The following is a 72089-nucleotide window of genomic DNA, read 5'->3' as shown; positions in this document are numbered from 1 at the left end:
CTGAAGTACAGGCTAACACAGAAGGTCTTTGGCTAACAAAGTTTGCAGATGACTGCAAACTAGGCACCATAATCGAAACTCGTAACGGTGTGGACATACTACAAAAGGGCCTCACTGAGACAGATGCCCAGTGTCAAAGCCATGGCCTGAAGCTCAATGCCAAAATGTGTATGGTCATCCCCTTTGGTAAAAACTCTGTACCCATGAACTACCACATAAGTGGTAGTCTACCTAACGCTGAAAGTGTGATGAGACCTTGGGACACAGGTGGACAGTAGTCTCTCCTTTGATAATGACATCACCACAGTGGTCAGGAAATCCTTCTACATGGCTCACCTCATCACAAAAGGTTTCTCATCCAGAAAAAAAGAGGTCATTGTTCCCCTCTACTCATCACTCATTAGACCCATTATAGAGTACAACGCCCCTTTTCGTATGTACCTCACGACATCTACAACAACTGTAAAGGCCACAGAAATACCTCACAAATAGGATTACTGGCCTCAAACAGATGCCCTACACAGACCATCTAAAAAAACTCCAGCTTTACTCCATTGCATATCACCTACTTGGAGTCTATCTCTGCCTAACATACAAAGCTATGTCAAACCCAGAGCTGCTGGACATGCTCCACTTAAAAGAAAATCCCAATCCCTCCGAGCTACACCCTCTGTGGACCTAAACCTTGTCACCACAATAAACAGAACATGCGGGAGGGAATAGATTCCTGTCCCAGAGACTTCCCATACTCTGGAACAGACTACCTGTCTATGTCAAACAGAGCTCCTCATTAGCACTCTTCAAGAAAAATCTTGATGATTGGATGGGAAATAGGAAATTCACCCCAGGGATCACTTCTGTGGCTCTGCTCAACAGGGGCACAGGAAAATAATTTTCTTGGGTGGCGAAAGCCAGGGTACCTTTTTTGCTAGGCTTGTATAGGCCCTAGAGCTAATAGCCTAGTACCTACCTATGAACCTGTGGAGCATGGCAATATCACTGAGACCTTGGTATATGGCCCTAACAAAGTTATCCATATGTAATCTGACCACACTGAGAATGGCAATATCACAGAGATCAGGTGATCTGTCCTTAAAGTTATCAGTATATAACCCTACAGGTCTATATCATAATGTCGAATGCTGACAACTTTGAAGCACTAAACTTTGAACTTGAAATTTCGAAGTGTAAAAATGTTGAAACATATAATGGAGATCACCATAGTGTGTGGGAAGGGAAGATTTGCCTTTACTGCACTGTAGTGCAATCTCAGAGTTAGTATATTTAAGTAGCGGGGCGTGTGGGGGTTTCAGAGAGGTTTGCCCCCCTACATAGGGTTTTGAGGTTTTTTTTTGACATTCGACGTTTTTAGACTTTGAAATTTCAAGTTAGAAGTTTGAAGCTTCGAAGTTGTCAGCATTCAGCAATCTGATATAGACCCTAATCCTACCACATGGAGACTGACAGTATCACTAAAATCAGGGTTATACGGCCCTAACAAAGTTATCGGTTTGTAATCCCACCACAGGAGAATGACAGTATCACTGAGATCAGGATATACATCCCTAGCAAAGTTATCAGTATGTGATGGCACCAAATGGAGACTGGCAGTGTCACTGAGATCATGGTACTTCACCGTAACAAGGTTTTCAGTATGTAATTCCACCATATGGAGAGTGACAGCATCACTGCGATCAGGCTACATGGCCTTAACAAAGCTATCAGTATGTCATCTCACCACATGGACATCAGCAGACTCACTGAGATCAGGGTATAGGGCTCTAACAGACTTATAAGTATATAATCCTTCCACATGGAGAATGGCAGTATCAATGAGATCAGTATGAAAGCCGCTGATTAAGCAGACTGCAAAATTAGCAGATCCGAATAGTCAGTGGCAGCAACTAAAGCACAAGACTGCATACTGAACAGTCCCAAATGACCGGACAACTCTCAGGTGTCAAAAGTGAATAAAATAGCAGCAAAAATGTAGCAGCACCTAACAATTCCAAGGAAACAGTTCCAAATGGTAAAAGTGAATGAAATAGCAGCAGAAATGTAGCAGCACCAAACAATTCCAAGGAAACAGTTCCAAATGGTAAGCGCTTTAATCCACTTAAATGTGGACTTTTTCAAACCAGGTAACTAAAATTATGTCCCTGCAATACCAGCAATTGCAGCTTACGTTGGAAAAACTGCAGGGTTCCACTCAAAATGTAATGAGAGGCACGCAGGCTCCACCTGCTACTAACAGACCAGGGTTTCCAGGATGTACGGATTTTCCTTCAACTTCTGGCGCTCAGAATATTCCATGTGGGCAAAACACTAACAAATCTCCAGTTAACGAAAATAGAGATTTATGCTTTAAAAAGATGGCTGGATAAGGATCTTTCCTTCAACGACCAGGAAAGTGGAACTACATCAAAAAATGTGCTTAGCAAACTTCAGGACTTTAAGCTTAAAATGGGAAAGGTACGTAACTTGCAAGTAGACAATACGTACCTTGCTGAATGTATTAAAGTGCAAAGAATACCCAAGGGACTCAGAACATTTAAATTTCCAAACGGTTTGTCGGTTGGACAGCCTGAAGTGGATGAGCTTCTGGCTATGTTCAACCGACATGGTTTGGAATTATTACATTTCATTATTAAAATTAACACCAACAGAATCAATCAGTTGCTTGATTAAATTAATCTTGATAATGATATTTTAGTTAATGAAAATTTTGGTAAATATGAAATGATATATGACAATGTTTTTGATAAAATTAAGCAGCAGGTGAAAGAGAATGTTGCAAGGAAGCTTAGGAAGCTAAGGAGGGATGAACTGGAGTACAAGCAGAAGACAGCGTATCCATTGCCTAAATGTTATTTAGAACATATTGCAAGTATTGTTCATGAAGGAGGGTTCGAAATGAGGACAGCCTCAGTCAATTTTGATGAGTGGGGGGGGGGGGGTGGTGGTGGTGGTGGTTAGGAATTAGTGTCACACCCCAGTATTACAATGATGAAGGTGAAGTTTTTGAACAGAATTTTCCCACTTTAAAAAGGTTGGAGAGAATTTTCAACAGGAACCAGAATGGTTCCCATTTTGTAAGTCAACAGGGGACACCCAAGGGGCAGAGAGAGGGCAGAGGAACTTTTGGAGGAGCAACAGGGGAAAACGGATATTGAGATCTAACCTGCAGGAATATTTCATCCTTTGGGGGAAGGATGCTGAGCTATTTATGGTTCAACATCTTTAACTACACAGAGGAAGTGATTACTAGTACACATTTTTCATTATTTAGAAAAGGTTTAAAATTTGTTCCTAGTAAAAATATGGACATTTAAGAGGTATTAATCGAGTTCAAGTTATACTTGAGAAAATTAAACTTCAATTTATACTTCAAGGACACTGATAAGACAGTAGGACCTGGGTTTTTCAAGAAGAAAAGTGTATTCAACCCCCTTTCATTCTACCCTGGCTAGTTTTGAAAGGGTTTGCTCCAGGGAAATATATCAGGCTTTTCACACCCAAAAGGACATGTTTTTCAAACTCACGAGGGATGAGGAAGAATTATTGAGATATTTGAGGTCAACAGACCATGTGAGGATCATGAAGCCCAATAAAGGGGGAGGGATAGTGATTGTGGGCAAAAATGACTACACAAATGATATAGCAAATCTCTTGAATGACACAGAGAAATATGAAACTGTTTCCCTTAATCAGACTAATATTGCACAGAGGAGGATACAGTTATTCATAAGACAGTCTTTATCATGGGGTTATCAATGAGATTTATAGGTTTTTGGTTAATGAAAACCCATATATCCCGACTGTCTTTGGTATCCCCAAAGTACATAAGTGTGTAGAATACCCTCTGTATAGATCGATAGTGGCTGCTCATAACAGTTCAACCTACTCTTTGGGTGTTTTTGTTGACAGATTGTTGAATTCGATGCGCCCTATACCACACGGGTTAGTAGATTCATGGAATTTTTTGACAAGAATCAAACAGAACTTATGTGGTGATTCTGTGGGGTTTTCTACTATTGATGTAGTCAACCTTTTTAATTCTATTCCCCACAAAGAGGGTATTGAATTTTTTTGGGAAGCCATTTAAGCTCACACTAACTTGAATGCAGGGCTTACAAATTTTGTGGTGGATGTTATGGAAGTTATTTTAAACAACAACTTCATAATATTTGAAAATAAGTACTTCAGACATTTAAAAGGGGTAGCCATGGGGTCTAGTAGTGCCCCCATTTTTGTGAACTTGGTCATGGCCACTTGGGAGAAGTACATTTTCACTTCAGGATTTGTAAAAGAATGGGTCTTATACCTCCGTTACCTTGACCATGTGTTTATCCTCTGGAAAGGAGGGGAAAAGGTGGTGGATAACTTTTACTTGTACATCAACCAAATCAGTCCTTACTTCGTTTACACACACATTTTCACCAGATTCAATAGATTACTTGGATGTGACTCTTTCAATTGATAGAAGTAAAGTGAGTTTTACATCTAGAGTATACCGCATACCCCCATATTCTAACAGCTTCTTGTGCTTTAACAGCAGACACCCCTTCCACAGTAAGAAAAATCTTGTGAAGGGGCAAATGATTTGATGGGCAAGAATGTGTTCCACTTTGATTTTAAATGCGAATTGGGTTGCCTCACACAGATGTTTCTGGATAGAGGATACCCTGAATGTATGGTGTATTCCTTGGGTGAAGAGATTTTGAAAGAATGGGTGTGAAGATTTACACCATTACTAGGTCAAGGAAACATTCAGGAAAAACCAAACAAAAATTCTGTTAACCATTTTTCCAAAGCTATGGTTATGCATTATGGCAATTTTGGGCATACAGTTAAAAACATTTCTAAGAACTGGGTCATCATAGAAGGTAATGGTGAGGTGTACTGTCAATTAGGTAGTATCCCTTTATTTATTCACAAAGTTGGCCACAATTTGAAGAAGTACTATCTAGAACACCATTTGATCTTGAAGGCAGGAGTACACCTAGCCAATGGGAACAGTAACAGTAAAGGATTGGTATACCTAGGTATTTGTACTGGATGTCAAGGGTTTTATGTAGGAAAAACAGAGCGTATGCTCTGTAAGCATATCTATGAACATCTTTATGCAATAGAAACCAGGAACCCTAATAATTCACTCTTTAAACACACATTGAATTGTACAGGGCAAGCCAGCTTCAAGATCCTAGGGGTGGGGATTTGGGTAATAGGATCAGTAACAGTGAAATCTGATGGCAACTTAAATTAGGAGCCATGTACCTCCCCCCCCAGGAATGAATGAACATCTCTCCTTAGCACCTATTTTAAAGGATAAAGCATGCAAACTTTGATTCAAGCTGTACTAGAATTGTGATTTTTTTGCAATTTTAAAATTTTAACTGATTGCATTTGATTAGTGTAATGTATGTTTAAGAACTCACTACCAACTAGTTGTGTTAATTGCTTAACTTGTTAGGTGAGCAATTAAGGGGACTATGGGATTGTTGTTTAAAACAGCCCAAATGGTGAGACATCTTGGTTTGAAAAAGTCCACGTTTAAGTGGACGAAAATGCTTACCATTTGGAACTATTTCTTTGGAATTGTTAGGTGCTGCTACATTTTTGCTGCTATTTTATTCACTTTTGACAGCTGAGAGTTGTCCGGTCATTTGGGACTGTTCAGTATGCAAAGTCTTATGCTTTAGTTGCTGCCACTGACTATTTGGATCTGCAAATTTTGCAGTCTGTTTATTCAGCGGCTGTCATACTATTGCTGCCATCTGCAGACTGCTTAACACTCTGGGACTGCACCAGTTTGTAAGGTTTTACCTTAACGATTTTGCTACTGTGCTCTAGGCTGGGTTCAGCCATTTTTTTATTATTTTTAACTCTGTTGAATAAAACACTTGACAAATTATTACCAGAAAACTTATTACTGGCTCATTGAAGGTTACCAATGTGAAATTTTGTTCGTGTTTTTGATCCACCCGACCACTCCGTGCTTGATTCTGAAGTTATCAGTATGTAATAACACCACATGCGGAACGTCAGTATCACTGATATCAGGGTACATGCCCCTAACAAGTTTATTAGTATAAAATATAATCAGATCCTGCAGATAGACTAGTGGTGGACCGTAGCTGGGATAGCTACTAAAGTTCAAAAAAATGACACGGATATATGAAACTTGAATTATGTCACTGATAAAACAGAACGAAAAAAAGATGAAAAAGCACTTCTTTTAAATCCACAGAAACCTCACTGCTTCGCCGAATTGGCAAGATGTTGAACTAAAGTGTAACAAAAAGACTGTTACACACTGATGTTTAGCAGTTCAAAGTTAAGTAGGACTAAATCTGTTTATATCCCAGGCATATACATTCCTATAACTCTTCCAAATGATGCAAAGTAACTTGAACACAACTCACAACAGTCTGTGTGGGGAGACCATAACAAGCATAAAAAAGTACCTTAGAATGTTTGTAAAAGCTGATGAAATGTTGTAGAGCAAATGCCTGGTTGCTCAGGAAGTCCTGACTATCCGTTTAGCTTGTGGTAAAACCCAATCCAATACTTTGTAGTTAGAAAAACACAAGAAGCTTCCCTTTGCAAACTCAATAGTTCCAAACTTGCAGGAAGCAAATGAAGCACTAGAAGCACTAGCACAATTGCTATGTAAACAAACTCAGAAGTTCCAAACTCATACACTGTTATACACTGATGTTTAGAAGTTCAAAAGTAAAGTAGGACTAAATCTGTTTATATCCCAGGCATATATATTCCTGTAACTCTTCCAAATGATGCAAAGTAACTTGAACACAACTCACAACAGTCTGTGTGGTGAGACCACAACAACCATAAAAAGTACCTTAGAATGTTTGTAAAAGCTGATGAAATGTTGTAGAGCAAATGCCTGGTTGCTCAGGAAGTCCTGACTATCCGTTTAGCTTGTGGTAGAAAACCCAATCCAATACTTTGTAGTTAGAAAACACAAGAAGCTTCCCTTGGCAAACTCAATAGTTCCAGACTTGCAGGAAGCAAATGAAGCACTAGCACAATTGCTATGTAAACAAACTCAGAAGTTCCAAACTCATAGGAAGCAAAAAAGGCGCTGTAGACTGAAAATAAATCCTTTATTACGATAGCATTCCTTAAGCACTAGTTGAGCGCTTTCATCTGCACCATCGCAGACTTCATCAGAACTAGTGCAAAACATTTAATTAACTCATTTAAAAACAGTTTTTGGCGCCAAAACTTTGTTACTCAATTTAAAGAAACAGTACTCCATTTGTAACATAACTAATATTGGACCTATATAAAAAACATATAAATCTTGGTGATTTATGTATATACATACCAAAAGTAAATACAAATGTATATATAATTATAAATATTGATTTTAAAAGTCACTAAAAATAATTATTCATATGGTATTGTGATTGAAATACTAAAACGTGAATTAAATTCACTGTGTACTTACATTTCATCAAATATTGCAGCCATAAAAATATTATATATCAAGAATTAAAAATGGTTTTATACTTATAAAATCGTTAATACCTGGATTCCTGGTGGAATCAGTTAAAATCTGCCACTTGCTTTCTTTACAGGCCAGTCTTGTTTTCCAATCCCCTCCAAAAGGAATTTCCTTCACCTCATCTATTATCATAAAGGAGAATGTGTGTCCCTCACCATATTCCTTGATGTGTCTGTATAGGGCATTTTTACTATCCATTTTCCTAATTTTATAATAATGCTCATAAATACGTTTCTTTAACTCTCTTTCTGTTTTGCCTATATAATAGGCTGGACATTTTGCACAGAGCTAAATATACTATGTGCTTGGTGCTGCAATTTCCACCTATGCTCCTAATTTTACTGTGATTAATGTCATTCAAAACAATATCACTGTTGGTGTTTATATGTGTACATTGTTTGCATCTTCCGCACTTTCTGGTGAAAACCTTGTCTTTATTATTGTTTCTGCCTTTCCCTAACTTGGAATGTTCCAGTAATCTTTTATGTTGGGACCAGTTTTGTATACTATCTTAGGTTCCTCACCCAGTATATTTTTGTTGACATCTGATACTGTGATAATGTCCCAATATTTCTTTATAATGTCCTTAATCTTGGTACTGTGAGGGGTATAGGTCAGAACACACACTCTACCCATATTTGCTTTCTGCAAGTTAGCGTTAATCTCTTTATCAAGACCTAGCAGTGGTTTGTATTTTATTCCCCATTGGGATTTGACAAATTCAATGGTGTCACTAATCATGTTGCTGGGATATCCTCTCCTTTCAAATAAATCTGCTAACAGAACCATTTCTCCTTCCATGAATTCTCTAGTTGATGACATTCTGGCACATCTAATGCACTGTCCCTTCATAATATTTTTGAAAATGTGTGGTGGATGTTCACTTCCAAAAAATAGATAATCATTAGAGAATGTGCTTTTTCTATGTATCTTGGATGTAAAACCTTCCTCATTGGAACCTATGAACACATCCAAATATGAAATACCTGAGTTATTTGTTTCATAGGTAAATTTCAAAAAATTGGTAGTTTCGTTGATGTATTCAATAAATTGTGGTATTGTCTCGTTGGGTCCCTTCCACAGAATGAATATATCGTCCAGAAATCTTACATAGAAGGTGATGTAGCTGGAGAATGCACAGTTGGTAATGAATTCATTCTCCCAATCAGACATAACCAAGTTTGCAAATATGGGGGCACAAGATGCGCGCCCATAGCAACTCCCTTGCTTTGTCTGAAAAATTCACCCTCGAAAGTAAGATAATTGTGATCCAACACTAGGCCCATCATATCCATGATTAGATTTATTTTATCCCAGGTCAATGTAGAAAACTTTCTAAGACTCCTGGCAAATCTCTCTAGTCCCTCGTCCTTAGGAATACATGAAAATAAGTCACATACATCAATGGTGATGAATGTACATTGTTCTATCCATTTGTCAGGACTGAGTTTACATTAAATGTTTTGCACTAGTTCTGATGAAGTCTGCGATGGTGCAGATGAAAGCGCTCAACTAGTGCTTAAGGAATGCTATCGTTGTAATAAAGGATTTATTTTCAGTCTACAGCCTTTTTGCTTCCTATGAGTTTGGAACTTCTGAGTTTGTTTACATAGCAATTGTGCTAGTGCTTCATTTGCTTCCTGCAAGTCTGGAACTATTGAGTTTGCCAAGGGAAGCTTCTTGTGTTTTTCTAACTACAAAGTATTGGATTGGGTTTTCTCTACCACAAGCTAAACGGATAGTCAGGACTTCCTGAGCAACCAGGCATTTGCTCTACAACATTTCATCAGCTTTTACAAACATTCTAAGGTACTTTTTTATGGTTGTTGTGGTCTCCCCACACAGACTGTTGTGAGTTGTGTTCAAGTTACTTTGCATCATTTGGAAGAGTTACAGGAATGTATATGCCTGGGATATAAACAGATTTAGTCCTACTTTACTTTTGAACTTCTAAACATCAGTGTATAACAGTGTATGAGTTTGGAACTTCTGAGTTTGTTTACATAGCAATTGTGCTAGTGCTTCATTTGCTTCCTGCAAGTTTGGAACTATTGAGTTTGCCAAGGGAAGCTTCTTGTGTTTTTCTAACTACAAAGTATTGGATTGGGTTTTCTGTACCACAAGCTAAACGGATAGTCAGGACTTCCTGAGCAACCAGGCATTTGCTCTACAACATTTCATCAGCTTTTACAAACATTCTAAGGTACTTTTTTATGCTTGTTATGGTCTCCCCACACAGACTGTTGTGAGTTGTGTTCAAGTTACTTTGCATCATTTGGAAGAGTTATAGGAATGTATATGCCTGGGATATAAACAGATTTAGTCCTACTTAACTTTGAACTGCTAAACATCAGTGTGTAACAGTCTTTTTGTTACACTTTAGTTCAACATCTTGCCAATTTGGCGAAGCAGTGAGGTTTCTGTGGATTTAAAAGAAGTGTTTTTTCATCTTTTTTTCGTTCTGTTTTATCAGTGACATAATTCAAGTTTCATATATCCGTGTCATTTTTTTGAACTTTAGTAGCTATCCCAGCTACGGTCCACCACTAGTCTATCTGCAGGATCTGATTATATTTTATCAGTTGTTTGTTCTTGCACAAGTTTATTAGTATGTAATCCCACCACATGGAGAATGGCAGTTTCACTGAGATCAGGATATATGGCCCTAACAAAGTTACCAGTATGTAATCCCACAAAATGGAGAATCTCAGTATCGATGAGATCAGGGTATATGACCCCAACAAAGTTAATCATATGTGATAACACCACATGGGGAATTGCAGTATCACTGAGATCAGGTTATAAGGCCCTAACAAAGTTATCATTATGTAATCCCACCACATCAAGACTGGCAGTATAACTGAGACCACGGTATATGGTCCTAACAAAGTTATCAATGTGTAATCTGACCACATAGAAAATGGCAATATCACTGAGATCATGGCATAAGTCCCTACCAAAGTTATCAGTATGTAATCCTACCACATGAAGAATGGCAGTTTCATTGAGATCAGGGTACACGGCCCCAAACATTTTATCAGTCTGTAATCCCATCACATGGAGAATGGCTGCATCACAGTGGTCAGGATATACACCCCTGACAAAGTTATAATTCTGTAATCCCACCACCTAGAGAATTTCAGCATCACTAAGATCAGGACATACAACCCTGACAGTTATTGGTCTGTAATCCCACCACACGGGGACTGGCAGTATCACTGAGATGAGGGTATATGGCCCTAAGAAAGTTTTCAGTCTGTAATTTCACCACATGGAGAATGGCAGAATCACTGAGATCAGGGTTCATGGCCCAAACAAAGTTATCAGTCTGTAATCCCACCACAGGAGAATGACAGTATCACTGAGATCAGGGTATACGTCCCTGTCAAAATTATCAATATGTAATCCAACTACATGGAGAAGGGCAGCATCACTAAGATCAGGGCATACGGCCCTAAAAAAGTTTTCAGTATGTAATCCCACCACATGGAGACTGCAGTATCACTGAGATCAGGGTACATGGCCATAACCAAGTTACCAGTATGTAATTGCCATACATGGAGAATGGCAGTATCACTGAAATCGGGATATACAACTCTGACAAAGTTATCAATCTGTAATCTGACCACATGGAGAATGGCAGTATCACTGAGATCAGGGTACAAGTCCCTAACAAAATTATCAGTATATAATCCTACCACATGGTGAATGATTGCATCACTGAGACCCCAAGGTACATGGCCCTAAAAAAGTTATCAGTGTATAATCCCACCAAATGGAGATGGACGTTCTCACTGAGATCACTGTACATGGCCCTAACAAAGGTATCAGTATGTAACCGCACCAGATGGAGAATGGCAGTATCACTGAGACTAGGGTAGATGGCCCTAACAAAGTTATCGGTTTGTAATCCCACCACATAGAGAATGGCAGTATCTCTAAGATCAGGATATGCAGTCCAGACATTGGTATCAATATGTATTCCCAGCCCATGCAGCATGGCAGTATCACTCAGACCAAGGTATATGGCCCTAAAAAGTTATTTGTCTGTAATCCCACCACATGGAGACTGCCAGCATCACTGAGATCAAGGTATATGGCCCTAACAAAGTTATATGTAATCTCACCACATGGAGAATGGCAGTATCACTGAGACTGGAGTACAAGGCCCTAAAAAAGTTGTTAGTATGTAATCCCAACACATGGAGACTGGTGATATCACTGATATCAGGTTACCTGGCCCTAAATAAATTATTAGTCCGTAATCTCACCACATGGAGAATGGAAGTATCACTGAGATCAGGGTATATGGCCTTAAATATATCAGTATGTAATTCCACCACATGGAGACTGGCAGTATCACACAGATCAGGGTATATGCCCCTAACAAAGTTATCACTGTATAATTCCATCAGATGGAGCATGGCAGTATAACCAAGATCACGTTATACTACCCTAACAAAGTTATCAGTATGTAATCCCACATCATGTAGAACGTCAGTATCACTGAGATCAGGGTACAAAGCCCTAGCAAAGTTAACAGTCTGTAATCCCACCACATGGAGAATAGAATAGAAGTATCAGTGAGATCAGGGTATATGTCCCAAAAATATTATCAGTATGTAATCCCACCACATGGAGAATGGCAGTATCACTGACATCAGGGTACACTGTCCTAAAAATGTTTTGTAATTCCCACCACATGGAGACTGATGGTGTCACTGAGGTCAGGGTACCTGGCCCTAACAAAGTTATCAGTATGGAATCCCACATCATTGAGAATGGCAGTATCACTGAGGTTCATAGGTTGGTACTAGGCTATTGGCCCTAGGGGCCATATAAGCCTAGCCATAACAATTCCCTGGCTACTTCTTCCCACAATATTTACTTCCCTGGACCCCTGTCTAGCAGGGTAACTGACATGATACCCGGGGTAAATTTCCTATCGCCCATCCAGTCGTCAAGGTTCCTTTAGAAGAGGGCTAAGGAGGTGCTCTGCTTGACATGCAAGGGCAGTCTATTCTAGAGTATGGGGAGTCTCTGAGTCAGGAACCTATCTTTTCAGCATGTTTTGTTCATTGTGATGACAAGGTTTAGGTCCCTGAAGCCTGTGGCTCTGATGGATTGGGATTTCTTTATGTGTAGCATGTCCAACAGCTCTGGGTTTGACATGGCCTTGTATGTTAAGCAGAGATCGCCTCTGAGTAGATGATATGTGACAGAGTATAGCTGAAGTTTTTTAGTCGGTCAGCATAGGGCATCTGCTTTAGGCCTGTGATTCTTTTAGTGAGTTGTTTCTGCGGCCTTTCCAGTTGTTGCAGATGTCTTGTGAGGTACATACCAAATGGGGCGTTGTACTCTGATGGGTTTAATGAGGGATGAGTACAGTGGGGCAATGACCTTCTTTTTTCTGGATGAAAAGCCATTGGTGATGAGGTGTGCCACATAGAAGGATATCCTGACTGTTGTTGTGATGTGGTTATCAAAGGTGAGACCACTGTCCACCTGTGTTCCTAAGTCTCTTATCACACTTTCAGTGTTTAGTGTACTGCCACCTATGCAGTAATTCATGGGTACATGTTTTTTCCCAAAGGGGATAACTATACACTTCTTGGCATTGAGCTTGAGCCAATGGCTCTGGCACCAAGCATCTGTTTCTGTAAGGCCCTTTTGTAGAATATCCACATAATTTGGGGATTCAATAATGGCTCCCAGTTTGCAGTCATTTGTGAACTTTGTTAGCCAGAGTCCCTCAGTGTTGGCCTGTACTTCAGAGAAGTAGATGCCAGACAAGAGTGGTCCCAGGACTGAAACCTGAGGTACTCCACTTGTCTGGAGCTGGATTTGGAGTCTGCTACTTTTATAGTGTGGGTTCTGTCAGTACGCCAGTTGGCAACCCATTGAGTGACGCAGGGATTTATGCACAGCTTAGTAAGTTTATCTATGATTCCAGAGAGGGGGATGGCGTCAAAGGCCTTGGCGAGGTCCAGATAGGCTGTGTGGACTGCCTTACCCTTGTCCACAGCTCTGGAGGCTTATTCGAAGAAGTCAATCAGGTTCAGGAGACACTATTGGCCCTTCACAAATCCAAACTCGGTGGGGTCCAGTGTTTGAAGGTTGCCAATGTCTTTGTTTATAAGTTCCAAGATAATTCATTCCATGGCCTTGCAGATCAGGCTCATCAGACTGATGAGACGGTAGTTCCCAGGATCCAAGGTGGATTCCCCCTTGTGGTGTGGGATAACTATAGCTGTGCGCCACTCAGTGGGCACAAAGCCTGAGGTGAGGCTATGATTAAACATGACACTTAAGTGAGATGCCAGTTCATGTAGTACACTGCCTGGGATGTCATCTGGTCCCATGGGTGCTGTATTCTTAGCTTTGGAGAGTGCGTTTTTTATCTGTCTAGCCATGATTACTGGAATTTGGCAATCTTTCTGTACTGAGATGGGCCCTTTAGGGGGTAAGAGGAGGGTGAAGTTGGCACTAAATCATTCTGCCAGGTTATTGGCAATGTCCTTGGGATCAATATATTTAATGCCATTCTGTTGTAGCTCAGAGCAGATCTGAGCATTGCCATTTAGATTCTTGACATAGTTATAGAATGCCTTGTGGTTGTCTTTGGAATCTTTGGCAAGTATATTTTTGTAACTTGCTTTGGAGGATTTTATGAGGGATCTCAACTTCTTACTGAGGCTGATAAAGGAGTTTTTTGAATCCTGGGATTTTCCTCTTGTCTGCAACAGTTTCTTCCTTCTGTTGTATAGTTTGATTATGACAGGGGACCACCAGATTGGCTTCCTTTTTTTGGAGGAGAGTGTCTTGGTTCTATTTGGGACGGCATGATTCATGCATGAGTAGATGTGCTCGTGCAGTGCTTTAGTGTAGGATTCGGCAGTTGAACTTTCAGTTCCCATCTGCATGGGTGTCATGAAGTTTGTCACGTCTGACTTGAGTAGCATAAAGTTGGCCATGGAGAAGTTTTTTACTGATGTTTCCTTACTGGGGGTGGGATATGGATATCAAAGGTGATTAGTTAGACCTAACCAACAAGGGGGTGACCACTGGTATGGAGCTTCGATTTCCCATGTTGGTAATGACCAGGTCCAGGATAATGGAGGCCCTGGTGGGACTATGGATTAGTTGATCCAGGGCATTGGAATTTATGAATTCCAAGAACCATTGGGTAAAGGTTTTGGTACATGAGTAGTTTTCCCAGTTAATGGCAGGGTAGTTGAAATCATCCAGTATTAGTGTGTTTGGTTGCATTTTAATATTTTCCAGTACATTTAGAAAGGTGTAGTGAAAATCTTGGGGCATAGCAGGGGATCTTGTAGCAAGATACAATTTGGATTGCAGTCTTACCTAGTGTTAGTTGCACCTGGAGAATTTTGGATGCCTTGTGTTGGGCAACTAGCCTGGAGGAGTGAATATCCTTGGCGAATATGGACACTCCTCCACCTTTAGTGTTTCAGTCCTGGTTTGGTGGCCGAAAAGTGTGGTAAGAGTTGTAGCCTGGTATTGCAGTAGTGCTTTCTGGAGCCTTGAACCAGGTCTCAGTTACTGCACAGATATCGATGTTCTCCATTTTTAGGAGTGCCCCGAGTGAGTGCATTTTGAGGTTTAGACTTCTAGCATTGAGTAGCATTACCTTCATATTTTGCATGCTTGTACCCGTTATGGTGGTGGTTTTGTCCTTTGAGCCTTGCCTAAAAAAGGCACTATAGGGGGTGGAAAGAGCATTGGCCAGTAACCTGAATCCCAGGGGTGACAGGTGCAGACCATCTCTGGCAAATCATCGTGGCTTGCCGATCACGTCGTCCCAGGCAGACAGATACTGGATCCCCTTTGAATGACACCAGAAGCTGAGCCAGTTGAAGTCAATCATTTTGTCCTTGTACTGTGGTATAATTCTGGGCGAAGGCAGGATGCTACTCAGGGCTAGGGTCATACCTGCCTGGGCCACATGATCCAACAGCTCTTCCGTGTCTCTCTTCATGTAGTCCAGGGAGATATGTCTCAAGTCATTCACTCCAACATGGACAATGACAGAGTTGTATTTGTACTTGTGGAGTGAATTGAGTGCATGCATTATGTGGCAGATCCTGGCACTCGACAGGCAGCTGACTGTAATTTTCTCCTTGTTCAGCCTGGTGAGTGGTACATCAGTGTGCCTGACTATAGAGTCACCTATGACTAAAATGTTTGGTACGTTGTCTTGCCTTGGGGGTTGTTGTTGGGTGGCACACTGTTGTTGAGCTATGTGATACTTTGGTTGTGACTGGTGTTTGTTTGCGTTTCAGCTTCAAAGGTCCTTATTGCTTGGGCAGGTTAATGTTAAGGGCCTCCACATATGTGGGTTTAGTGTTGCTAGTGAGGGTTTTGAGGGGCTATGTGTTGCTTGAGGTGTAGTGAGGGTGTTAACCTTCTCCTCTTGATTGTCTAGCACAATCTTGGCTGGAGAGAGCTTTGCTTCCATTTTAGCTATGTAAGTGCATCTCTCACAGGTTGTAGTGTTGGATGGTAGGAGGAGAGGGTTGTTTGTGTACATGAGACAGTTGCTGCATTGCCCCAGTATGCCCAGATTCACCAGGTGGTAAGGGAGAAATCACCGGAAGCTGACCCTTGGACATGCCTGGTTAGGTGCTTTTTTTTTTTTTTTGGTGTATAAAGTACAAGAGCTGTTTTCCCTTACCTTGGTAAGGTACTTTGTAGTTATAGGCTGTTTGGTGCCTATAATTAATTTCTCCTTATTAACAATGAGAGGTGAGTGATTGCATCAGTTTAAGGCTTCCTAGTGCTTTCCAGCAGATTTTAGAGCAAGTTCTAGTCACAAGGACTCCAACCAGAAAGAGTCCGGAATCAATGCACTCTGTTCCTACTCTCACCAGGATCAGAATATAAGCACAGATTCTAAGTTGTCACCTATAAAACAGTTATTAAGCATTCTGGTTATCAGCAGTCTCTAGGAAATAATGTAACTGCACTCCTTCTCTCACCAGGAGAAAAAAGAAGCACTACTCCCAAGATGACTACCAAGAGGCAGAATGTGGGCTCTACAATAACTGGTGGTCTTGCACTAGATGCTTAAAGGTAAGATGAAAAAAATGGTTTATCCTAAACACTGCAGTGTGCACTAGAGGAATTAGATGTGAAAGTATGTAACTTAAGTTTTACCTGTCTAAAAAGTTAAGTTTTAATGGAGAGTCACTATTTTTAAAATAGCAAAATAGATTGAAAGGGGGTGGTCACTTTTGTATTCTGGTACAATGGAATATGGTAGGATGGCCAATAAATTTAAATAGTTGAAGGGGAGTGATTTCACAAAATGATAATTTTGTGCTTACTCAAGCCAGTAAAAGCAGAGAGGAAATGAGATACATGGTCACATTAACATAAGGGGCAGGCAACTAGAAAGACGGTGGTGTTTAAAAAAACAGCAGTAACTGGGTGGGAAAAGTTATTTCTGCCTGACTCACAAGAGACAGCGCTGTTGTATCTTTTCAAGTATTAATATGCAGTTAAAAGCAGAATACAAGTAAAACACAAGGTAAAGAAAACAAATCACAGTATTCAAAATAGAAAAGGGCAATAAAGTAATACAAAATGTAACAAATAAAAAGCAAACTAACCTTTCCCTCACAGCAAAGTGTAGCAGAGTCTGGGTGAGCCTTTCTAGTAAAAGCTCAGGGTACATGGCCCTATCAAAGTTACCAGTCTGTAATCCTACCACATGGAGTATGGCAGCATCACTGAGACCAGGATATACATCGCTAATGAAGATATCCGTATGTTATCCCACCACATGGAGACTGGGCAGTATCATTGAGATCAGGGTACATGGCCCAGCAGAGTTAACAGTCTGCAATTCCAACACATGGAGAATGGCAGTACTACTGAGATCAGGAGACACAGCCCTTTGAAAGTTAAGTGCGCAGTTTCCCCACATTGAGACAGGCAATATCACTGGGATCAGGCTACATGGCCTCAACAAAGCTACCGGTATGTAATCGCCCCACATGGAGAATGGCAGTATCACTGAAATCAGGATATATAACCTTAAAGTTATCAGTATGTAATCCCAGCCCATGGTGCATGGCAGTATCACTGAGACCAGGGTATATGGTCCTCACAAAGTTATCAGTATGTAATCCCACAACATGGAGAAGGGCAGCATCACTGAGATCAGGGTACATGTCCCTAACAAAGCTATCACTATGTAATTGCACCACATGGAGAATGACCGTATCACTGAGACCAGGGTACATGGCCATAAAAAAGTCATCCGTATGTAATACCACCAAATAGAGACTGGCAGTATCACTGAGATCAGGATATACAGCCCTAACAAAGTTGTTACTCAGTAGGCCCAATAGAAATAAAATGGCAGTATTACGGAGATCAGGGTATGCGTCCATAACAAAGTTTAGTATATAATACCACCACATGGAGATTGATGGAATCACTGAGATCACGGTATACAACCCTAACAAAGTCAATATGTAATCCAAACCCATGGATCGTGGCAGCATCACTGAGATCAGGGTATAGGCACTAACAAAGTTATCAGTATGTGATCCCACAACATGGACAGTGGCAGTATCACTGAGACAAGCATACATTGCCCTAAAACGTTATCGGTATATAATCCCACCAAATGGAGACTGTCAGATTCACTGAGATCAAGGTACACAGCCCTATGAAAGCTATCCGTATGTAATCACACCATATGAAGGCTCTCAGTATCATTGAGACCAGGCTATACTGCGCTACCAGTTATCAGTATGTAATCCCACTAAATGGAAAATGGCAATGTCACTGAGATCAGGATATACAGTCCTGACAAAGTTTGCAGTGTATAATCTCAGCAAATGCAGAATGTGAGTATTACTGAGATCAGAATATACATCCCTAACAAAATTATCAGTATGTAATCCTACCATATGGAGACTGGATGTTGTCACTAAGATCATGTTATATGGCCCTAACAACGTTATTGGTATGTAATCCCACCACATGGAGCATGACAGTGTCACTGAGGCCAGTTTATATGGCACTAACAATGTAATCAGTATGTAATCCCATGAAATGGAGAATGGCAGTAACACTGAGACCAGGGTATACAGCCCTGAGAAAGTTAAGTCTGTAATCTCACCACATGGAGAATGGCAGTGCCACTGAGATCAGGGTATACTGCCTTACAGAGTTAGCAGTATGCAATCCTACCACATGGAGACTGGCAGTATCACTGAGAATGGGTACATGGCCCTAACAAAGTTGTCAGTATGTAATCCCACCACATGGAGAATGGCAGTATCACTGAGATCAGGGAATACAGCCCTAGCAAAGTTATCAGCATGTAATCTGAAACCATGGAGCACAGCAGTATCACTGAGACCAGGGTATACTGCCATAACAAAGGTATTGGTATGTAATCGCATCACATGGAGAATGGCAGTATCACTGAGATTAGGGTTATACAGGTCTAACAAAGTTATCAGTATGTAATCCCACCAAATGGAGAATGGGGGTACCACTGAGATCAGGGTATACGGCCCTAACAAAGTTATCAGTGTAATCCCATGACATGGAAATGGCAGTGTTATTTAGGTCAGGATATACAGCCCTGCCAAAGTTATTAGTTTGTAATCCCACCACATGGAGAATGGCAGTATGACAGAGAACTTTTGTTAGGGACGTATACCCTTATCAGTATGTAATCCTACCACATGGAGACATGGCAGGATCAGTGAGATCAGGGTATACAGTCCTAACAAAGTTATCAGTATGCAATCCTACCACATTGAGACTGGGCAAGTATCACTGAGATCAAGGTAGATGGGCCTAGTAGAGTTAATGGTGTGCAATCCCAACATATGGAGAATGGCAGTATTACTGAGATCAGGATATACAGTCATTTGAAAGTAAACCGTGTATAATCTCATCACATTGAGACCGGTAGTATCACTGAGATCAGGGTACATGGCCCTAAGAAAGCTGCCGGTATGTAATCACCCCACATGGAGAATGGCAGTATCAGTAAAATCAGGTATACAGCCCTGACAATATTATCAGCCTGTAATCCCACCACTTGCAGAATGGCAATATCACTGAGATCAGGGTATGCAACCCTAACAAAGTTATCGGTCTGTAATCCTACCACATAGTGAAAGGAAGTATCAGTAAAATCAGGGTGTATGTCCCTAAGAAAGTTATCAGGATGTAATTCCACCACAAGGAGACTAGCAGCATCACTGAGATCAGGGTATACGGTCCTAACAAAGTTACCATTTTGTAATTCCGGCACGTGAAGCATGGTAGTATCACTGAGACTAGTGTATATGACCCTAACAAAGTCATTATGTAATCCCACCTCATGGAGAATGGCAGTATCAGTGATCAGGGTTTACTGCCCTAAAAATTATCTCTGTAATCCCACCATATGGAGATTGGCAGTATCACTGAGATCAGGATATACAGCCCTGCTAGGAAAATAATAACTAGAAATTGGATTTCAGATACACCTCCTTCGTTCAATGAATTTAAAAATGTTATGAATATAGTGTGCCGTATGGAAATAAACACAATTAGGACTAGAACAATTAGAAAAACATCTTATTTTATTGTATGGGATAATTTACAAAATTTGTTAAAAAAATTTTAATTTCAATAGCATGGTATTTTAGTTTAATTGATCTGATTGTAGTGGATGTCTTTGTAAATACTTTAGTTGTTTTGTTGAATATTATAATAATACCTATTTTTAATTACTTGTATAAAATTGTTATGATATTTCTCTTATATGTTAAAACAATAAACCTGTTTTGAAAAAAAAGGATATACAGCCCTGCAAAGTTATCAGTATGGAATCAAAAACATAGTAGGCAACACAAAATCCAAATAAAAACAGCAGTAGTGGGTTCAGGTGCAGAAGCTGAATCACAATTCATCCAAGACTTTATTCAGTTTAAACACACAAAAGGCATAGTCACATATAAACCAGTAATCCAAAAGGTATGAACAGTATTCCAAGTGCTTTCATTGTTAAAAAATATAAAGTTATTCCTCAACCTAGGCTCAACACATATGAATTGTTAGAGGTGGTACTGATGAACACCCTTCTCACATAAAAACTCTCAAAACCATTCAAGACCAAGCTCATGGGGTATCACTGTGTATAGGTCTTTGACATCCATGGTGATAAAAATGCCTGTCAACATAGTCCAACTTGTTGATTCTTTCAAGAAAGTCCAAGGAGTCTCTACATTATTTCCTGTCGCTAAACATGATTTCAACCGGATATCCAAGAATTTGGCCAACAGTTATGTTATAGACCCACGACCATCAACGATTGGTCTCATGGAGGGGAATCGAATAAATACTTGTGAATTTTTGGCAAACCAAACATGCATGGTATTTTTGGATAAGAGGTAGATAAAAAGTTGAGTTCATCAGTTGTAATATAACCTTCAATAAATAAGTCATTTAAGACATTACAAATTTTCTTATATGAAACATTCAGCTCATTCAAAGAGCTCTTCACATAAGCATTTCCCAATAAGAGATCCATCATTCTCAGATTATAATCCACCTTGTCCATTATGACCTCCCCACCCCCTTTATCTGGTTTAATAATTCTAATATCTACATTAGATCTCATATTACTAAGACACTCTATTTCATCAATACTTAAATTAGTGATGCGTCCATTTCTCAAAATTTTTATATCAGTTTCACATAACTTTTCAAATATCTGTAGAGATGGGTGGACAGGTAGATTATAAGTACTGGAAGTGTGCAGGGGATTACTTACGTATTCATCATTTTTAAACAAATTATTACAATTCAACTTTCTTGTATAGTGTTTCAAATAAATCAACATGTTTGATGAATCAAAATTCTTTTCTGGTACAAATGTCATACCCCTAGATAACAAATCACATATTGTTACATCCAATCCAGGGAGGAAAAGTTAAACACATTAAAATCATCAGTTTTATTCTTCACAATAACACAGGAATTTGATTCACTGTCATCAATTATCCCCTGCCCTGGTAACCCACTCTCCAATTCTCCCTTTGATTCACGGTGTACCCGCCAACCCCTGTTCATAGTGTTAGCCCCTCGACCTGGAGGTTCCTTGTTGTATCTCTGTTGGAGGCATTTGGACCTCCTCAGTGGAAGAAATTGTTGCTCTTCTAAAAAAGTAGTCTCATCTGGTTCATCATAACCATCATTGAATTCATTGGGGTCACCCAATTTTGTGACCTTGTGGGTTCAGGGTATGCTTTATTCTCATTGTATTGACCCCTATCCCATTCAAGCTTTATTTTTCTGTTTTTAATATTAATTTGATGCTCAATTGATTTAAAAACTCTATTATAATTAAATAAATTGTCCAAATGAGCTCTATCCCCTGTAATTACCTTATCCGATTCAGTAGCATTATTAATTGGACCAGTCAAAAAAGTCTCATTGTGTTTAACCACAGTCTCCATATACTCAAATCCATGTCTATCAAACCTGTTTATCAGTTCCTTGTGTAAGGGCGAGTTAGCAGTTAAACCAGGGAGAAATCTCCAGATTCGTAAACCCTTTAGTACGATCTTTGCTTTCAAGCATTCCTTAAAGTACGAGTTCTTTAATTGTACTTTCTTTATTTTCAGTAAGTAATGGTCTAGTTTCTGTAGTAAGCAGTGCTTACAGTATTTACCGGTGTTAAACTCGGATTTTCCTGCAGCCATTCACCAACACAAAAAACCTCATTCTGTCCCCTAAAGTTGTTCCTGGTATTTGAGGCATTATAAACTTCACCTAGAGGTCAATTCAATGTCCCAGTTATTCCATGCTGTAAATGAGGGTTTTCGTTCGAAGGTTCATTTATAGGGGTTAAATCTGCATTATTAAGCAACCTTAGAATGACTCTTGTAGAAGCAGAGCTCCTGCCTTCCTGGTTTGTGTTATTGACGTCATTAGCGTCTGCAGCTGTTACTTCAGCCTGACAGCATTCAATTCACTCTAGTCTCTCAGACATACGTTCCATGCAAATAAGGAAGTCATGTCTGAGAGAACAATTGTTATGAATCAGTCCCTTGACCCTCTGCTACCATAAGAACAAACCAGTCAGAAACATAGTAGGCAACATAAACTCCAAATAACAAAAACAGCAGCAATGGGTTCAGGTACAGAAGCCGAATCACAGTTTATCCAAGACTATTCAGTTAAGGGGGAAAACACACACATTATATTGTTCTGATGAAGTCTGCAGTCAGCAGATGAAAGCGCTTAACCTGTGTGTATTATATTTTTAACCCTCAGAGGTTCATTTCTGTTTATTTTTTTTATTAAAAGTGATTTTTTTAAAGTAAGCAATTGCAATGAGCTACGGACCTTTTTTAGCGTATATTTGGTATATATTTTTTGTTTATTAGGTCGTATATATGTTACATTTTGGTATTTACTTGTGGTAAAAGTTATCAATATGTAATCCCACCACATGGAGAAAGCAGTATCACTGAGATCAGGATATACAGCCCTGACAGTTATCAGTCTGTAATCCCACGACATGAAATATGGCAGTATCAGCAAGATCAGGGTATACACCCCTAACAATGTTCTCAGTGTGCAATTCCACCACATGGAGAATGGCAGTATCACACAGATTCGGGTATATGTCCCTGACAAAGTTATCAGTATGTAATCCCAGCATATAGAGCTTTCAGTATCATTGAGATCAGGGAATATGGTTCTAACAAAGTTATCAGTATGTAATCACACCACATGGAGAATGGCAGCATTACTGAGATCAGGAAATACATCCTTGTCTGTAATCCCAGCACATGGAGACTGGCAGTATCACTTCGATCAGGGTATATGGCCCCTACAAAGTTATCAGTATATAATCCCACAACACGGAGAATGGCACCATCACTGATATCCGGGTTTACTGCCCTGACAAAGTTATCAGCATGTAATCCCACCACATGGAGAATGGCAGTATCACTGACATCAGGGTACATCAGTTATCGGTATGTAGTCACACCACATGGAGACTGGCAATATTACTGAGATCAAGGTACACGGCCCTCACAAAACTATCAGTATAGAATCCCACCACATGGAGAATGGTAGTATTAATGAGATTAGCATTTACAGCCCTAATAAAGTTATCAGTCTGTAATCCCACCACGTGGAGAACTGCAGTGTCAATGAGATTGGGGTATTACGGTCCTAACAAAATTACCATTTTGTAATCCTAGCATATGGAGCATGGCAGCATCACTGAAACCAGGGTATGCAGCCCTAACAGAGTTGTCCGTATGCAACTGCACCACATGGAGAATGGCAGTATCACTGAGATTAGGGTATGCAGGCCTAACAGAGTTATCAGTATGTAATCCCACCATAAGGAGAGCTACAGTATCGCTGAGATCAGTGCATACAGTCCTAACAAAGTTACCATTTTGTAATCCCAGCACATGGAGCATGGCAGTATCACTGAGATCAGGATATATAGCCCTAACAAAGTTATCAGTATGGAATCCCACCACATGGAGAATGGCAGGATCACTGAGATCAGGGTACATGGCCCTAACAAATTTATCAGAATGCAATCACACCACATGAGGACTGGTAGTATCACTCAGATCAAGGTACACAGCCCTAACAAAGCTTTCAGTATGCAATTGCACCAGCTGGAGAATTGCAGTGTTACGGAGATCAGAGTATACAGCCCTAATAAAGTTATAGTATGTAATCCCACCAGATGGAGAACTGCAGTATCAGTGAGGTCAGGGTATATGGTGCTAACAAAGTTACCATTTTGTAATCCCAGCACATGGAGCATGGCAGTATCAGAGAGATCATCCCTGACAAATTTACTAGACTGTAACGCCACACATGGAGGCAGGCAGGGTGACTGAGATCAGGGTATACGGCCCTAACAAAGTTATCAGTATGTAAACCCAGCATATGGAGCATGGCAGTATCACTGAGGTCAGGGTATATGGACCTAAGAAAGAATTCAGTATGCAATTCCACCCATGGAGAATGGCGGTATCACTGTGATCAGGGTTCATGGCCTTGACATAAGTATCAGAAAGTAATCGCACCACATTTAGAAAGGCAGCATCACAGAGATCAGGGTACATGACCCTAACAAAGTTATCAGTATGTAATCCCACCACACGGAGAAGAGCAGTATCACGAAGATCAGGGTACATAGCCCTAACAAACTTGTCAGTATGTAATCCCACCACATGGAGAAAGCAGTATCACTGAGATCAGGATATACAGCCCTGACAAAATTATCAGTCTGTAATCCCACAACATGAATAATGGCAGTATCACTGAGATCAGGATATACAGCCCTGACAAAATTATCAGTCTGTAATCCCACAACATGAATAATGGCAGTATCAATGAGATCAGGCCATATTCCCCTAACAAAGTTATCATTACGCAGTTCCACCTCATGGAGAATGGCAGTGTTACATAGATCTGTGTATACGGCTCTGACAACGTTATCAGTATGTAATCCCAGCTCATGGAGCATTTCAGTATCACTGAGATCAGGGAATATGGTCCTAACAAAGTTATCAGTATGTAATCCCACCAAAAGGAGACTGACAGTATCTCTGAGATCAGCGTGTATGGCCCTGACAAAGTTATCTGTATGTAATGCCAGAACATGGAGCATGGTAGTATCCATGAGATCAGGGTATACGTTCCAAACAAAGTTTAGTCTGGAATCCTACCACATGGAGAATGGTAGTATCACATCGATCAGGGTATATGGCCCCAACAAAGTTATCAGTATGTCATCCCACAACATGGAGAATGATACCGTCACTGATATCAGGGTTTACTGCCCTGACAAAGTTATCAGTCTGTAATCCTACCACCTGGAGAATGGCAATATCACTGAAATCACAGTACATGGCCCTAACAAAGCTATCAGTATGGAATCGCACCACGTGGAGAATTTCATTATCAATGAGATCAGGATATACATTCCTCACAAAGTTATCAGTATGTAATGCCACTACATGGAGTCTGGCATTATCGCTGAGAACAGGATATACTGCCCTAAGAAAAAGTATCCGTCTGTAATCTCAGCACATGGAGAATGGCAGTTTTACTGAGATCAGAGTGTATGGCCCTAACTAAGTTATCAGTAGTTATTTCAGGCACATGAAACAAGGGGTGAATAACTGAGATCACTGTATATGGTCCTAAAAGTTTTCAGTATGCATTTCCACCCATGGAGAATGGCAGTATCACTGAGATCAGGGTACATGGCCCTAACTAAGTTATCAGTATGTAATTCCACCACATGGAGACCTGCAGTATCACTGCAATCAGCGTACACAGCAGACAAAGCTGTAAGTCTGGAATCCCACCACATGGAGAATGGCAGTATCACTTAGATTATGGTATATGGCCCCTACAAAGTTGTCATCATGTAATCCCACCACATTGAGACTGGCACTGTTACAGAGATCAGAGTGCATGGCCCTAACAAAGTTATCATTATGGAATCCCACCACATGGATAATGGCAGTATCACTGAGATCAGGATGTACAGCCCTGGCAAAGTTATCATTATGTAATCCCACCACATGGAGAATAGCAGTATCAGTGACATCAGGATATACATCCCTAACAAAGATATCCATATGTAATTCCACCACATGGAGACTGGCAGTATCACAGAGATCAAGGTATGTGGCCCTAACAAAGTTTTCTGTATGTAATTCAAGCACATGGAGCTCAGCAGTGTCACTGAGATCAGGGTATATCGTCCCAACAAAGTTATCTGTATGTATTCACCACATGCAGAACAGCGGTATCACTGAGATCAGGGTATATGGTCCTAACAAAGTTATCAGTATGTAATCCCACCACATGGAGAATGACCGTATGACTGAGATCAGGTTATACGGCCCTAACAAAGTTTTCAATATGTAAATCCACCACTTGGAGAATGGCAGCATCACTTGGATCAAGCTACACGGCTGTAACAAAGTTATCAGTATGTAATATCACTGGGAGAATGGCAGTATCACTTACATCTCAGAGTACAAGTCCCTAAGAAAGCAGTCTGTAATGCCTCCACATGGAGAATGTAAGTATCACTGAGATCAGCGTATATGGCCATAACAAAGTTATCAGCATGTAATCCCACATCATGGAGAATCTCAGTATCACTGAGATTGGGGTATACGGTCCTAACAGGGTTAGCAGTATATAATATAAACACATGGAGACTGGCAGTATCACTGAGATCAGGGAACATGGCTCTAACAGTCATCAGTCTGTAATCCCACCACAAGGAGACTGGCAGTGTTACTTAGAGCAGGGTGTATGGCCCTAACAAAGTTATGTAATCCCAGTACATGGAGCATGACAGTATCACTGAGACCAAGGTATAGAGCCCTAACAAAGTTATCAGTCTGAAATCCCACCACATGTAGAATGGCAATATCACTGAGATCAGGAGAATATGTCCCTAACAAAGTTATGAGTACTAATCCCAACACATGGATTATAGCAGTATCACTGAGATCAGGGTAGAATGGCACTAACAAATTTATCAGTATGTAATTCCACCACATGAAGACTGGCAGTTTCACTGAGGTCAAGGTACATGGCCCTATCAAAGTTATCAGTCTGTAATCCCACCACATGCAGAACAGCAGTAACACTGCAGTCAGGGTACGCAGCCCTAACAAAGTTATCAGTCTGGAATCTCACCACATGGAGAATGGCAGTATCACTGAGATCAAGGCCTAGAGCCCTAACAAAGTTATCAGTCTGTAATTCCACCACATGGAGAATGACTGTATCACTGAGATGAGGATATACAACCTTGACAAAGTTATCAGTCTGTAATCTCACCAAACAGAGACTGGCATTATCATTGAGATCAGTCGATAAGGCCCTAACAAAGTTATCAGTATGTAATTCCAGAACATGGGGCATGGCAGTTTCACTGAGATCAGGGTGTTTGGCCCTAATAACGTTTTCAGTATGCAATTCCAGCACATCGAGAATGGCAGTATCACTGAGATCAGGGTACACAGCCCTAACAATGTTATCAGTATGTAGTCCCATCACATGGAGAATGGCAGTATCAGTTAGGCCAGGGTATATGGCCCTAAAAAAGTTATCATTGTGTAATTTCACCGAATGGAGATGGTAGTATCACTGAAATTAGGGTATATGTCCCTAACAAAGTTATCACTATGCAATACCACCAAATGGAGAATGGCAGTATCACTGAGATCAGAGTACAGTATATGGCCCTAACAAAGTGATCAGTATGTAATCCCACCACATGTAGAATGGCAGTATTGATGAGATCAGGGTACACGGCCCTAAAAAAGTTATAAATTGGTAATCCCACCACATGGAGAATGGCGGTGTCACTGGGATCAGGATGTACAGCCCAGACAAAGTAATTAGTCTGTAATCCCACCATGTGGAGAGTGGCAGGATCACTGAGACCAGGGTATACGGCCCTAACAAAGTTATCATCATGTAATCCCCAGCACATGGATCATGAGCAGTATCACTGAGATTAGGGTATATGGCCCTAAGAAAGTTTTCAGTATACAATTCCAGCCATGGAGAACGGCAGCAGCACTGAGATCAGGGTATAGGGTGCTAAGAAAGTTATCAGTATGTAATCACACCACATGGAGAATGGCAGTATTACTGAGATCAGGGTACAGCGGCACTAACAAAGTTATCAGTATGTAATCCCACCACATGGAGCATGGCAGTATCACTGATATCAGAATATACAGCCCTAACAAATTTATTAGTATGTAATCCCACCACATAGAGCATGGCAGTATCACTGAGATCAGAATATACAGCCCTAACAAATTTATTAGTATGTAATCCCACCACATCAAGCATGGCAGTATCACTGAGATCAGAGTATACAGCTCCAACTAATTTATCAGTATGTATTCCCACCACATGGAGAGTGGCAGTATCCGTGAAATCTAGGTACATGGCCCTAACAAAGTTATCACTCTGTAATCCCACCACATGGAGAATGGCAGTATTTATTTATTTATTTTACATTTGTTGACCGGGCTGGTCTAACTGGATATATGTCCATTTTCAGTAGAGGCCCAGGGAGAAAAGCTCCAATATAAGCAATAGTATCTTAGCATACAGTATATACAATAGAAGGAAGTTACATTACATTAGTTTACATTAGACAAAACAAAATTGTGTACAGAGTTACCTGGAAAAAATAAAAAAAAATTGGATAACATATAATAAAAAAGATAAAGAATACCAAGAATTGTTTTTAAATCAGGCATACAATCTTATACTTACAGTACATATTCAGTAGAGGCCTGGGGAGAAAAGCTCCAATATAGGCAATAGTATCTTTGAATACATTATATACAATAGAAGGAAGTTACATTACATTATTTTAGATTAGAGAACAGGGGGTGAGTTCTTTTAGAGAAGTAAGTCATGAAACAGTGCAGAGAGGAAGTCTCTTTAATGCTAGGAAGTGGTTAGTATTCTAGTTGCAATTGATAGGCATAATAAAACAGAGCAGAAATGTAAAGGGAGTGGGCGATAGGGAATGGACTTTAGTCAGGGTTAGAGCAGGGACATAGCCAGTGTGTTTTGAGATATTCTTTAAGATATTTTTTGAAAAGCAGTGTGGAAGAAAGTGATGATATTTCTTTAGGAAGCTGGTTCCAGGTTTTTCCCACTGTGTTGGAGAATATTGAGTCCCTAGCCTTGTTACTGGATTTAGTAGTGGAGACTAGAAGCTTATTAGCAGAGCATAGTGATGCCAGATTTTTATATGGGGCAACCAGACTAGTGAGGATAGGAGTATTGTTAGGATGGTAGAGAATCTTTTGGGTAATAGTTGTTGAGAAAGTAGTTGGTTCTGTAGTTCTAGCCATCCTAGCTTTTTAAGGTTGTGACCGTGATGGGTTCTAAAAGGGGAGTCAGTGGCAAATCTGGCAGTGTTATTACAGCTGGTTGCAAGTTTTCTAAGGTTGTTTTTAGATAGGGTAGTATAAATGGCAGAGGCATAAAACAGGGTAGAGATAAGGTGGGTTTGGGCAATGGTAGTTCTAGCTAATGGTGTGAGGAAGGGTTTGATTCTATAAAGGGAGCCTAGTTTTCTGTTGACTGATTTTATAGTAGTAGTAATATGATCATCATAGCTAAGGCTGTGGTCTATTGTAATACCTAAGAGTCGTGTTGTAGTGTCTGGGGATATGGTAGTTCCAGTGTTAGAAGTTACTGTGAAGTGACATTGTGGATACATTTGGTTAGGAGTAAAGAGCGATAATTTAGTTTTTTGGGGGTTAAGGAGGAGGCAGTGTTGCATGAACCAATTTTCAACAGTATGAAATACGGTTTGGGTGAGGGTCTGGAGTGAGGAAACAGAGTTGGCAGAGCATATTAAAGTTGAATCATCCGCATATTGTATGCAGGTGGTTTGTGGAACTTTTAGAGTTAAGATCATTAATAAAGATTGAAAAGAGAAGAGGGCCTAATATGGAGCCTTGGGGTACTCCAATGTTGACAGGGAAGGGTGTGGATAAATTATTATCCCAGAGAACAGCTTGAAGTCTGTTATCTAAGTATGATTTAAACCTGTGGGTCAAGAGATAGGGATTTTAATGCATCAATAAGTAGGTGATGGTTAACCATGTCAAAGGATTTTGACAGGACAATAAATAGTGCAGAGGAAAGAGAGTTATTATTACGATGTTTGTTAATACAGTCAGAAAAGGATAGCAAGGCAGTGGTTGTACTATGGTGAGGCCTGAAGCCATGCTGACAGCAAGTAAATTGTTAGAGAGAAGGTGGATGAGTAGCTGTCGGATACATTTTTCCATTATTTTTGCTATTGGAGAGAGTAAGGCTATTGGTCGGAAGTTAGAAATCTCTGTAGAGGAACCACCCTTGTGCAGAGGGATGATGTGTGAGACTTTCCAGATGGAGGGGATTGTTCCTTCTGTAATTGTTCTATTTATAAGGATGGATATAGGATAGGCAATGGCTTTAGATGCAATTTGTAGGTATTCAGCTGGTAGACTGTCAGCTGAAGGGGTACAAGGTTTTAGTTTTTGAAGAAGGGAGCAGACGAGGGATGTTGGTACTGGTTGAAGATGAAATGAAGGAGCTGGGCTATTTATACTAATTGATAGTTTAGTGCTAAAAGGGGGTAGTGTATTTGCTAGAGTTTGAATAGCTTCGGTGAAGTAGCTGTTGAAGGCATCAGCAATATGCTTAGGGTTATCCTGGGTTATACCTGATGGGGTGGGAGTTTTGGAGTGCCCTGGCTGAAGCAGTTTAATGACTGACCAGAACTTTTGTGGTTTATGCTGGTGGGTTTGTTGTAGGTGAAGGTAGAAGCTGTTTTTGTCTAGCAGAATTTCTTTTTTAGTGGTATTTCGTAACTGCTTAAAGTAAAGATGGTCTGCTGGGTTTTTAGAAGCTGTCCATTTGGCCCATATTTTATTACGAAGGAGGATCTTTTGTCTAGTTTCTTTAGTGAGCCATGGAGCAGTTTTGGTTCGTATTCTGGTAGAGCGAGAGGGGGCATGGCAATCAAGGATTTGTAGGAATTTTGTACTGAAGTAAGACACCGCTTCTTCTAGCTGAAGATGATGAAGTGGTGACCAGTCACATGCATTAAGTTCATTTAGGAAGTTTTCTTGATTAAAGTGTTTTTTTGAGTGTGAGGTTTTGAAAAAAATTGGATTGGGGCTATGGATTTTTTTGTTTAACTATAAATGTAAGAGAGTGGTCACTAATGTCATCCAGAAGGGTACCTGGTATATAAGTATCAGGGTTACTATAAGGATCCAGTCTAGGGTGCTTTCTTTATTACTTGGTTTATGGATTCTAGTAGGGGTGGTTATAATTTTGGAAAAGCCATATAGATTGATGTGGGAGGTAGGATTAGGTGAGCTGCAAGTAGCCCAGTCTATATTAATGTCACCTAGTACTATGGTTTCCTGAGGTAGGTGAGTGGAGAGGCAACTGAGGATATTTTCCAGAGTGTTAATATTATTTCCAGGGGGCAGATAGGACCAAATTATGTAGACAGATTTACAGTTGTTGATTTGTAGTTTGACACTAAGGATTTCCACATTGGTATTTGAGGGTAGGTATGCATTAAAGGTTGTAACTTGAAGTTCAGTTTTGTAGAGGATGGCTACTCCTCCACCCTTTTTGGTTATCTGATCACATCTCAGAATGTTATATCTAGGTAGGGTAATTTCCTGGTCCTGAGTAGTAGACTTTAGCCAAGTTTCTGTAATACAGAGGATGTCAAATGAGTGTATTTATAAGAGTGCATGAAGGTGGGTTATTTTATTGTTAATACTATGGATGTTAAGATGGGCTATCAGGAGGGAGTTAGAGGGTCTTGTCTGAGTATGGGTATTGGAAGTTGGGTTATGTGGTACCTTGGTGATTTTATTTGCAGGGCCAGGGTTTGGATAAATGTCACCATCTAATAGGGATTGTTGAGGTTTTTGTATAATCTGTATGATTTTATAGTAGTTATCTGGGTTTTTTTTGCCTTGGAAATAGATAATGTGGGCGGATCTATGAAATTTTTGAAGTATATAGGTGGAAGTAGAGGTTATGTTTATATGGCTGAGGGTGTTCACTTGAGAAACTGATTGTGTTTGCTGGTGGGTGAGGTGAAGTTCACTAAGTGAAGAATGTTCATAGATGGTTAGAGTGTAGGGAATAGATAGTGAAAGTAGGATAGCTGTTGTGAGTAGAAGGTGTGTGCAAGTAGTTTTTAGCATTTGGGCCATGAGGAGGATGTGGATAAGAGATGGAATATATTGAGGGAGAGAGTATGCTATAAGGTATAGTATAGGAAGTAGTAGGAGAGAAGAGTAGAACAACAGTGTGTAGTTTATTAATGAGTATAGTTCAAGTGGAGAAGGTAGAGTGAGGTAATATAAGGTGTAAAGTAGCTTTAAGGTGTAGGAGGAAGTAGAGGTGGGGTATCTAATGGGAAGGAGTTAGTGTTTGGTTGATGGGGGAAGGGGTGTGGTTTAAGGAGTATAAGTTTAGGTGCACTGGGGGTGGGTGGCATTTAGGGGTAGGGTAGGGGAATGGAGTGAGCAGGTTAGAGCAAGTCAAGATAGAGGAGCAGAAAAAGGTATCAGCAATAGGAATCCAGTAAAGAAGGTAAGTGGGTAGGTAATGACTACTATATGGGAACACAGAAACTAGGTTAACAAGATTAAAAAAAGAGAGTTTGAGATATAGCAAGGAGGGAGTGGATATATAAAAGTAAAGGGGGTAAGGAGTATGTATTTTAAAAATGGAAAGTATAGCCAGCATTAGGTACTGAGGCCACTGAAGAATTATCTTTCTAGGTATGTAGTGTGAAGGTGCTCCCTCCTAGTGGTAGAAAGTGGTAATAAAGGATAATAGGCAAAAGTGATATATAGGTCTTAGGTAGAACTAAGTGGTTTTGGTGGGGGGCAGTAGCAGATGGTCTGCGTTAGGCTGCTTAAAGAACGCACACTTGGGAGGGCATACAAGCACAATAAATGGGTAATAATAGTAGCTAAATAATGAGTTTAGAGGTAATTTCTTTGGCTACATACATTCATACACAGTTTGTTATAGGGAGTCCTCGCAGTAGGTTTCTTAGTAGGAGACCAAGGCTAGCAGACAAAATCTGGGAGTTCTTCTGGGTTTAAGCAGGAGATCTTCCTTTTGAATATATAGGCAGGGAGGGAGCACCCAGGGTGGAATACTGTAAAATAAAACAGAAGAGAGAGAGAGACAGTGGGTTAAGTTATTTAAGAATAGCGAGCCATGAGTGTTGAGGGATTGGCAGAAGGAAAAAGTAAGCAAGAGTCTGAGGAGTTGGAAAGTCAATTAGGATAAATTACATAGTGAGTAAGTCAAGGAATAATGTAAGGTTGACCGATAGAAATTATTGGGAGAGTAGATAAAAGCGGTAGTAGTGGATAGCAGAGGATAATTTTAAAGTGCAGCAGAGGGGCAGTCAGTAATAGACACTTTATTCATACAATTTACTCACTTTACCTACCATGCAGCTGGATAATACAACAGGTATAGCAGAAAATAAAGTACTAATAAGAAGCAAGTATCTAACAGTGAGATACAGTATAACACACTGTTAGACAAGAAGAAAACTCTCTCTCTTTGGCTAAATACATTTCAAGTGGAACATATAAAGTCGCTCAACTGCCCACACTATAAATTAAAGAAAATACAATATGGAAGAGTAAGAGTCAAGAAGTACAAAAGCACTCTATGGGCCCACCAAATTCGACTGTCCCAGCCCAATAGGTTTTACAAGACTCACTCGCTGAACTGCCCAGCTATAAACTACAGAAAATACAATATGGCATCATAAGAGTCGAGAAAAATACAAAACGCTCTATGGTCCCAACAAATATGGGCAACCCAGCCCAATATGTCTTGCCAGATTCCTTCGCTCAACTGCCCAAACTATAAATTAAAGAAGGTATGATATGGCAGCATAAGAGGCAAGAAAAAGTACAAAAAGCTCTGTGGTTCCGCCAATTTCGGGCGACCCAGCCCAATATGTTTTTTGTCAGTATCACTGAGAACAGGATATATAGCCATGACAAAGTTATCAGTCTGTAATCCCACCACAAGGAGAATGGCAGTATTAGTGAGATCAGCGAATACAGGCCTAACAAAGTTATCAGTCTGTAATCCCACCACATGGAGAATGACAGTATCAGTGAGATCAGGATATATAGCCCTGGCAAATTTATTGGTCTGTAATCCCACTACATGGAGACTGGCAGGGTCACTGAGATCAGGGTATTTGGCACTAACAAAGTTATCAGTATGTAAACCCAACAGATGGAGAATGGCAGTATCACTGAGTTCAGGGCATATGGCCCTAAGATAATTTTCATTATGTATTTCCATCCCTGGAGAATGGCAGTATCACTGAGATCAGGTTACATAGCCCTAACAAAGTTATCAGCATGTAATCCCACCACATGGAGAATGGCAGTATCACTCAGGTCACGGTATATGCCCCTAACAAAATTATCAGTATGTAATCCTACCACATGGAATATGACAGTATCACTGAGATCAGGGTAAATGGCCCTCACAAAGATATCGGTATGCAATCCCACCACATGGAGAATGGCAGTATTACTGAGATTGGGGCATATGGCCCTAAAAAACTTGTCAGTATGTAATCCCACCACATGGAGATAGGCAGTATCACTGAGATCAAGATATACAGCCCAGACAAAGTTATTAATCTGTAATCCCACCACATGGACACTGGCAGGGTCACTAAGATCAGGGTGTATGGCCCTAACAAAGTTATCAGTATATGTAATCCCACCACATGGAGAATGACAGTATTACTGAGATCGGGTTACAATGACGGTAACAAATTTATCAGTATGTAATTCCACCACATGGAGAATGGCAGTATCATTGAGATCAGTGTTTACAGCCCGAACAAAGTTTTCAGTATGTAATTCCACCACATGGAGAATGGAAGTATTAATGAAATCAGGGTACACGGCACTAATAAATTTATCGGTCTCTAATCCCACCACATGTGGAAAGGCAGTATCACTAAGATCAGGGAAAAAGCCTCTAGCAAAGTTATCAGCATGTAATCCATCCAGATGGAGACTGACAGTGTCACTGACTCCAGGGTCTATGGCCCTCACAAAGTTTTCAGTATGTAATTCCCCACATGGAGACTAGCAGTATCACTGAGATCAGGGTATATGGCCATAAGAAAGTTTTCAGTATACAATTCCAGCCATGGAGAATGGCAGCAGCACTGAGATTAGGGTATAGGGTGCTAAGAAAGTTATCAGTATGTAATCACACCACATGGAGAATGGCAATATTACTGAGATCAGGGTACAGAGGCACTAATAAAATTATCAGTATGTATTTCCACCACACAAAGACTGGCAGTATCATTGAGTTCAGGGTACATGGCCCTAACAAAGTTATCTTTATGTAATCCCACCACAAGGAGACTGGCAGTATCACTGCGATCAGGGTATACAGCCCTAACAATGTTATCTTTATGTAATCCCAGCACATGGAGCATGGGAGTATCACTGAGACCAGGATATACATCCCTAACAAAGTTATCAGTCTGTAATCCCACCACCTGGAGAATGGCAGTATCACGGAGGTCAGGATATACAGCCCTGACAAAGTTAGTGTGTAATCCCACCACATGGAGAATGGCAGTATCTCTGAGATCAGGGTGTACATCCTTTAAAAAGTTATCAGTATCTAATCCCACCAAATGGAGACTGGCAGTATCACTGGGATTAGGGTAAATGGCCCTAACAAAGATATCAGTATGTAATCCCACCACATGAGGAACAGCAGTATCACTGACATCAGGTATATATACCTAACAAAGTAATCAGTATGTAATCCCACTTCATGGAGACTGGCAGTATCGCACAGAACAGGTTATATGTCCCTAACAAAGTTATCAGTATGTAATCCCAGCACATGGAGCATGGCAGTATCACTGAGATCAGGGTATAGGGCCGTAACAAAGTTATCACTATGTAATCCCACCAAATGGAAAATGTCAGTAACACTGAGATCAGAGTATACGTCCCTAACAAAGTTATCAGTCTGTAATCCCAGCACATGGAGCATAGCAGTATCACTGAGATGAGGGTATATGGCCCTAAGTAAGTTTTCAATATGCAGTACCACCCATGGAGAATGGCAGTATCATTGAGATCAGGGTACACAGATCTTAAATAAAGGTATCAGTCTGTAATCCCACCACACGGAGACTGGCAGTATCACTGAGATCAGAGTAAATGGCCCCAAACAAAGTTATCAGTATGTAATCCCAGCATATGGAGCATGGCAGTATCACTGAGATCAGGGTACACCACCCTAACAAAGGTATCAGTCTGTATTCCTAGCAGATGGAGAATGGCAGTATCAGTGAAATCAGGATATACAGTGCTGATAAAGTTATCAGTATGTAATCCCACCAGATGGAGCATGCAATTATCACTGAGACCAGGGTACATGGCCCTAACAAAGTTATCACTATGTATTCCCATGACATGGAAAATGGAAGTAATGCTGCTATCAGGGTATATGTCTCTAACAATATTATCAGTCTGTAATTCCACAACATAGAGAATGGAATGGCAGTATCACTGAGATCACAGTATACAGCCTTGGCAAAGTTATCAGTCTGTAATCCCACCACACGTTGAATGGCAGTATCTCTGAGATCAAGGTATATGGCCCTGACAAAGTTATCACTATCTAGTCCCTCCAAATGGAACTGGCAGTATCACCGAGATTACTGTACAAGGCCCTAAGAAAGTTATCAATATGTAATCCCACCACATGTAGAATGGCAGTATTACTGGGTTCAGGATATACAACGTTGACAAAGTTATCAGTCTGTAATCCCACCACACGGAATGGCAGTATTAGTGAGATCACTGTATACAGCCCTAACAAAGTTATCAGCATGTAATCCCACCGGATGGAGAATAGCAGTGTCAGTGAGATCAGGGTACAGAGCCTTAAGAAAGTCATCAGTCTGTAATCCCACTACATGAAGAAGGCAGTATCCCTGAGATCAGGGTATACATCCCTATGAATATTATCAGTATATAATTCAACCAATTTATTATCGAAATTTTGAATCCACTTTGGTCGACCATTTAAAATGTCAGCACAGAATGCTGAATTCAAAAAGTAAACCAAAGTGAAAATGAATACATCGACCACCATGATTCAATGTATTTGACGTAGCAGGAGGTGACATCACTCACCTTCTGCTATGCACATTAATGTACAGTCTAACACTAAAGTCAACGGTACGTTAATTCCTCCCTTGTGGGGGGCTGCACCCCCCACATTCCCTGCACATTAAATATACGAACTCTGAGATTGGACTACAGTGAGGAAATGGGCTCAATTCCCTGTTCCTCACTGAAGCACGACTTCCCTGCACAATATCAAACCAAATTATCAACCTACACCACCCATTCACTGTAGAGTAGTCGATCGATTTTGGGTCGACTTTCTGCCAACTTGGAAACTGCAAGTCGACCACATGCCGTTCGACCGATGCAATTTCCATGTTTTGATAGGATAGTAAACGAATTGCACCATATAGCAACTGGCAATATCACAGGGATTAGAGTATACGGCCCTAACAAAGTTTTCAGTATGTAATCTCACCACATGGGGAATGGCAGTATCATGAGGTCAAGGTACACGGGCCTAACAACGTTATCAAGTATGTAAGCCGACCACATTGAGAATGGCAATATCACTGAGATCAGGGTATAGTGTCCTAACAAATTTATCAGTATGTAACCCCACCACATGGGGAATGGCAGCATTCTGAGATTAGAGTCTATGGCTCTATTAGTGTTATCAATATGTAATCCAACCACATGGAGACTGGCAGTATCACGGAGATTAGGGTACACGGCCCTAACAAATTTATCAGTATGTAATCCCACCAGAATGAGAGTGGCAGTATCGGTGAGATCAGGGTACATGCCTCTAAAAAAGTTATCACTCTGTAATCCCACCACAAGGAGACTGGTAGTATCACTGAGACCATGGTATACATCCCTAACAAAGTTATCAGTATGTAATCTCACAACATGGGGCATGCCAGTATCACTGAAACCAGGGTATACATCCCTAACAAAGTTATCAGTATGTAATTCCACCACATGGAGCATGGCAATATCACAAACATCAGGGTATATGGTCCTAACAAAGTTATCAGCATGCAATCCCACCACATGGAGAATGGCAGTTTCACTGAGACAAGGGTATATGGCCCTAATAAAGTTATCAGTATGTAATCGCACCACATGTAGAATGGCAGTATCACTGAGATCAGGATATATATCACTGAGATCAGGATATACAGCCCTGGCAAAGTTATCAGTATGTAATCCCAGCACATGGAGCATGGCACTATGACTGAGAACAGGGTATGCAGCCCTAATAAAGTTTTCACTATGCAGTTCCACCCATGGAGAATGGCAGTATCACTGAGATCAGGGTACATGGCCCTAACAAAGGTATCAGAATGTAATCCCACCACATTTAGAATGGTAGTATCACTGAGATCAAAACATATAGCCCTGACAAAGTTATCTGTCTGTAATCCTACCACATGGAGAATGGCAGTAACAGTGAGATCAGGGTATACATACCTATGAAAGTTATCAGTATGTTATTCCACTGGTTTACTTTTGAAATTTTTAAACAACTTTAGTAGATTATTTAACATGTCAACCCAAAATGCTGAATTCGAAATTTCAAAAAGTAAAATAAACTGAAAATGAATACATCAACCACAGTAGTTCCACATATTCGATGTAGCAGGAGGTGAAGTCACTCACCTACTGCTATGCACATTAACGTACCATTGAACTCCACAGTAAACTGAACATTAATTACCCCCATGTGTGAGGCTGTGCCCCCCCCCCCACCCCTGCACATTAAATATGCCAACTCTGAGATCGCACTACAGTGAGGAAATGGGCTAATTCCCTGTTCCTCACTAAAGCGTGACCTCCCTACACAATGTCCAACCCAAATTATCGACATACATTACCAGTTCGCTGTAGAGTAGTCTATCGATTTTAGGTTGACATTCTGCCAACTTGGAAACTGCAAGTCGACCACATGCTGGTCAAATGAAGCAGTTTCCAACTTTTGATAATAAACCAATTCCACCACATATCAACTGTCAATATCACAGAGATCAAGGTATATGGCCCTAACAAAGTTATCAGTATGTAATTCCAGCACACGGGGCATGGCAGTATTACTGAGATAAGGGTACACAGCTCAAACAAAGTTATCAGTATGTAATTGCACCACTTGGAGAAAGGTACTATCACTGAGATCAGGATATACAGCCCTGACAAAGTTATCAATCTGTAATCCCACTATATGAGCCATGGCAGTATCAGTGAGGTAGGGTACATGCTCCTAATAAAGTTATCGATATGTAATCCCACCACATCAAGAATGGCAGTATCACTGAGATCAGGTTACACAGCCCCCAAAAAGTTATGTCAGTAATCCCAGCTCATGGAGACTGGCAGGGTCATTGAGATCAGGGTACACGGCCCTAACAAAGTTATCAATATGTAATCCCAGCACATGGAGCATGGGAATATCACTGAGATCAGGGTGTACACCATAAAAAAGTTTTCAGTATGCAGTTCCACCCATAGAGAAATGGCAGTATCACTGAGATCAGGGTACAAGGCCATAACAAAGGTATCAGAATGTAATCCCACCATATTTAGAACAATAGCATCACTGAGATCAGGGAATACGTCTCCAATTCATTTATCATTCTGTAATCCCACCATATTGAGAATGGCAGTATCACTGAGATCATGGTATATGTCCCTAACAAAGTTACCAGTATGTAATCCCACCAAATTGAGAATGGCAGCATCACTGAGATCATGGTATATGGCCCTAACAATGTTATCAGTATGTAATCTAACCACATGGAGAATGACAGTATTACTGAGAACAGTTTATACAGGCCTAAGAAATTTATCTGTATGTGATCCCACCACATGGAGAATGGCGGTATCACTGAGATCAGGATGTACAGCCCTGGCAAAGTTACCAGTCTGTAATCCCACCACACTGAGAATGGCAGTATCTCTGACATAAGGGTATATGGCCCTAACAAAGATATCCGTATGCAATCTCACCAAATGGAGAATGGCAGTATCACTGAGCTCAAGGTATAAGGCCCTAACAAAGTTATGAGTATGTAATCCCACAAAATGGAGAATGGCAGTACCACTGAGATTCCAGTACATGGCCCTAACAGTTATCAGTATGTAATCCTACCACATGAAGAATGGTAGTATCACTGAGATCAGTTTACATGGCCCTAACAAATTTATCAGTATGTAATATCAGCACATGGAGCATGGCAGTATCACTGAGATCAGGGTACACAGCCCTAACCAAGGAATCTGTCTGTAATCCCATCAGATGGAGAATAGCAGTATCACTGAGATCAGGATATACAGCCCTGACAAAGTTATTAGTATGTAATCTCACCAGACGGAGCATGCAATTATCACTGAGACCAGGGTGCACGGCCCTAACAAAGTTATCAGTACGTAATTCCACCACATTTTGAATGGCAGTATCACTGAGATCAGGACATATTGCCCTGACAAAGTTATCAGTCTGTAATCCCACCACATGGGGAAAGGTAGTATCAGTGAGATCAGGGTATATGTCCCTATGAATGTTATCAGTATGTAATTCCACCGGTTTACTATTGAAATTTTTAAGTAGCTTCAGTTGACAATTTAAAATGTCAACCTGAAAGGCTGAATTTGAAATTTCGAAAAATAAACTAAAGTGAAAATGAATACATCGACCACCGTAGTTCGATGTATTCGACATAGCAGGAGGTGAAGTCACTCACTTCCTGCTATGCACATTAATGTACCATTGAACTCTACAGTCAATGGTACATTAATTACACCCCTGAAGATTAAATATGCTAACTCTGCGATTGCACTACAATGAGGAAATGGGCTAATTCCCTGTTCCTCTCTGAAGCGGGACATCCCTGTACAATATCCAACTGAAATTATCGACCTACACTACCTGTTTGCTGTAGAGTAGGTGATCGATTTTGGGTCGACATTCTGCCAACTTGGAAACTGCAAATCCACCATATGCTGGTCGACTGATGCAGTTTCAAGTTTTGATAGTCAACCAATTCCATCACGTAGTGACTTGCAATATCACAGAGATTATGGTATATATTACTAACAAAGTTATCGGTATGTAATTACACCACTTGGAGAATGGTAGATCACTGAGATCAGAATATACAGCCCTGGTAAAGTTATCAGTCTGTAAACCCACCATATGGGCAATGGCAGTATCACTGAGATTAGGGTACATCCATAAACCTTATCTTAGGCCTCCCTCTTTTCCTGTTACCTGGCAGCTTCATTCTTAGCATCTTTTTCCTAATATACTCTGCATCCCTCCTCAGCACATGTCCAAACCAATGTAATCTTGCCTCTCTGTCTTTGTCTCCAAACCTTCCAACCTGGGCTGACCCTCTAATATACCTATTCCTAATCCTGTCCATCCTCGTCACATGCAGTGCAAATCTTAACATCTTCAACTCTGCCACATCAAGCTCTAACTCATGCCTTTTTGTCAATGCTACTGTCTCCAACCCATATAATATAGCTGGTCTCACTACCTTCTTGTAGACCTTCCCTTTCACTCTTACTGGTACTAGTCTGTCACAAATCACTCCTGACACTCTTTTCCACCCACTCCATCCTGCCTGTACTCTCTTCTTCACCTCTCTTCCACACTCACCATTACTCTGAACTGTTGATCCCAAGTACTTAAACTCATCCACCTTCGCCACCTCAACTCCCTGCATCCTCACCATTCCTCTATCCTCCCTCTTATTCACACACATATATTCTGTTTTAGTTCTGCTGACCTTCATTCCTCTTCTCTCTAGAGCATATCTCCACCTCTCCAGGCGCCACCTGTTCCCTACTCTCACTACAGATTACAATGTCATCTGCAAACATCATAGTCCAGGGGGACTCCTGTCTGATCTCGTCTGTCCACCTGTCCATCACCATTGCAAATAAGAAAGGGCTCTGAGCTGATCCTTGATATACCACCTCCACCTTAAACGCATCCGTCACTCCCACCGCAGACCTCACCGTTGTCGCACTACCCTCGTACGTATCCTGTATCACTCTTGCATACTTCTCTGATGCTCCCAACTTCCTCATACAATACCACAACTCCTCTCTAGGCACCCTTTCATATGCTTTCTCTAAATCCACAAAGACACAATGCAACTCCTTCTGACCTTCTCTGTACTTCTCCATCAACACTCTCAGAGCAAACATTGCATCTGTACTGCTCTTTCCTGGCATGAAACCATACTGCAGATCACTAATCATCACTTCCCTTCTTAACCTAGCTTCCACTACTCTTTCCCATAACTTCAGTGTGGAATCCCATCACATGGAGAATGGGAGTATCACAGCGATAAGTGTGCACTGTCCTAACAAAGTTATCAGTCTGTAATTCCACCACATGGAGAATGGCAGTATTACTGAGATCATGATATATAGCCTGACAAAGTTATCACTTTGTAATGCCAATGTAAATCCAAGTCGAGTCCAAACAGGCGGTGCTAACTTTTATTCCATAAAAACAGGTAAAATGGTGATAAAACTGTGAACACTTCTAGGATAACCCCTCATCAGACAGTGAAACAGCATTCGTAGTCTATTTAAATACATTTAAAAACACAACCACCAATCATCTCACTGCCCTCCTTTTCTTAAGGGCTGGTCTTAAAGGTATACATGTATTCAACCCTGGTGGATGATTTGCTGCTAGCTCTATAATCCAGTGTAATTCATTACACCCTTTTACTCATATGAGTAACCTGTATAACCATAAATTTAAAGGTGTGTGTTGGATTCTTAGAAGTATGCACATACAGAGCATTACGCTCATGCTTCTGTCTAATACTGTACAAGTGATGTATTCTAAATTTCAGTTTACAGTTGTTTTTCCCTACATAGTAACTGGGGCATGATTGACACATTGCCACACGGAAAATGTATATTTAGCAGACTGCATATAGTTTAAATATATATTCCTTTTTGTTTATGGGGTGAACAAAGCTATTTTTATCACTAATCAGGAAACCAGTCTTACAGTGCCTGCAAGGAAAAGTATCTGTTCTATCTGATGTTAACCTAGTTTTATTTCTCATTCCTGGTTCTTTACACAATATGTCTTTCAAGTTACTGTTGCGTCTAAAAACAAAGCGTGGTTCTTCATCCACTATATTTCTGAGTCTATCTTCACTTAACAGGATTTTCCAGTTTTGTTCAATTATTTTGCAACCCCCATTGATATTGTTGCTGTATTGTAGCATAAGCCTACGTTTATTACTTTTTTTGTTTCATTATGTTCTTATGGCTTTGTGTCTCATTGGCTTTGAACTATGGTCTAGCCTTTCCCTTTCTATCTCTCTTCACTAGTTCTAACCCCTCTTGCATGAAGTTGTTTGTATAACCCCTTTGTACCATATGGTTCTGTAAACTCTCCAGCTCTTTTTCAAAGTTAGCTTCTTCTGTGCATAATCTGCCACATGGAAAATGTATATTTAGCAATGTGCCCTTAAGAAAAGGAGGGCAGTGAGATGATTGGTGGTTGTATTTTTAAATGTATTTAAATCGACTTCATGAATGCTGTTTCACTGTCTGATGAAGGGTTATCCTGAAAGTGCTCACAGTTTTATCACCATTTTACCTGTTTTTATGGAATAAAAGTTTAGCGCAGCCTGTTTGGACTTGACTGTTTTCTTGGATTTACATTTTTTTTTTTTTTTTTTTTTTGGCAAGCGAATCCTTAAGGAGAGGAAGAGAGAATTTTTATTCACAGTATGTAATACCATCACAAGGAGAATGGCAGTATCACTGAGATCAGTGTAGATGGACCTAGCAAAGTTATCAGTATGTAATCCCAGGACATGGAGCATGGCAGTGTCAGTGAGATCAGGGTACAAGGACCTAAAGCTATAAGGCTGTAATCCCACTTCAACGAAACTGGCACTATTACTGAGACTAGGGTATATGGCCCTAACAAAGTTATCAGTCTGTAATCTCACCACATGAAGAATGGCAGTATCACTGAGATTAGGGTACATGTCCCAAACAATGTTATCTGTATGTAATCCCACCACATGGAGAATGGCAGTATCACTGAGATTAGGGTACATGTCCCAAACAATGTTATCTGTATGTAATCCCACCACATGGAGAATGGCAGTATCATTAAGATCAGGGTATACGGCCATAACAAAGTTATCAGTATGTAGTCCCACAATATGTAGCATGCCATTATCTCTGAGACCGGAGTATACAGCTCCAACAAAGTTATCAGTATTTATTTCCACTACATGGTGAATGGCAGTATCACTGACAGGATATACAGTCCTGACAGCAGACTGGCAGGGTCACTGAGATCAGGGTATATGGCCCCAACAAGGTTATCAGTATGTAATCCCAGCACATGAAGCATGGCAGTGTCACTGAGGTAAGGGTATATGGCCCTAAGAAAGTTTTCAGTGTGCAATCCCACCCATGTAGAATGGAAGTATTGCTGAGATCATGGTATACGTCCCTAGCAAAGTTATCAGTGTCTAATCCCACCACATGGAGAATAGCAGTATCACTAAGATCAGGGTACATGGCCCTCACAACCTTATCAGTCTGTAATCCCCACCACATAGAGAATGGCAGTATCACTGAGACCAGAGTATTCAGCCCTAACAAAGTTATCAATATATAATCCCTCCTCATGGAGAGTGGGAGTACCACTGAGATCAGTGTACAGCTACTGTAGCAAAGTTATCTGCATGTAATCCCACCATATGGAGAATGACAGTATCACTGAGATCAGGGTACAAGGACCCAACAAAGTTATCAATCTGTAATCCCTCCACAAGCAGACTGGCACTATTACTGAGACTAGGGGATAAGACCCTAGCAAAGTTATTATTTAATCCCAGTACATGGGGTATGGCAGTATCACTGAGACCAGAGTATTCAGCCCTAACAAAGTTATCAGTATATAATTCCACCTCATGGAGAGTGGGATTACCCCTGAGATCAGCGTACAGCTGCGGTGGCAAAGTTATCTGTATGTAATCCCACCACATGGAGAATGGCAGTATCACTGAGAAGTGTAGATGGCTCTAGCAAAATTATCAGTATGTAATCCCAGGACATGGAATATCATAGTATCACTGAGATCAGGGTATATGGCCCTAACAGAGTTATCGGTATGAAATCCGACCACATGGAGAATGGCAGTGTCACTGAGATCAGGGTACAAGGACCCAACAGAGTTATCAGTCTGTAATCCCTCCACAAGCAGATTGGCACTATTATTGAAACCAGGGGATAAGGCACTAACAAAGTTATTATTATTTAATCCCAGTACATGTGGCATGGCAGTATCACTGAGACCAGGGTATTCAGCCCTAACAAAGTTATCAATTTGTAATCCCACCACATGGAGAATGGCAGTATTACTGAGATCAGGGTACAGCGTCATAACAAAGTTATTCTGTAATCCCACCACATGGAGAATGGTAGTGTCACTTAGATCATGATGTACATCCTGACAAAGTTAGCGTTTGTAATCCCACCACACAGTGAATGTCAGTATCAGTGAGATCCATGTATGTAGCCCTAACAAAGTTATTCTGTAATTCCACCACATAGAGAATGGCACTATCACTGAGACAAGTGTAGATAGTCCTAGCAAAGTTATCAGTATGTAATCTCAGAACATGGAGCATGGCAGTATCACTGAGATAGGGTTATACCACCCTAACTAAGTTTTCAATGTGTAATTTCACCACACACACAATGGCAGTATCAGTGAGGTCACGGTACATGGTCCTGAAAAAGTTACCAGTCTGTAATCCTACCACATGGAGAATGGAGTACTACTGAGATCAGCATACAGTGGCGCTAGCAAAGTTATCAGTATATAATCCCACCAGATGGAGAATGGCAGTATCACTGAGATTAGGATATACAGCTCTGAGAAAGTTATCAGTCTGAAATCCCACCACATGGAGAATGGCAGCACCATTGGGATCAGTATATACATACCTGACAGTTATTAGTCTGTAATCTCACTACATGGAAACTGGGAGTTTCACTGAGATCAGTGTATATGTAATCCTAGAACATGGAGACTGGCAGTATCATTGAGATAAGGGTATACGGCCCTAATAAAGTTATTACTTAATCCCAGCACATGGAGCATGGTAGTATCACTGGGACTAGGGTATTAAGCCCTAACAAATTTACTTGTATGTTATCACACCACATAGTTCATAGGTTCATAGGTGTGTACTAGGCTAATGGCCCTGTAACCCTTACAAGCCTAGCCCAAAATAAATTGCCCAGGCACTGTGCCACCTGATGTTAGTTCACAGTGCCCCTATCCAGTCAGGCAACTGAAGTGATCCCTCAGGTGAACTTTCTGTTACCCATCCACTCATCAAGATTTCTCTTGGAGTGCCAGCGAGGTGCTCTACTGGACATGAATGGAAAGCTTATTCCAGAGTATGGGCAGTCTTTGGGAGATGAACCTGTCCCTCCAGAATGTTCTGTTAATTGTGGTAATGAGGTTGTGATCTCTGGAGTGTATGGCATGGGGGGATTGCGATTTCTTTAGGTGTAGCATTTCAAGTAGGACTGGGTTGGACATGGCCTTGTATGTCAAGCAGAGATCACCTTTAAGTAGATGATATGAGACTGAGAACAGCTGAAGTTTCTTGAGTCTGTCCATGTAGGACATGTGTTTAAGGTCTAGGATCCTTTTTGTGAGGTGCTTTTGTGGCCTCTCCAGCTGTTGAAGGTGTCTGGTCAGGTACATGCCAAATGGGGTGTTGTATTCGATGATTGGTCTAATGAGGGATGAGTCGAAAGGGATGATGACCTCTTTCTTCCTGGATGTTAAACCTTTGGTTATAAGATGTGCCACAGAGAAGGACTTTCTTACCACAGTGGCAATATGGTGGTCAGAGGTGAGATGGCTGTCAACTTGGGTGCCCAGATCTTTTATGCCCTTTTCAGTGAGCTCCCGTCAACGTGGTAATTCATAGGAAGTGAGTTTTTTCCAAAGGGGATGATAACGCATTTTTTGGCATTAAGCTTCAGGTCATGCTTCTGACACCAGTGACTGGTCTCAGAGATGCCCTTTTGTAGGATGTCTACATCACTTGGGGAGTTGATAATGACTCCTAGTTTGTAGTCATCAGCAAACTTGGTCAGCCAGAATCCTTCTGTGTTGGCCTCGACTTCTGAGAAGTAGATGCCAAACAGGAGAGGGACAAGGACCAAGCCCTGTGTGACTCCACTTTTGACTGGTCTACAGTCTGTCTTAGAATCCACAACTTTCACTCTGTGGGTCCTGTGAGCCAATTTGCAACCCACCTAGAGAAGTAAGGATTGATGCCTAGTTTGGTGAGTTTATCAGAGATACCCAAGTGGGAAATGGTAGCAAAGGCCTTGGCAAGGTCGAGGCAGGCTGTATGCATTGCCTTCCCCTCATCCACAGCCTTGGTGACTGCCTTGAAGAACTCATCCAGGTTCAGGAGGCAGGCTCTCCCCTTGACGAAGCCAAACTGTGTGGAGTCAAGAGTTTGGAGATTGCCTATATCTTTGGTCCATGATGATGTGCTCCATAGCTTTGCATACCAGACTTGTCAGGCTAATGGGGCAATAGTTCCCAGGGTCTGTAGTTGCCCCCCCACTTTATGGAGAGGGATGACTGTAGCAATACACCATTCATTAGGGACATAGCCTGAGGTAAGGCTGTGATTGAACAGGGCACCCAGATGTGGTGCCAGTTCGTTTTGTAGCTCATGTAGGATGCAACCAGGGATATTATCGGGTCCCATGGACACTATTTTTGGCTTTGGAAAATGGAGCTTTTACCTGTGCCACAGAAATGGTGGGTACCAGGCTTTCTTCTGGTATTGTGATAGGGCCCTTGGGAGGGGGAGGGGCTGCAAGGGGTAAAGTTGGCATTGAATCTGTCGGCCAGTATGCTGCCTATATCTGTTGGCTCAGTATAGGAGGTGTCTTGTGCAGTAACTCGGAGCAAATCTGGTTATCGCCTTGGAGGTTTTTGATATAGCTATAGAAGGCTTTGTGGTTGTTTTTGGTGTCAGCCGCAGTTCTGCCTTCATAGCTCGCTTTAGAGGATTTGATAAGGGATCTCAGCTTTTTGTTGGCACTGATAATGGAGGTTTTCCAGTCTTGTGACTTCATTTTTTTTCCACAACAGTTTCTTCCTTCTGTTGTAAAGTTTATCGATGGCTGGGAATAACCAGATTGGTTTCTTTTTTTTTTTTTTTTTTTTTTTGGAGGAGAGCGTCTTAGTTCTATTTGGTATGCCAAGGTCCATGTATTTGTGTACATGCTCGTACAGTGTATTGGTGTATGATTCGGCAGTCATGCAGCTATTTTCCATTGGCATGGGTGCCGAGAAGTTAGCCACCTCTGTTTTTTAGGAGCCCAAAGTCAGCTTTGGAGAAGATTTTCAGGGTGATCATCTTAGCGGTGGTTGTAGATGAGATGGAGATTTCCACGGTGGTCTTATTTAACCGGGGAGTAATTGACTATAGGTGTGGAGCAACAGTTTCCCATGTTGGTGATAACCAGGTCGAGGATGTTGCTTCCTCAAGTGGTGGTCAGAATGAGTTGGTCTAGGGCATTGGATTTGATAAATTCCAGAAACTGTTGGGCCTGTACATTGGTACTTGAATAGTTTTCCCACTTGATGGAAGGGTAGTTGAAGTCCCCCAGTATGAGAGTATTGGGTTGGATCTTGATATATTCCAGGTTGCTTAGGAACTTGGGGTGAGAGTCTATGGACATGTTTCAGGTTCTTTAGCAGGCTATGACTTGTATCGCCATCTTACCCAGTGTTGGTTGTACCTGAAGTATCTCCGATGTATTATGCTGGGCTACCAGTCTAGAGGTGTGCATATCCTTTAAGAATATAGAGACACTGCCACCTTGGAGCTTCCAGCCATATTCTGGGACTGAAAAGTATGGAATGAGTTATAGCCTGGGAGCACAAGGGTGCTTTCTGCCTCTTTAAGCCTCCTTACAGCACAGATGCTGAAATTCTCCATTTTGAGGAGAGCTTTGAGAGATTGCATCTTGAGATTTAGACTTCTAGCATTGAGCAATATGACCCTCAGATTGCATTTGTTTGTGGAGTCTGGCAGTATCACTGAGATTAGTTTATACTGCTCTAACGAAGTTATCAGTATGTAATCCCAGAATATGGGGGGTGGCAGTATCACAGAGATCAGGCTACATGGCCCTAACAAAGTTATAAGCATGTAACCCTCCTACATGGAGACTGGCAGTATCACTGAGACCAGGGTACAAGGACCTAATGAAGTTATTTAATCCCAGCACATGGAGCATGGTAGTATCCCCGAGACCAGAGTATATGGCCCTAACAAAGTCATCAGTCTGTAATCTCACCACATGAAGAATCGCAGTATCACTGAGATCATGGTATATGTCTCTAACAACGTTGTCTGTATGTAATCCCACCACATGTAGAATGGCAGTATGACTAAGATCAGAGCATGCGGCCATAACAATGTTATCAGTATGTAATCCCACCACGCGTAGTATGACATTATCACTGAGAACAGGGTATATGGCCCTAACAAAGTTATCAGTAAGTATTTCCCCTACATGGAGAATGGCAGTATCGCTGAGATAAGGGTATATAGCCCTAAGAATGTTTTCAGTATGCAAGTCCACCCATGGAGAATGGCAGTATCACTGAGATCAGACTACACAGCTCTAACAAAAAGGTATCAGAATGTAATCCAGCCACATTTAGAATGGCAGCATCATTGAGATCAGGGTATAGGGCAATAACAAATGTATCAGTCTGTAATCCCACCACATGGAGAATGGCAGTATTAGTGAGATCATAGTTTGTCCCTAAAAGTTTTTAGTATGTGATTCTAGCACATGGTGAATGGCAGTATCTCTGAGATGAAGGGTATACATCCCTAACAATGTTATATCAGTATGTAATCCCACCAAATGGAGACTGGCAGTATTGCTGAGATGAGGGTAAATGGCCCTAACAAGTTATCAGTCTGTAATCCCACCACATGGAGAAGGGCAGTATCACTGAGATCAGGGTATATGTCCTGACAAAGTTATCATTTTGTAATCCCAACATATGGAGCATGGTAGTGTCACTGAGATCAGGATATATGCCCCTAACAAAGTTATTGGTCTGTAATCCCACCACATGGAGACTGTCCGTATCACTTGAGATCAGGGTATATGCCCCTACCAAAGTTATCATTATGTGAATCCCACCACATGGAGACTGGCCACATCAATGAGATCAGGGTACAGGGGCCATAATAAAGTCGACTATGTAATCCCACCACATCAAGAAAGGCAGTATCACTCAAATCAATATATACAGCCCTGACAAAGTTATCCATCTGTAATCCCAACTCATTGAGAATGGCAGTATCACTGAGACCAGGGTACAAGTCCATAATAGTTATCAGTATGTAATCCCACCGCATGGAGAAAAGCAGTATCACTGAGATCAGGGTATAAAGTCCCTAATAAACTTATCAGTATGTAATCCCACAGCATGGAGAATGGTAGTATCAGTTTCATTATAGGACAAGAAACATCACTGGGAGTCTTAAATGACTTCACTGGAGAGGATGAGGTGTATGCATTTCTTTAAGTGAGGAAGAGGGTAGCAGGGTGAATAGTCACCTTTATAGGTCATGCAGGCACTTTTTCCCATAAGGTGGCAACCTGACATTCTGTAATGGAATGATTTATGAATGTGGAGATGGGAAGGCACTAGCTATGGCTGCGACTTTCTGAAATTTTGGGGAATGTTTGTCAATGACAAGAATCCCTGGTTTTAATTTATTTGAAACTTGTGTGTAAAATTAATGAAAAATCTCTAGTAATTGGAGTTCATAAGAGGTAAGGAAAGCACTGAAGACAGCACAGCTGCTATTCAGGATGGGATTTTTATGGACAGCTTGGCAGCCTTATTATGTCTGTTTTACTTGTGAGCTTTGACTGTGCTTTATTTTGAGATGGTTGGCAGGCAGTGGGGAAAAAATGTGCTTGAAAAAGAAAAAAAAAGTTGTACTTTATTTTGTCATATGAAAATGTTTTCTTCTGATTCTTGCATCATTTTTTGACAGCTTGGAATATTCTTCACTAAACTGATGATCTCTGCCTCACCTTTTATGAGGCATCATCCCTTCTTTTCATATATTCCTTCTTTGTTACTTGCACATCTTCAACTAGCAACTCTGAAGTACAGAAACCATGTGTTTTATCGTGTGCGTGCTTGCATGTGTATGTGTCCCCCACAATAGGTTTTTACCAGTTGTTCCCGTTTCTTCTCACATTATGGAAACATGCTTTAGGTGAACAGGTGATCCTGCAAATTGTCCATAACTGTGTGAGCACATGTGTGCGTACCTGTGAGTCTGTGTGTGTGTGTATGTATATTGTGTAATGCTGCTAAGCTTCTTGATGGTCTCCAGGGCATTAAGCTTAGTAATTACCTATGAACCTATAATATCTAGGCACATTGCGAGTCTTGATGCCATAGGCAGAAGATGTCTACTCCTCTGCAAAGTTGGCTATTCTCCCATTCTGTTCATCCTGGTGGGCATTACTGTACTTAGAAAACTGACCTTTTTTGTACTTTGTAATTGTTTTTCTATTTTGATGCTTAGGCCTCTTTATTTAGTGGTCATTTATCATAGATTAGAACATGCTTTAATAAGTCCTGTTGGTAAACAAAAGGTCTGTGTTCTGAGTCTGTGTATGTTGAATTTATCAAGAAAGAAAAATCTAAGAACCTTGTTTGTTTTTCCCATGAAGGGGAGTTCAAATAGGCAAAGTGGTGCATTCACATTGATTTTGCAGGCAAACTATGCTCACAACCACTGAAAAGAACTAAACTTCACTTAGTTGCCAAAATAAAAATGCAGTGTTGTAAATTTGAGGTATTTAGGCTGCTTAGCTTTGAAGTAAGGTGTTTCAGATGCAACATATCTTATACTATTAGATGAAACTTTTTTATTGTAAACTCTCAGGGCATTTGATATTTTTCATGTTCATTTATTTATTTATTTATTTCAAGATAGCTTCTTAATAGTGACTATCCCGTGTAAAGAAGGGGAAGTGGAATTCTAGATGCAGGGTCTACGTATAGCATGTAGCTTAACTTGATAGGCCGCAAGACTTCTTCCACCATGACTTTCACACATTAGTAGTAATTGCACTAATTAACACAACATCACATGTTAGACTGCATTTTTGTGTGATGGCTAGCTATAATACATTTTGCAAAGGTGGGTTGCAGAAAGTGTTTAAAGACATTAAAAAATACACAAATGGCAGATAGTGTTATATAGTAATATAAGGCATAAAGCAGAGAAAAGATTTAGAGAAGCTATAAGCCCTTGTCATCATCTGCCCACATTATGTGACCTTGAGGAAGTCATTCAAGTTCTCTAAGCTTTCATATTATGTCTAAAAGGTATTTTTTCTTAGTGAGTCACTGCTGGTAACTAACTAAATATATAATTGAATACATTTATTTAAAAATATAGCTCATACATTTGCATTAACAGTATGACTTAAATATATTCGGGATTTATTCATGTGTTATGACTCATTTAAGAAATAAAAAATATAGAAACATTGTCCATTGTCTAAAAAGGACTGAATGGCCCAAATTGTCTAGTTTGTTGTTAGCTCCTGAAGAACAATGACCAATTTCATCTCTGACATTTCAGTATTTTGTATATTGGGAGGAATTCCTAAAGGTTACTGCAAGGTGTGCATAGATAACCTTTTTAAATTCATAGACAGCCCTACCACAGTGCATATGCCAATTAGCCATGTACTCTCCCTCTCTCTCTCTCCCAAAAATATTTCAGGGAAGGCATCTATGCACTGAGGCTATGTAGATTAGCATGGCCACGCTTGGCACATCAAGGTAGTGAACACAGCAATTATGTGTGTGTGTGAATGGATAAATGTGTAAATGCAATGGGGGTGGGTAGGTGGCTGTGTGTGTACAGGGGGGGTGGGAGGGTTGGGGTGGCTGTCATACTTCCTTGTACCCCTAGACCTGTGAGCAGAGTCTTTAACATTGGGTGGGTGACATACCTCTCAACCTAGAAACATCAAAAATCTGGACAAAGGCCCATGAAAAATAGGTAATGGGTACAAATCTGTATGTTGATTAACATACAATCTGCATGCATAATTGTGTAATCACGCACACTCCAATGGATTTGTGGGATGCCAACTTTCAAACAGAAACTGAAGAACAGACAACCAAATATGATCCCAGAGTCCCCTTGCAGCCATTCCATTGTCCCATTACTTGGCTATTCACCCCATTTGCCATACACACTGCAATGTGCATACTGCTTTAATTCTGCAATGATTTGGATTTTATTTTACATTTTATAGCAAAAATGCTAATGGACATCTGCTAAACAAAGCAATACAGTCTCACAATAAAAATAGACTTAGCATTAAAACTTCTCTGCACTTGAAACTCACATTAATTGAAACAGCACTAAAACCCACATCCAAAGAAAATGCATTTGGCCAGTGGCGAATAAAGGTTACCTTTGGGCTGTTTTCAAATCTTAGGCCCCTTGCACATGAAACATATATGTGGTTTTGATTGTATTAAATTATATTCCTTGTATACTACAGCACAGTTGTTAGAGAATGTTTTAAATATGTTTTGAACATTTTTCCAGTAAACAATGAAACAAAATGCATAAACCACTAATGACAAAGCTGCCAAATTCAGAACATTTCCATCATACAAGTCTATTCATACCTCTACAATCCACCAGTATCAGTAAATATGCACAATCTCTGCAGAAGTAAAAGTCATCTAAATTCCACATTAAAGAGATATGTAACTAATGAAGAAGTTGCTGCTAGCAAACAACTTTATATTTCATTGTTTCATCTACAATATAGTGCCTGTTACCCTTGAAGAATAAATTGCCTATGTTATATTAAAAAATGATAAGCTAGTAATATTGCAATAGGGATGGGATAGCAAACTGATAACATGTTTATAGTCGCTAGGTATCTCCACCAAAGAAGGACATTCTCAGGACTGCAGCATCCACACCCGTACAACATAGCACAGTATCAGCTATTCCTCTAAATACTGTGGGAGTAGAACCCACAGCCTGCTGCAGCAAAAGCAAGTATACTACCTGTTGTGATACTAACAATGCAAGTAGACTTTGCATAAGCAGCACTAAACTTCTCTTTCCCTGAAGAACTGTGCAGCACAAAAAATCAGGAAAAAGCCAAAATTTATTGGAGGGGGGGCAAAGGTCAAAATCCTGGGACACATTTTAAATATTGCTTGTATAATCTTAGAATGTTGCTAGAATAAAATGTGTTGCCATGTGTTTCCTGAAAGATAGGAAGACAAACTTAAATAACTATCATTATTTAGTGAATTCAGTTTTCACTGATTTGCCAGAGAACTATGAAATTTTATTTTATTTAACATTTGTTTACTGGGAAAGTTCAACTTGGAACAAAGCAAATTTTCAGCAGAGGCCTGGTGAGAAATGCTCCAGACCCATGTCTTTATCTCATGGGAGAAAACCAGAGCACCGAGAGTAAACCCACACAAACATGGGGATGACATGCAGACTCTGTGCATAGAAGGCACTTCAGCCTAGAATCAAACCAGAGAACCTCTTGCTGTGAGGCAACAACACTACCACTGCACCATCCAAATTTTAAGCGGAACAGACCAAAAAGTATGAGCCAAACACATTCTGGACATTCTGTGAAAATTTGTACAGTTGAGAACCATAACTCCTTCAATCAGGAGTGGTGGAATGGATAGAGAACTCAGGCTCTTGCACATTGACCTAAGGTACAGGGTTTAAACACGCACACACAAACACACACACCCTTTCCAGAAATATGCATGACTGAGTATGTTTGCTTATACAAACGCTGTCTGACAGGCAAAATCATTGCAAAGAGTAATAGATGTCATATGCTTATAAAAGACTGATGTCCCTGAATGGCTTATTGGACACGTTTATTACCTTACTTAATATAAGATAATTGACTCAGATGATGCAAATGTTAGTACTGTGTTGGCATGACTGGGTAATTAGTGAGTAGTTAATTCTCAGGAATGTCTGAAAAAAAGATTGCATTTACTAATACAAGGTATGAAGTCTGGATTTAGGACTCTTCATCACACTAATATTTTACAGATTATCTTTCTGGGAAGACCTGGAATAAAATATCATTTACTAATAAAATAAATCAGCTAAAGTTCATAAAATGCAGAATATTATGTTTTATGTAGCGACAGATTTCATCCATCCCTTATATAGGAGCTGTGCCTACACAAACACACACACACACTTTTCTGTATATATCTAAATGCAAAGACACACACCTCTCAATGTTAATAATGCAGCGATAACTGTTGAATTAAATGCAAAGACACACACCTCTCAATGTAAATAATGCAGTGATAACTGTTGAATTAGGCTAACCGTGATAATGGTTGAATTAGGGTAACGCAGCAATAACAGTTGAATTTGGCTGGCTGGAAATGAATAATAGTTGAATTAGGCTGGCTGGAAATGCATAAACTTGCAGCATACAGACTAAATACACAGAATGGCTGGCCATAAATACACACACTAGAAAAGAACGACCTTGCTTGCGAAGACACACACCTCTCAATGTAAATGGAGCAGTTCCATATATCTCAATGTAAATGGAGAAAGCAGTTCCATATATCTCAATGTAAAAAAAATGCAGCAAAGAGCGACGGTTGAATACACAGTTTTGCACACAGTATTTTCAGTGGACTTAAATGCAGCAATAACGGTGAATTAGAGTGACTGGCTGGAAATACATAAACTTGCAGCATACTGCATACACACCAGATAAACAGAGTGGCTGGCCATAAATACACACTAGAAAAGAACGACCTTGCAGCAACAGGGTTTACTATCAAAAACATGAAATTCAGAAGTGCGAACATTGACAACGTCGACGCAAAACATCGACGTCATGAATATTAAGTAGGTTAGATGATCGACAAGGAAATTTGAAATCTCCTTGTCGATGTAAATGTCGACTTTTTTTTTTGTATTCTTGCTGTAGTGCCGCAAACTGTGAACCTAGACTCCTGGCTTGTGAGAAGCATTACAAAATCTATCCCTTAATGCATTACATGAACACTACAATATTTCCATGTGCTAGTGACATATCCTTGAATTCCCCTTGAAATAAACAGTAAAACATTGCAACAGTAGTGACCATCAAGTATATTCACACAGTCCTGCTTGCATTTCCATCACCAGTTGGTCTGATCTGTATTATACATCAAGCATTACAACATTTGCCAGAAATACATTGCTGGAATGACATCTACAACACATGTGTCCACACCCTAAAAGCTGCAATGGTTAGCTACAAGTTCAACGAAACCTTTAGGGGTGAAGTCATTCCTCTTCTGGAGCAATCTGAGAAATACCTCCTCCCTGTCGACAAGGCATCTATGCTTAGGAGATGATGGTAGACAACTCTTGGAAAAGTCTGGCCCGCATATCCTCAACATGGTTCTGTTTCATGCAGATTACATGCAGCACATGTAGAAAAAGCTGTTTCTTGCCAAGCAAACTCCTCAACACTATTTTGTGTACGTGGATATCCCATGGTACACACATGTGCTTGATTCCAGAAAGCCACTTCAAATAGTGGTGGTATCACTTCGATTGAGGACTGCCTCATGCCACTTCACCATGGTCTACCCACTAAGTAATTTGTTTTAAAGAACTCACATAGAGGCTTCCCATGTGTAGGCATTTCACTCTGGATTTGCTGTAATGTGTCCATGACATCATTAGGGGGTACAAAGGCCAAAGATGGGATCTGCTTACACAATGAAGCAAACTGGATGTCATTGCCAAACTCCACAGTGAGCTGCAACTTCTGTATCTGCCGCCATATGATCTGACAAAAGTGGAACCAGCACCCCAATGCATGTGAATCTACAAGATTCCTTTTCAGACTTTTAATAGCAGCTTACTTAAAATTATGACAGGCTTGAATAACCCATGCTCCTGATAAAGTTGCAATAATACTCTCCAGAAATAGTCATATGTCTGCTCAGATTTTGATGTCAATACACCATATACTGCAGGAAATACCTTACCATTAATATTACCCTGTAAATTACAGTTCACCATATATAGCTGCTTACATTCTCGGGTGTTTAAGGGAAATGTACCATTAGTGAGTATTACTTCACTTGAACATAGTGTATGGAGGTTACTAACAGTAGTGATGATGACAGCTGGTAGGGCACTCTCACTATGTTCACCCTGGCCTATTAGGAATGACCCTGACTTCAGTGGCAACATATCTGCTGTCAAGTCCCTCAATATGATCTTTTCAGAGCCTTGCACTTCCCTACTCTTTCTGGACTATTTCAGAGCATCTGTATTTGGCAGAGTGGTAACTATTATCAGTGGAGGTGCTTGCCATCACCTTAGATACTATCCTGCAAGGGTCCTCCTGACACGAAGCTGCACATCTCTTAATATTGCAGTGTACCTGCACTTCCTCATATCTTTCCAGAGTAGGACCATGAAAATGGCCAGTACTTTTTAGTAGCCATTCACCTTCGGCTATGGTTTCCCCTACACAATAGCCCTTACATTTATCCTTGATTTTTCTAGTGCAACACCAGTAGTTCCTGCTACCTCTACTTCTTTCCAAGTAGTGCTGGTAGCCATCTATATTCAGTAGCTTCTTGCCCTTCTGTGTTTTGGTGGTGGTGTACGTGGACCCCACTATGCCTGGGATTGTGTCCCTGACATCCAACATGCCCACTATATTGTTGTGACCTATATATGGGATACATGCATATCACCAACAACATCTATCTTTGTCAATATACTGCGCTTTAGAGTACTGTTTGCCGCTATGACACTTACCCGGTATATGCAGCCATCCGCTGTTGTAAATCCAAGCACAGAGGTTATCCACCTACTGCTGCTGTCCTTTTAAATTGTGCACCTCTGCAAAATACCCACATTTATATATATGTAACGTTGTTTCCACGACATCCGTTCAATCAGTTGTATGGCCAACAACAAAAGGTATACGGAGTTATGAATGTCAATTAACAAACGTTGGGTAACATGAATTTCGATGTTTTGACTATTGGATATTCAACTGTCTGGTAAGTCGTTTTAGATGTTTTGATGGTAAACCCAGCAACAGTTGAATTAGAGTGGCTGTCTGACAGTTGTTTTTCTTACCTGTAATTTTAAATCCGCCCGCCATTGTTGTTATATTCCCTATTCACTCGAGTCCAGCGAGCAGTAGCTGATGTCATCCCGCACGCCCTTATAGGCTGGTGATGCGTGGTGACATCAGCCAAAACATTTAAAGTGGTAACTGCCAATTCATTTAAAGTGGTAACTGGTAATTTAAAAAGAAAAAAGACCAGGAAATTTGGAAATTGGGGGGCACTCTGGAATTCGTGGCAACCCAATATTTTCACCTCAAAATTGGTAAATACTGAGGAATTTGGTAAGGTTGAGAGATCTGGTGGGTGGAGCCACTATTCACCACGGAAAACTCTATACTCAGTCATACAATATGGGGATGTGGGGTGGGGAAACAGATGTCAGGGATAAATGTATACTCATGCCTGAGCAGCACTTAAACACTACAGGGATTAGTGGGGGGGGGGGGACTAGACACCCGGGATATATGTATACTTGTGCCTGAGCAGCACTTGTACATTATGGGATCAGAGTGGTAGGTGAAGTATGAGACACCAAGGATACTAAATATGGTGCATCTTTAAGATACATATTGGAAAAAAAAGGTACAGGGAACCACAAGACTCCAGGGATAAGTAGTGTGCCATAAAAAGGCACTAAACCCTGTACCCACCCACCTCCCATAAAGGATATTATTCCTTTCTGCCACCACTACACATCAGGGATTTTATGAGTCTATAGTTGAAAACAGTCTGCATATTAAATGAGTGTGTTTCATGTTTTAGCAGTAAATATAATGATTACACTATGCCAGTTGATACAAATTTCTAGAATCCTTGCATTTCAACTACCAGGGTTAGTCTTGTGTTCTTACTTAAGGTGTTGTGCAACCTAATCAGTTTTAAATGTAAGGCACTGAGGTGATATAGAGAGCAGTTATTACAGAAAATAACCTTTGGATGAGAATTTGGACTGAAGAAGGTAGTAAGCATGTGAAGCAATTGTGAGGGGGGGTATGTCCAAGAGGATGTCAACATTTAAATAAAATTAAAGATTTGCTTAAATTTGGAAACAATATTCTAGGTACTATTTTAATGCAATAACTACTGGTTTTCCTTTTAAGTTGAAGAAGATTTCCATATTAATGTGCTTAAAATCATTGGCAACTTTACGCTAGATTATTTAATTTTCAGTAAAATGTTATAGTTTGGAACGAGTATACAAATGCACTGCAGTTTTGATTTCTGTTGCATGGGACTACATAATCATTTTAAAACAATAGAAAGACTGGGCATAGTGATTTAAATACATTTATGACTATAAGGAAAGCAATACTGATGACACATCTGAAGCTAACTAGGTTGGGAATATACAAAAATTAATTATCTTCACTCTGTTTTTATTCCTGTGTATAAATTCTTATTCCAAAGTAACAAATAAATCAGTGGATTGATTAGCACCTAACTATGTCAGAAAAGTTTGATAAGCTTTATAATGTCTATTTCTAATGCCTGGCTACTAGCTAGACAGGCACGTAGGAAAGTAATGTATTTGATAAGGAATGTATAGTAAAGTTACCCTTCTAAAAGCTATATTTTTCTTGTTAGAAGATGCATTATCTAAGCTGACACTGCACAGTTAACTACCAAACATTTCACACTGAGAGGCTTTGTTAACTTTACAAAATAGAGGCAGCTGAGAGACATTGGAAACATGAACTGAAAAAGATTATTGAAAATATTAATTATATGGGATCACTGCATACTAGCAGCTTAGAAGGTAGAAGCAAACCGGCTGGATATTGTAGTTCATGAGAAAAAGACAGATATAGCTTTGGTTATTGAAACTGCTACACCCAGTAACTACAGTGTCTTATTAACCGAAAGACATACATTTGTAAAATACCAGGACTTGCAAACAGAAACTAGAACTAAATGGAATAAGGATAAACAGATAGTTCCAGTTGTAGGAGCAGCTGAGTTAACAAAAATAATCTATAAACTAAAGTATGCCACCAAGAAAAGTAACCCCTTATGAACTGCAAACAAACATAGTTTAGGGTACCTATATGAAATGTCAGAGAGTGAAGCAAAACAGCTTTCATATAGTTTAATTAATCCCTGACTTAAGAATGCAGTCCATTCTCAAGGAACTAATAAAGGGTAATATATTGTCAAAACATGTTCTCTGACTCCAAGGGGGACATAACATTGCAGGTGATTTCCTGGCCTCTTAATGCAGGTGTAACTCTCTCATGGTTCCATGACAAGTGGGCTTCATTCTTTTAGTTCAAACCATTTTCCAAGGAAATGTAATGCATAATATGGGAATGTCACATAATCCGGCTTCTTAAATTCCATTTAAACTATGAATAACCCTTACGTTATAAGTATGACATATATAAATTCATTCCACAGAGTCACATAATCTGATGACAAATGTGCTCTGTTGGGTAAAATAAAGTCATGCACATTGTAGATTAAAATTGCAGAAAGCTAAATATCCTCTGGTGGCCCATGACAGCTCAGAAAAGAAAGTATATAGAAGCAGAACTGCCCAGGGAATGAGTAAATACATTTTAGGTGAAACTGTATAAATAACTTGCAACATTCAAACATCAAGTATTTAAATCTCAGAATAAATCTCAGAACAACATATTCCAAAGGCACACTGGATAATTATTAGCATTGCAAAGAGCTAACAAGAAGTAGTTAACATTATTTGCTAAGCCTAAAATTGTTGATTCCTTTGAACAGCAATTTAACATTTTTTGTTTTCTCATACATGGCACTGAGCAACATAATTTATTTCAAAAAGGTTTCTGTACATAAAATGATTTAAAATATTTACTAATACAAAATAACCGGAGTTCCGCTGTGGCGACCCCTAACTGGGAAAAGCCGAAAGACGCACACACTAATACAAAATAACAGTAGTTATCATTTGGGATCTTTGCATAGTAATTTACACTGGCATTTAATTGGATAACTATTCTTGCAATAAATTCTTAACTTAAACATGTCTTGGCTCACTCACACACATGCACACACACGTGCATGTACACACACACACACACACACACGCACACACACACGACCAGCTGGCACTGATGGTATCATGTTAATACTTTGGGGGTATGGGTCTTTATGTAACTAACATAAGCTAGATTAATGATTTTAAGGTATGAGTTATTAAAATTTTTAAGTATAACATGAACATTTTGAAATGCTCAAAACAGTGATTTTTTTACCTCTACATGAAAATATATATTTTAAATTGAGTGCCTACTGCTTTTCCCGTTTAATACAGCCAACCATCTTCAGAAAAATATTACCAAATCCTTGTATCCAACAGACCATATTTCTTACAAAAAATGGCAGCAAAACACAGTTTAGCATTTAAATCCTTGTTCCTTCATAATCCTCATAGACTTTGAGATTTGGTTTATATTAATAAATGTAATAGTTACATTTACTGTGCATTACTGATTTCTTAGACCTTCACCTCTTCAACAAGCATAACTAATTATATCCCCACTCTCATGCTACGATGTAACCTTTTTATTTCTGTAACCCTTCATACCAGTTTTTCTACCTTTAATGTAAATAGCCTTTTGATGCCTCTCTTCTGTAACTTTCTGTTTTGGTGGCATAGGGATCTTGCTTACACACTACCACCTTTTTTCATTTTGTGAATGATGCAATTTACCTCCAGCCATGTGTACAACTGTTTTGTCTTCCTTTGGCGTATCCAGTCCTTTCTTCTACTTGTAGCTATTAGCCTGGGTGTGACATTAAGGCAGAGATGTATTATTGCAGCTAGCATTTACGACACTCCTAAATATATAGTAGAACTAAACTTGTAGAGCTAATAAACAGTAAATAGATAAATGCTATCATTTGTGATTTGTAAAACACTGATGATTCTTTGAGCATTTTGTAAAGAAATTCTTAGCTAATACTTTCTTTAGTTCCACTGAGAACATAATTCACTGAAATTTACAGGAGCAATTTATCACACTTGACTTCCTCAGAAAAACGGCAAAGAACACAATTATTTGCCATTCATCAAATCTTTCAGGGGACAGTGGGCAGAGGACAACAACAATCTGTCAAGTTTTAATATATTGAAAAAAGAATCTGAAAACACCCAATAGTGCCCTTTATGTCACAATGGCACAAATCCTGCTCTATTTTTATTAAGTTTTAATACCTTAGAAAGTAATCTGGTATAACCACTGCATTTTTTCTCTAGAAATTAGGTTTAGTACAAATTCATCTCTGACAAAAGTAACCTGACACAGTTTTCATTTTCTCATATAGGACATTGAAAATTCCAAAATGCCCTCTTTAACAAAGAAAAATGCTAAGTATTTGAAAAGGCAAGTTTCTATTAATGATTGGTCTTTTTTTCCCATCCGTGCTACAGAGTACTGCAACATTTTCATTTAACCTGTACATATTGCTGCAATATCTGTCACACCTCCATACAGTGAAGTTGAAGCCAGACATACATATATGATGTACATATTTTAAGAATTTTAACCAGCAGTACAGCAACTTTCCTCTTCCAATGTTAAATTAATATTTGATTTGTCAGTCTGATTAAACAATGCACAAATAAATGCAACTTTTCTCATCCAGTACAATGTTGCTTAGAGCATAAAAAATAGAAATACTTCATCTAAATAAGCAGGATAAATACATATATAAAACTACAACAGATATGCAAGGAAGCTTACTATGTCTACAGAACAGTTTTTGTTATATTCTTAACTACTCAAATAATATGTAATGGCATGTGAATAGCAGTGCATGCTCATTGCATTTTATTATATAGCTAAGGGCATTTCTATCTGGGATAGAGAAGAGTAGTGTGGGAGCTTATGCACACAACACAAGCACAATATACACATACACACACACACACAATATATATATATATATATATATATATATATATATACACACACACACACACACACACACACACACACACACACACACACACACACACACACACACACACACACACACACACACACACACACACACACACACACACACACACACACACACACATACATGTACTATTTATATTTGCTCTCCTACTTTTGGCAGACAGATCTGAGGCTTCTTGGAACTTGTACAATACATTGACATTAGTATTCAAGAGCACAAATGCTAATCCTATTGTAAAGTAAGCATATCACCATAGAAATAAGACAATCCACTAAAGTATTGTTGAGCATCTGGCAGATATTTTACAGGGTACTGAATAATATGTGAAAAAAATAAAGATGTTCTTCAAACCTCTGCTCAGTTGAAAGGTATAGTTGCCTGTACCATGATCAGCTGTACTGCCAGTTATCTTTTCCTCTCAGTTGTCCAGTGTTTAGTAGGATGCCCTTTATTTTCCTTATATTTTTGTCCTGTGCCACATAAAATTTTACAGTTTCTGATAAATAGTTGACAATTCCAGTAATTCAATAATGCCAGCCATTACAGTTTCACAGAAAGAAAACAAAATGTAAGAAAGAAGAGACCGGGGCAAACCACTATGGGAATGCTGTCTTATCTGTCACCTCCCTTGCACTACACTGATGTACAGTGCAAACATGAAGACATATATATCATATGCATGTGCAGTACATCAGTAAACAGGGGAGAAGGTGGAAGAGCCTTATAATGTCATTATACAACAACAATATTTAAGAAAGGTAATCAGTTTCTTTCTTAAATAATGCCATTGTATAATAGCAATAACCCTCCCTTGGGTGTGGGTTTGGGCATTGCAAGATTTACCGACAGATGGTTTTGTTTGATCAAACCAGATTGACAATGGGTATATCCTGTGGTACCCTCACCTATTCATGAATTATTGATAAATATTGGTGTTATTCTATTCTACACATATTAAACTAAAAGAAAATTCACCACAAGGGGCTTGTGAAACAACTTAAAAACAAAAATTTAACTTAAAAAGCACTGATGAACAATGACTTTAGCGTAAAAAATATTTTCATCTCCGCTTTCGTTACAACTTCTTCAGAAAAATGAGAACACCCTCACAATAACATTTAAATACTATTGAATCAACAGACATGACCAATTACCTGAAAAGTATTTAAAGACATAATGTCCTAAAACATTAAAAAACTTCTAATTTCTTATTTTCTAAAAAACATTTAATATTAATATGCTCATTTAAGCCAGGAGAAACATCAGCCCCAAGCTTAATCTGCCAACTCACTTCCATAGTTTCTAACTGGTTTCTAAAACTACCACCTCTTTTATCTAAAGTAACCTGTTCAAGCACTGTAAAAAGAAACTTATTGAAATGATTACATATCTTTGAATGTTTGTACAGGGGGTTATCATCATCCTTTCTCTTTATGGCTCTCAAATGTTCTTGTATTCTATCCCTTAACCTTCTAGTAGTCATACCTACATAAAACGATTCACAGGAAGAACACAGGGCAAGGTAAATAACTCCTATAGAACCACATCCATACCTAAATTTGAAATAAATGGTAAAATTCAAGTGGGATAATATTACAAAGGAACTTTCAAAAATATACCTACAACTAGTACAACGGTTGCATTTATAAGTACCTTTGATCTTATTGGTAATATTATTATTAATGTTAATATTTATACTTTTACCTCTGTCTAAACGTTTAGTACTACAGACGTTAGTATTTACAAATAGTGGGGTATTACCTAACACCTGTCCTATTTCTTTGATGACTAATGATTCTCCAATTATGCTTTATTATATTTTTAATACCTATACTATCAACCGACATCTCCAAACTAATGTGGTAGCTCAGTAATATTAGAGACTTCCCTAGACTTTGCTTGGAAACCTACTGTCAAAATAGGTGAAAATTTGTCATTTCTCTTAGTCATTTCTGCTGTTATATTTTCTAATAAATCAGCTGGATATCCTCTGTCTATAAATAACCTAGTAATATATTGAACTTCTTCTCTAAACTTTATATCATCACTAATCATTTGTGATGCCCCAATTAATTGTCCTCTCTGAATATTCCACTTCATATAATTTGGATGATTATTTGACCAATGCAAATAGTTATTAGAGAAGGTACTTTTTCTAAATATATTACTACTAAAATAGTTTGTTAAAGACTCCCACTTGAGCTGAATATCCAAGTAGTAAATCTCATGTCCAGAGCTACCTAGAGTAAATTTCAAAAAATCAGATGTCTTATTGAGACATTCCAAAAACATATTTACATCAATGTCACCCTTAATAATAAAACATACGTCACCAACAAACCTGTTATAAAATAATATAGTCTTATAACCGGACATTGTAGGTAAAATTTCACGTTCCCACCATCCTAATACAAGGTTTGCAAATGCAGGGGCAACACTGGCCCCCCATTGCTACACCCTTCTTTTGTTTGTAATATTTATCTTCAAACATAAAGTAATTATTGCATAAAACTAAATCCAACAATGTACAAACAACATGAATTTGATCCAGTGACATGGCTCCAAACATTCTTAAAAATTCTCTAATATATTCGATCCCTACTTTGATGGGTATAGATGTGAATAGAGGCACAATCTACTGTAATCATAGTAAAACATTCATTTACACCTAAATTCTCTAACTGAAACTTTCTAATATGATCGAAAAAATCCAACGAATCCTGACAATATGAAGGCAAACATTGCACACGTGGATTTAAAACTATCTAAATAAATAGACATCCTCTCTGTAATACTGCCTGAAGCAGATACTATAGGCCTAAAAGGGGGTGTTGGGAATATTTATGAATTTTAGGCATCCCAAAAAGGATACCTACACACAGATATTTAGTATAGAAAAAGTTGTATAAATTCACATCATTTCTTTATTTAACATGTCATCCAAAATTGAATGAACATATTTATACCTAAGATGTATATCACACAAAACATCCTCATAATCATCAGTATTACTCAACATGAGTTCTATGCAGGAATTATAATCCTTTTTATTCATAATTACCAAACCCACCCCCCTTATCAGCTTTCATGAATCTGATCGTTTTCTCATCACATAGTTCTTTTAGTGCTATACATGTTCATTTAAAATTTAAATTATAATATGGTTGTGACACTTTAAGTAAACACCTAATGTCTCTCTCACAAAACGCCTTAAATTTCTTTATCGTAAAATGTAAAGAAGGATTGAAAGTTGGTCAACTTAAATTTTTTCCTAATAAATAAATCATGAAAAATCAATGCCAAATTCAACTTTCTGTTATACTGCTTCAACTGTAATATACTTTGTGTTAAATTAGACCTATGGCTTGGGATGAATCCCAAACCAAACTTTAATACTTTATAGTGACTTTCGTTCAGTACAAAACCACTAAGATTAAATATTTTAGTCTCTTGCACTAGTCCTTTTCTTGCGTCTTTAAATACTTTTCAGTTAATTGGTCACATGTCTGTTGATTCAATAGTATTTAAATGTTATTGTGAGGGTGTTCTCATTTTTCTGAAGAAATTGTAACAAAAGCAGAGATTAAATTATTTTTACACTAAAGTCATTTTTCATCAGTGTTTTTTAGTGAAATTTATTTTGTTTTGTATTCTGCACATCTATGTCTAATTTGGTGACTTGAGCAAAACTCATAACTCATCATAGATGCCTCTTTAAAAGAAAGATCACAAGCATTAGTCTGGTTAATTACATTGGTCAGAATTGAACAATATGCAAACAGAGGGTGAGAGAATCAAACTTGGGTCTTGCAGGACAAGCTTTGTTAGCAGTGCTTAGCTTGACCTCTCTGTAGTAGATTAATATTTTTAATGCATGTATACCATAGCTGGGATTCATGAATAATTACATTTGATACAATAGCCTTACTCCAAGTTTGTGTTAGAAATGAGGATGTTATGAAAAATAATAAGCCATATGCCTTCTCCATACAATTTATCTCTGCCATTTCTAAACTAATTAAATCTATAAGGCATCCACAAGTGTATGCAGAAGATGGAGGTGTGTGATTCATTGACATCTCAACTGCTGGGAAGGACCAGGTTGAGTACTTAAGGGAAGCCTGATGTGTAGACCTAAAACTGCCTCTGATGCATGTTCATTCACTTGCATTCTTAAGAATAGAGCCCCTACCTTAATCTCAAACTTACTCTGGACTTGAGCAAGTGTTCAGTCCAACCTACTCCTCCCTATTGTCCCACTGATTAGGACTGTACCCCACCCCACCCCCAAATCTCTAGCTGTAATTTATACATACTGCTCAACCTGAAGACAGATGGAATGCCCAACTTCACACCAAGACAAAGAGAAGTAGTCAGATTTCTTTTCTTCAGTTAGTGATCAGATGTCCCCTTAGCTCCTCATGACATTGGCAGCAGTCTGATTCTATGCTATACTCTTCCATCCATTAATGACCGATGTCCTTAGCTGAACTCCCATGTAAAAGGTCCGTCAATAATCAATGTTTCAGAATCTCAACCAAGTATCTGATTTCTTGACTACCTACACAGTTTCACTTTCAGTAATTAGTACTCCTGTTTTCCATACTGTACATGCCAGTGACAGCAATACCCTCTGTTAATATGTATCTCCAAATGGTCATTAGGAAAGCACTCCCCCACCCCCATGTCATCTCCTGGGGTCAGTACAAAGCACCCTATCTCTCATCTTTACTCTTAACAGTGATTGCAGTTCTCTAGTCAATCCTCAGATTCCTAGTCCAGCATGCATGTGACTGTTCCAGATATTAATGACATCACTGACCTGCACACTACCGTAGATGACTTGAAAATATGCTACTGTGGTCACTTGGTGTTTTAACATAACATGTAAGACATTGTATCACAGTTTGGTGCAGAGGAGTAAGGCTATAAGGTGCTAGAAATATTTTGTCTTATAACATTGTTTGATTCCCTTAATTCCAGTGTGCCTCCTGTGATCGTGAACCCATCATTTAAAAAAAAGAATGTATATTGGTCACTCTTGAGAAGAAGCACTTGTGCATAGTAACTTTACTGTGAACCGGATAAAATTAAATAACAATTACATAACATAAAAAATAGTCAGCACAAGAATATTTTTACTCTAATTTGTCTAATGGTTATAGCACAAGACAATTTTTATTGTCTAATGGTTGTAGCTTTCTTAAAGGAGCTGTTTTCCCCCTTCAGTTCCAGGCCTTCAGGAGTTTAAATCCGACTTAAGTCTCAGCTCTCCGTTTCCAGAACCCATTCTCATAACCGACTCAACTTACCACACACCATTCTATAAATAAGAGCATCTCTACATGTGATAGATAGCAGTTGACTTGGTTCTTAATTCCCAAACTCAAATGGTTGAATTTACTTTTGTCACTGTTATATCTGTGACATGCAGTCACTGTGGTATCACTGTATGAGGTCATTATGCACTACAATGGGGAGTTTCTCCTTTCTTCACTTTTGTGGAATTACTAAGTTAGAGACCATGAGGATTTGGCTCCCAAAATATTTATTTTTATCTGTATGGATATGCTGTAGCTGATCTATATTCTCATTCAGCTTTGACTAATTAGTGAGGTTTTGAAAAATCATGTTTTGATCATCCAAAGGAGAAGTTTAAGTAATTATCTTGTGATATCTATGCTAAAGTGCTTGGTGTAGACCTGATAGTCATGCTCTTTCAGCCCTTTTCTATTGCTTTTTGCAATATAATTCCCTCAATAATCCCTGTGGTGGTCAAGATGACAAGTAGTTAACAACAAAATAATTTTGCTCTGCTTTTCCTATACATTTTTGACAGGATTTAAATTTTAATTTCACTAGAAAGCCTTCTAAAAGGGTGAAATAAAAAATTGGAAACTATGTGGGACTGTCTTTTGAAAAAAGATTTATTCTTTTTAAACTTTTCCTGTCAGAACTTCAGCTTGAAAATATCAAATGAAAATTAATCACTCTAAAGCAACACTTCTAGAAGTCACTGTGAAGAAGGAGCTATAATCTATCGTCAATAGTATTCAGGACTTATCGTTAAAATTGGATAAACTAGACAAAATGTAGACACAATCAGAGAAGACTGTAAAAGGTAGGTAGAATTAATAAATGAAGTCAAACAGCAAAAACATCAGATATCTGCCATGAAGACTCTCTCACTGAATTAAATGGTAGACTGAAGGAGAAAGTAACATTGAATTCATTTTAAAACAAAACATGTTCCTGGATAAGATAGATGACCTTGAAAACAGAGAAATAAAGAAAACAATATCAGGATATATAGAGTGCCTGAGAAGCAAGAGGGAGAAAATATGGTAAACATTTTAACTACTTGGATTCCAAAAATTTTAAACCTCCTTGAAGCCCTATCATATGGTACAGAGGGGGCACACAGATCCCTATCAAAAACAGATTCAAACAAGGCCTCTTCAAATCCAAGATCCATAATAGTGAAATTCATTTCCAGTCAGGGCAAAGACTTCATTCTAAAAACTGTCTGGGCTGCATCACCCATCAAAACAGGTTATCAGATTTGACAATGACTTTTCTTCTTTACTTGTCATGAAAAGGAAAGCATGTATTCCCTTGCTGAAAAGTCTAAAGAAATCTGGAATAAAAACGCATCTAGTTTTTCCAGCAAACTTACAATGTTTTGCCAGAAGAAAAACATTTTGAAACCTATGCAAAATGCTGTTTCTTTTGCACACACAAACAACTTAATTAATCCCACTGAAGAAATGAGTGGACCTCATCTCTGAAAAGACATGCTACAAGAAATGAATGGACAAAAAAGTCAAGAACAAATGAAAATACATGTTGTACAATGCATGGTTTTATAATTTGTTTTTTTGAAGCATTTCTAAATGGATTTTGTGATGCCCCTGCACTGGCCCAGTAATCAAGGAGCCTCAGTCCTCACCACTAACACCAGTGAGGGATGTGCACATTGGGAGGATGACAAGTACACACACAGCAAAGTACAATTTCCCTGAAGAACACACAGAGATGAGTCAGTCTGAGGCTGGTTTCTCCCTCCCTCTCCAGATCCTCAATAAGACTCCCCACTGGCACAGCTATAGGGTTAAGATCTCAGTCAAGTGGTCAAGCAAAAACCTTCAGCACCCTCTGTCCAATCAGTGCTTTGTGTACCTGGCCAAGTAGCTGACATGCACACACTTTGGGATTCGATTTATATACAGATACGCAGACACTCCTGGGGAAGGCTGGCACAGGTTTACTAGCTATGCCCCCTTCTCTCTACAGACTATAAGGTAGTATCAGCTGCCACCAACCACCCTTTATCAGCTACTATAAGGCCCTTCCCAAAGGGTGACCAATTCTACTGTGTAATGTTACTGTTATCCAAATGGTAAGTGTGTCCAAGACTTTAAGGCTATTTGAGTGGCCTGTGCAGTGTCACCAAATACATATGAACGTACCTTAAGAGCTTAAATATCTCTAAAGTAACCAGCCACAATTAAAAGGTTTAAATATATTTAATAAATAATAAAAGCACAAGACAATGCTCAACTCAACACAATGACAACGGAGTTGAGAATCAAAGGAAATGCTTTAAAACAACATTGCAGGACAGTCTCACATAAATGCAGAAAACATACAAACTAATCTTGCTCTTTTCCTATCTATCTCTAAGAGAAATCACTGTAATCTAGTAGTTATGATTAGCAAGGTAAATGCAGGTGCTGAATGGATGTTTACTGGTCCAAAGACAAACACAAAATGCACAGACTCGCTCTCTGAAAAAATTCTTAAATTACTATCAAACATTTCTGCTGTGCTATCTCAGATTACATCATTCTTGTCACCTATGCCTTTAGTTCCCATGCTAAAAGGAACTTAAAATATAACACCTGCATGTTAAAAATACTTATCTCTCAGACGTTTTGCCCAAAACTGGAAGTCGTAAAACTGTTACACTTCTACATTGGAAACCTATAATTTTCTTTTTTCCAGACAATAAAAATAATTTCTAGCTACAGACATTCCGTCTCCTAGCTGAAACTGAGAGATACCACAGTCATAAACAATTTCAACTTATTTTCTTAGAGTTTTGCAAGTTCACTCTGTATGTTCCAGCTTCTTATTTTCAAAATATACATTTGCATAGACATATAGTTCATATACATTTCTCCAGCAGGGTACACCGTGGTTACATTCTTGAAGCTCAACACAGTAACATACAGTTTAACATAACATATAGCTTTCTTACATTTGTAAGACGAGCATAAAAAACATATTAATATTCATAAATAACAGTGAATTATTTACAAAATTCCAGCTACCTGGGCTGGCAACCTTCACAGATTACATCAAAAGGTAACACTTCATCTTTTTATATTAAAATATAGTTTCAGTAAGCAATAATTTCCTGCTTATTGAAACACATCTGATTCTCCACTAGATGGGGTAAATGCATAATTATATTAATAGTTAGCAATATGAAATATGTCATCTGAGTTTAAAC

Source organism: Protopterus annectens, chromosome 14.part0 (genome assembly GCF_019279795.1).
Source record: "Protopterus annectens isolate FY-2018-M chromosome 14.part0, PAN1.0, whole genome shotgun sequence".
In the NCBI taxonomy this organism is placed as follows: domain Eukaryota; kingdom Metazoa; phylum Chordata; order Ceratodontiformes; family Protopteridae; genus Protopterus; species Protopterus annectens.
Note: the sequence above shows the minus strand (reverse complement) of the source record.